Below are 72,089 nucleotides of genomic sequence, written 5' to 3' on the forward strand. Positions count from 1 at the left end.
TTACCAGTTTGTTGGGCTGCTCTCTGGTGGGGAAGCTTTCCTCACTATCGCTCTACTTCAACAGACCCTCTATCATGAAGGGCTGTCGACTCCGAGGTTGTGTGCCATTCGTTATTCAGTGTGTAAAGTGTTGTTCTCATTCTCACTGTTTTCCAGATGCACACCTGATTATACCTAAAATGAACCGGGATGCTTTTTTGGCTCTACTCCAAAAATGGGTCTTTCACCTCCTCCCACTCCTCCTTTTTCTCCTTCACTTCTCCCACAGTGTCTAAGGAGAGGAATCCACACGGCAACCTTTTCCAGAGATTATTGTGGAGGCAAGAAATCTGTGTTGTCATAACAGTGCAGCATTACATCAGTGATCCGGGGAGAAAAACTCTCAGATTATCAAGCAAAACTTTTCGAGTGAGGCTCACAGCGGCAAACTACTTAAGATTTGTGGATACTGTAACAAATAAATTAAAGTTTGAGCCATACAATTAATTGCTTTATTGGCATGTTGCTGTTTTGTAGCTCTCCAGCCACGGGCAATTAGGATTAGACAGAGCAAGATATGAAAAATTGAGTGTTGCGGACCTGAATTCTGTCTCAACCAATTCAGCAGCAGCTCCACATGAGAGCGAAGACCCCAGGAGTATTTTACAGAGCGGATTATCAATTCACCACTGCCAGGAGAAAAACCATCTCTCCAGTGGGAGATGCCATTATTTAAAATCTTTGTCCAATTATATTATGCTTGCAGGAGCAGCTTGTCTCTGTGTGTGTGTGTGTGTGTGTGTGTGTGTGTGTGTGTGTGTGTGTGTGTGTGTGTGTGTGCGTAAATGCAGGTTGATTAGGCAAGAGGAGGGCACTGAATACTGGGGATGTAATCAACGGCAGTAAGTGTTTGCAGTCAGTAAAACTAGTTGGAGAGATACATGGCTTCTGAGCAGGGATGAGAAGCATGGGTCTCTCAGGAGGGCGTCGGAATCTGTCTTGTTGATGGAAAATCATAATCAAAAGCATTGAGAGTGCTGGGGGGTGAAGAGAGAAATGCAGCCTGTAGAGTCCATCCAACACAGCTCTCAACTTGTTAAAATTGATACGGCGATGCCCTCCGTTCTGATCTCGGGAGTAGTTTTTGTTCCTAAAGTCCAATGTTGTCGATTTGTGAAAGTGCCTCAGCATTGGATCACAGCGTGGGCGTCAGATGGGTTATTGGCATTTTGTGACACTTGCCATGTCTGAGCCTCTCTGAGTCCAAATGGATCGTGCGCTGTGCTTTATTATAGTGGAGAGCAAAGTTCATGGAAACTTTGAGACAAGGTTGAAATGAACAAAGTCTAAAAACTCTGCTAATAGTCAAGTAGAAGGTAGGCTGCAATGCATTATTGGTAGTGGGGCTAAAAATGTGATGTTTGTCCTTCAGGATGGAGCTGAAGTACAGACCGTGGCCTCATTAAAATCAAAAGCATACCTCCCCTCGGGAGCATCACTGTTCTTACAAAACTCCGAGGTAATCTGCTGTTATGACATAATTGCGAGAGAGGGGGACATTTCACAACTGATTTTGGTGCTAGAGAAAAGCTCATGGACTCCAAAATGTAAAGGGTCTATCCTCAGGGGAGTATGTTGAAGAAGGCAAGGCAAGGCAAGTTTATGTGTATAGCACATTTCAACAAGGCAATTCAAAGTGCTTCACATAAAACCATTAAGAACATCAAAACACAAGGCAAAAGAAAAGGAGATTTAAAAACAGTTGAGAACATTGATTGAAACATTAAAAACAGTAATTAAAACGTTAAAAAGCTAAAAAAATAGAATAATAGAACAGTGTAAGAAATAGAATAGTAAAATGCAGAAATGTAGGAAATTGATAAATATCCTTGAATCTGGTTCAATTAAAGGCAGCAGCAAACAGAAAAGTCTTCAATCTTGATTCAAAGGAGCTGAGGGTCTCAGCAGACCTGCAGCTTTCTGGGACTTTGTTCCAGATATGTGGAGCAGAAAAACTGAACGCTGCTTCTCCATGTTTAGTTCTGAGCCTGGGAACAGAAAGTAGACCGGTCCCAGACGACCTCAGGGGTCGGGATGCTTCATAAGGCAGCAGCAGAAGACTGCAACTTTGAAAATGAAGGAAACAAAATGGGGTGGTGGAGTTGTGTAAAGTACAGTTTTAACCTCAAATAAAATATGTAATAAGAGGAATTCAGTCACATGAGTACGTTTGTAGCAAATAAATGTCCTTATATTTGAGTAAAGTGATTATTTAAACATTGGATCATGTGTGTTATACACATTTTATGCTTTCCATTTCTGATTCTAGACAATCATCATCCTATTAACACAGCTGCCTCCTGGTAGTTTAACCCACTGTTATTTCGACAGTAGACAGAATGTAGAATGCAAGAAGCTTGCAGTGATGGAACAAAACAAAACCACTGGGACACACACACCCACACACACACAAACACCCACATACCTGAGGATCAAAACAACTTTGTGGGGATATCTGGTCCCAGAATCCCCCCACCCGAGTCTCCTCTCCCTCCTGTGTGTGTGTGTGTGTTTTTTGTTTGTCTTTCTATTCTTTTTCTTGCCCTAGCCTGTTTTTCCTTCAGACTCTCAACTTCTTAGCCGGAGTGCAGCCGTGTTGCCGAGGTACTAACAGGCTCTTTTGCCAGATTGCAAAGAACTTCAAAGTGTGTTTGACATGTACACTCGGGAGGCCCACACTGGGAGCCAGCGTGTCTCAGGCTGAGACCTGAGGATGGGTTTTAAAAGCACAGTGTGTATCTACACTATTAACATTCAAAGGAGCTTGCACTTTACTGACTCTTTCATGGCTACTTTGAATTAAATATGTGTCATCACTGTCACAGCAGCTCCAGTAGTATAGCTTTTACTGCAACGTCTGACTGACGAGGAGTGTTGAGACAAAGGTTGCATGGCCTACATATCAATGAATGAACTCTTTCTGGCATTTCATTTGACATTTGACACACTGGAGGCACGTCTTTGTCCCGGCTGCCATGTTTGTGTCTGGCCTTTTTAATTTGAAGTGCCTTTGCTTTTGGGAGAGGCATTGAGAGAGCGAGTGAATGTTTAAAGGGGGAATGCCTTTTCAGTATTTAATTTAGCACTTCTTCCACAGAACATGACGTGTCTGCATTGAAAAAGCTTTCAATCCACTCAGTGCACTTGAGATCTTTTCATTTCATCATGATACGCCAGGGTTTTTCTGCCTTGTCTTTTTATCTATGCAGCACACTGACTATAGTCGCAACACTCAATTTAAGACAAAGCTCAAGAGGACTTTAAAATATGAAAACTGTGGAGAAATGGATTGAGAACGAGACAAAGCACGAATGAGTGATATATTAACAGAATATGGAGTTATGACTTGAGTAAAAATAAATGAAGAAATCGCTCCTCTTAACTTGTTTAATACTGCATGTTTACCAAAGACAGCGAGAAGAAAAAAAAGGGACTATCTTGAATTTTTCATCTCATAGTTGAAGATGAAGATGAGCCTGCATATTGAGGACACAAAGCCAGAGGAATCTGGCTTGTGTCTGGATTGAGGACATGACATCTTATCTTATCTTCTATTTTCCTGATCAATACAACTGAAATAGAAAATAAACGTTTTGTTATTCGCTTGGTAAGTAAAAAATTTGGTGTTGAATTTATTGCCAAAATGAAATGTTCTCTTTGTTGGCTAAAATATCATTTTCCCGTCGTAGCAGTTGATTCCCGTTCTGTGCCTACACAGGAATGATTGTGTCCTTTGTGTAGCGAGTGTAATTTAAGGATGCGGAGGTTGGGGTGGAAGATAGTCATGTAGTGCAGCGGTCCCCAACCTTTTTTGCGTCACGGACCGGTTTGATGTAAGACAATATTTTCACGGACCGGCCTTCAAGGTTTGGCGGATAAACACGACGAAATAAAATGATACGACCGGCATGAAAACAAATATATGATGCATACAAAATACAACTCAGGCAACGAGACGGTCCCATCTGGGGGTAATGGGAGACAATGACACCCGAAGTCTGTTCCTTATGTCCAGTCTACTTCGTAATTTTGTTTTGATTGCTGTCACTGCAGAAAATCCCGCTTCACAAAGATAGGATGTGAGGATGTTGGAAATGGAAGCAGGGTTTTCAGTGCTTTTGTGGCGATCTCAGGATATTCAGTCTTGATTTTAATCCAAAACACCAGCAGAGTTGTTGTCTCAAACATACATTTAAGGCCACCGTCATTTGCAATGGGTTTGAGGAGGGCTGGCCTGGTCTCTGCTTATCTTCTTCTGCAGGAAGAGATTTGCATGGAAGCTAATGATATGTGCATCACCCTGGGTGTCTCTTGCTGTCCTAATAGCATTACAGAGGGGATTGGCCTACCTGATGGCTGCTGATCATAATGGGTTTGGACCAGTGTGTCAGTGTGACCACCTCCCAGCTAACAAGATCAGAAAAACCAGCAGGGGGAAAAGCACAGATTCCCTCAACTGAGTGAGGAGTTCTTATACTATCGAAACATTTTCATTTAACAATGAGGGGGTTTCATGACAAAATGTAAAGGACGTGGTGCCAAGTCCCATGAAAAGACAAAGATAACATTGACTTGATTCTACTAACACGTGTTGCATGTGTTGCAAAGCCTGATAAATGTGATCACTCTGGGTGATAGATCTCCATCTCCATTGAACACATCAATGAGCCACATTGAATACACACCTTATAGTTTATTTTGATTCAGTCCCACATACACCATTCTGCTGCAGATAGTCTTCGATCCTCATACAAAGGTTTTTGCGGTCTTTTGCTTCACGATTACTTGGATTACATACAAATTGATTTTGTGCGATATCTACAAATATCAGCGCATTCATTTCCGTAGATCAACCAATGAACACCGTATAACAACCACCTGAGTAAATACATATTCCGTAGTGCACCAAATATGTTTTCGTCCGCAGCTAGAAATAGTCCCAAAGAACTGTATTTAGACCATCTACTCCTGTTTATGTTTGTTAAAAACTGCAGTGCTCAGCTTTTGGTTTTATAACTGGGTACAGTTGGGCACTGTGGAATTATATTTCAACCAGTTTTTAAAGATGTACGTCTTCAGCAGGAACCAAAGGGCTTTGGGGTGCTACAGACAGGGTATAGGAACATTTTTTATATATTGAGAGACAGACTTACAAATTTTTGCTTTTGGTGAAAGTTTAGTGAAGAGAAGAACACAGAATAATGCCAGACTCATCTTTTAAATTATGGAATTTTGACACAAAGAAAGCAAAATGTAGGCTCTTTTTGCTGTGATATTTTTTGAAGAAATTCATGGTTCCCAGAGGATGAATCCGAATGACTTTGGTGATCCCCTGACTTCTCCTCGAGCACCACCATCATGTTGAAATTTGTGTTTTTTTAGTGGACTGCCCTGAAAGTTTGTTGCGATATTTATGTTCCCCTCAGTATGAAGATTAATAACTTGATCACTTCGCTTTTCATCTAGGGCCATCTGCAGGTCAGGTTAATTTAATCAGTTTGCTCAGTCTTTGTTTCATAATCAAATTCCTGCAAAACTAATGACACCCCCATCAGCCGCAGCTGTACTGAACCAGTGGTTCTCAACATGTGGGCCGGAAGCCCCAGGGGGGGTTGTAAGATAATTGCCGGTAACCATCTTCCGTAAAACCATATTATCACAGGTTGTGAGATAATTACCGGAAACCATCTTCCGTGAAACCATATTATCACAGAAACCAGAGGGCCTTATGCGCCATGAGGCATGAAAAAGATGGGTAACAGGTAAACACCAGCATGCAAGCAGTTATTGCATATTGATTTTAACGGCCTCACAGAGTTGCTATAGCTGTCAACTCAAAATATCAGTTTTGCTGTATTCCAAAACAATTTTTCTCCTACAAATCAGAGAATCAATCTGAGCCGCTTCGGGAAAGCTTAGGTCAATATTTCATCACGTTCATTTCCAGTTTGGTATGAACAGCAGCATTGGTGAGAAAGATGTCATGGCCCTGGCCACATTGTTTGATTGACGAGCAGTTTCTGGGAAGTGCAAAGCGAGAATGCATCGACACAAAGATGCTGATAAGATAGAAAGAATAAAAAATAACAATCCACTTTAACACTTTCATTTCTCACCACAGCTGAGCTGCTACTTAAGAGCTGCATAACATTTTGCATGCTTTTACTTCGTAACTCACCTTGGAAGTGTATTTTTGTAAACACTGTTACACAGCTACAGTAATTACAGCAGGCTTTGGGGGGATTGAAGGCACTCCCTTCTCAGATGGTTCCATCGTTTGCATGCCCATTAGAGGTAATTGGATTATTTATACTCTGTTTATCTCTTAATTCCCCACATCTGTAGTTGGAGGGGATGCAGATTGGATGGAGAAGCACAGGATCTCACCAAGGGTTTATGGGAGTGTTCCCACAGCGGGATCTCATCCCCTGCCCATCAGTCCCCGGGAACTAACACTGATCATGTGAAATTAATACCACCAAGAGGAGGAAATACAAGGGATTATCCAGACGCTATTGTACATGGCAAAGTAAGGACATGCTTTAATGCAACCATTGGCTAATTTAGATATCAAACATTATTACCCGCAGATCTAACCAGAAATTCGAATTTTTGTACCTCAGACGTGAGGCAGCAGATCAATAAAGTGTGTGTTGTGGGAGAACGCAATCCAAAGCCATTGATTTTGTTCAGTGTGATATTGATTTTACAGGCTAAGAATAGTTTTAGCTTCAGCATATCGCAACGCAAATGTATTTATTTTCTTTCTGTGACATATTCATTTTGGTGCCTTTCTTGATGGGGTATAGGCTGTGTTTTCTTCTTCTTGTGTTGGGAGTTTTTTGTGTATCTGCATATTTCAGCTTCAGGTCCACAAGTGTGAAAAGCAATCCCTTCGAACCGTGTAATGTTGTCACGCTGCTTGACTTCCCTCTTCACTGGAAGAACACTATGAAGCAAGACCTTGGCTTGCAAATAAATCGTGGCTATAGCAGAGTCCCTGAAAAATACATTTACACACTCTGCAGGCGAGATGCTCACCTTCCTCCCATTCCTCCCTTTTCCCACTGTTTGATTTCAATACTGTTTATACATTCTTTGTCTCTCATTAGTCGAAATTTCCTCCAGTGCTTCAATGCCGCTGATTAATTATGCATTTAGACACAACTGCAGAAGCAGCCTCAACATCACAATAATGAATTAATGATCTGAAGTTGCAAGATTGTCATGTGCGACCTACATTTGTCTCAGAATTGTTTCTTTCTATTTGAAGCTTGCGAGAATAATTATGCTCTAAAGTTTGTTCTTACATTAAAATCGATCCTCGGTGTGATGTGCTGAGAGACTGCAGCAGCATCGCTGGGGGGGGGGGGGGGGGGGGACTGTGCTTCAGCCCTTGTTTCGAAATCCTTACATAACTAAAACACAACAATCCTTTCACACAACTGTGACATCAACAGTCACTCTACCTCTCCCTCTGCCATCCATTTACTTAGCTTGATGTCATTGTCACCTATAATAAAGATCCAGATCTGTGCAGCACATCGTAGACTGCTCCGGTGACCTTTTTTCAAAGTGTGCGATGTGTGACAAATTCCCTGCTGCATGATTTTTGCATGCAGCACTCATCTGCCCATTTGTAATACGGAAATTAAAGGAGATTGCAAGGTTATACCCATTGTCAAGAGGGACAAAGAAGTGCGGCGGGGACGTCTTACATCGGCTACATCTTTTTCTTTCAACCTTGGCAGACCTTGAAGTAATATCCCTGCATGACTGGCGGCAAGAAAATGTTCTTTGGTTTAGGATGACAGTCTCCGAGAGATGTGAAAGTGGGTGGTATTTCTTCTCCGAGATCCTTTTTTAGCAAAGCGATGTGAAACCTTGTGAGTCACAATGGAAGCTCGAGACACACTGTTCATTCAAGGGTAAACACAAATCAGCTTTTATGCAGTATGCATTTACAAACAAAAGTGATTTTGTAATGATATAACTCCGGCCCAGGCCCACCGGCTGCACCTCAGTGAAAGCACAACTCTCAGAGAGAACTCAATCCAACTCTGTAATGTCATTCTCACTTATTATAAATGGCGTCTTCATCGGTTCACTAGTCAACTGATTGTATGAATTACATTCCCGGGAGGAAAAAAGTAATTTGCATCGCCCTGGTTTGCACAGCAGTGAAGAGGGGCGTCCGTCCGTCCGTCCGTCCGTCCCCCCCCTCTCTCTCTCTCTCTCTCTCTCTCAACTGCCTCAGCGCTTCCCATCAGTCCCAGCTCCATCCTTAGGCGCCACAGCTGTCCCCCGTCCCCACTTCCACTTTGTCAAAGCGCTAATTCCACACCCGGAGTTGACATTTGGCTACTGTGGTCTGTCTCCTAACCCAACCCAGTACCTGTGGCAACCTGATGAAATCTCATTAGCTATCAAAACGCTCGATAAACAATGTGGGACTTAATCCCGTGCCATCCGATGTGCAGCTTTGGCTGTGTTTTTCTATTTGCTCCTGAAATGGGTTTCCACAGATGGAGAGCGCCAGGGTGCATCACCAACTGTCTTTGAGTTTTAACTCCGGTGCGATTCCGTGTCAGTGCTGGAATAAATGTATGACTGGAGGCACAGGTGAGCCAGACAACGAGAACTGTCAGCATATCCAATTTGATGTATAGTGTTTGTGGGTGTGAATGAAATATATAATTCACGTTACTTATTAAGATGGGCAGTCCAACTGCATTCCCGTATTGGTTTTCTGTCATTTCTTCTGTCATTACATTTCTCTCTCTCTCTCTCTGTATATACATATATACACAAACATTACAGAGCATATTTACAATAAAAAATTGGAGAAAGGAAAATCTTTTTAAAGAGATCTCCAGAAGAAATCGCTCTGCTTCATGTTTATTAATTATAGGCAATATGCCTTCGAGCTGGGAGGAGGAAAAACAAAAGAAACACAATTTGCTGCACCACAGGACAAGACATTCATCGTTGGGTGTTTGTGGATTCAACGTGTGTCTTTCATTTTTACAGAGCGAGAGCCAGGAGGGAGGAGGATCTGAGATTCAATTTACGGACAAGATGGAAAGCCAACACAGATGTCAGGAGTGAAAAATAGTTTAAATTGACAAGTGGAAGAAGTTTGCAATGTTGGGCTGTGATGGTTCTGGCAGACGGGTGTCCTGCCAACGTGTTACAGCTGACATGCAAGGCCGTGGCTGGTGGAATCCTGCATCTCAAGATATATACACATATATAAATAGTAAACCGTCTTGAGATGAGATGTATTTTTCTTTTGGTGCTTGAAAATCCCTCAGCACAACAGGTTGGAGGGACAAGAGGAATAATTGATGTGTACCATATGCATAATTTATTTCCCAGCCATCATGATCAAAGCAGCCAGTGCCATGCTGTTTTTCCGCCGCACTGTTTGGCGACGAACGTCCCACCTGTAACGGAAGATTCTGTGACTGACACGGCAGCTCTAATCCGTGTCGAGAATCACCGCCTGGAATTCACTGATATTCAAGGTTATTGCATAATCAGCGCTTGTTCAGCAGGAAATGAATAGAGAGGCTTTTTCATTTCAGTGGAACCAAATAGGCCTTGAACGATTTCCATAAATGAAACAAACATTCTTAGGCATTCAGTCCCCCACCTCTCACATTTTATATTCTTCCCTGTTAAGGTTTGTTTATTTTTAATCTCCTTTGTTAGCCGTCATTTAACCCCCCCCCCCCCTCTCTCGAGGTGGATTTAGGAACTCATTTGCTCACCTGAGAATATGACGGAGTGGCAGGTAGCGTCAGCCGCCAGCTGCAAGTAATACATAAATATGAAGTAAGAAGAGTGCCTTTTGCGGACAAAACCAATTACTTGAGCAGATTTGGAGTCAAACAATGGACACAGGTCATTTCATATTGTTGAATGCCAATTATCTGGGAAATATACCTTATAATATAGAACGCAGACACTTTGGGTGAAGGCACTCACCAAACAGCAGCAGCTAGAGGAGAGACAAAGGCAGAGAGAACAGAAAGCATGCACTAGCATGACATGAGCCTATTTTTTTAAATGAAAAATTCATCAATGAATGCAACACATTCCAAAACCCCATTCATGTTTTTGTGTCTAAAACATGCATGCTTGGTAGTCATTTCACAATTGACAGTGGTGTTGTTATTTAGGATTGTAATACACTTCTGTTGTATCTCTGATTGCGGAAAATGCAACGATAAATAACACCAGGGGTCTGTAAATGTTGCAATTTTGGAAATTTTCCGATGGAAAACAATAAACCTCTCCGCCAAAGAGAGCTTTTTTAGATTTTATCCCCTTCAAACAAGGGACCTCCTGGGAGTTCACAAAGAATTCTCTGTTCCTTTTTGATAGAAAGGTTGATGTTTCCTCTGCCACAGCGGGATATTTCCTCTATTTCGGTATGGCTTTTTGAATAGTGATATTTAAAATAGTTTGATATGTTTGTTACTATCTTGATTCCCTAAGTCTAAAGTTCATTTTGATCTTATATTCAGATTCAATCCTCTTTTCCCAGTTGCTATTACATTTGTGCTTGCTTTCATACTTGTCCTTTCAGTGATTTTGCATGAACAATCAACTCAAATACCTGGCACTTCAGCCACTAAACGCTCCGCTATGTTCACCTGTCCACTGTGCTGGTGTGCAGTGGGTTTATCAGAGTGTTTTCACTGAAAACAGCTGCCTGCTGCTGAAAATGAGGCTGAGAGCAACGAGAGTGAGCCAACGCTGTAAAAACAAAACAAATAGCTTGATGCTAAATCAGAGCTGTGGAGTCAGGTGATCCTTCTCTTTGGGTTGGTCACTTGCTACAGGCGACCTTATTCACTTTACACATAGTTATTTGATACATTGTTGATAGAAACGTATTGATTACTGGAGCTTTAAAATAGTGCAAGTGCTTCAAATACAACTTCTGACGTATTTATAACGTTGTTATGGCGAATATTTTTGCATATTTATGCATAAAGCAGACATGGAGCCACATTAGCATTCATATGGAGTTGTGTGTCTCGCCACCTGATGAATGTACGTCCAATATCCACTCTCCATTTAGCTCGGTTTATTTCTCCAGGCAACGTCTGAGAAATAATGGCTTGTTAACTGCCACAGTTTGTAATTTCTTCTCCAGCTGGTAGCTAACTTTGCCTTTCCAGTTTGGTGCTGGACAGGCAGCCTATAAAGGAAATATTGGATTATTGAGAGCTGAGGTTGTGGTACAGAAAACCACACAATGAGATAAAAGACGCTAAAAAGCTCTGTAAGAATGAAAAGTATGCTGTGCTCATTCTCCGTTGATTTGTCCCACAAAGTGACTCCACAATGGACACAAACCACGTTAAGGGTACGGCTTGCAGCTAACGGTGCTAACAGGGCAACGTAATTTGTAGATACCCCACGAAATTGTTTTGTATCTTATCCACCTATATGAATGAGGAAGTATAAAGACTCCAAACGAAATTGACACGTGCTGCTGGCTTTCGTAGGAGAAGGTAGCATACGAACCATTATATGAGGATATGTTGTTCTTCACATAGCAAATAGCTCTGAATATCAAATTTAGTACTTTTAACATAAAGATGATTAGTTTGTGCACCTTTAGTGGACGTTTCAATTGAGTGATAAATGTTTCTGGCTTACATACAGTACACATACCCACTGATGGTATTAAAAACCTGCACACTGCTGGTGTGCATTGATACTACAACCTACGTGTTATTGGGCTTTGACCTTCACTGTCTTAAGTGACAGAGTCACTATGTAGATGGCCCCATTCTGGCAAAGCAAGTGAGAGGATCATTAATCATCTTTCAGAGGGGACTTGGCTGGTATGTATGAGGTATATGAAAGCCCAGCCAAAGCCGATGTGGGTGACGCAAACCATTTCCTTTCATCGGAGCGTATACCGTATCCCAATAAGTAAGGAGCTCTATTTCCTGCTATGTTAAAATCATATCACATGTGTTAAGTGTCCTGGAGCTGTTCCATCGTCTTAGGCTATGACATGCTGTGCAGCAATTACAATTTTCATAATTCCACATGAACGTGACAAATGGTTTCTTTGAAAAAATAAATAAATAAATAAAAAAGAGATTTGGTACTTACCTCTGGAAGAGCAAATGTTCAATTAAACACTTCACAGTCTGGAGACTTTCACAATTTGCTGTTATGGAGTCCAATTTGCACCAACGATAACTGTATATTTCCCTCAGCTATTATTGAGCTTTGTTATAAAACAAAGCGAGTTGCACTAGAAAACAATCTGCATTTCAATTTGGAGGAATGTTTGCACATATAACTCTGTTTCAGGGTCCACGAGCCATCGGCTACAATGCTAGCAGTTCTTTTTCTTTTTTCATTCTCATATTTGACTACTGGAGAATCATAAAAAGAAGAAATTCACCCTCCAGTAGCAAATAAGTTCATGTCAGAGTGAGCTGAGTAAAAAAAATGAAGAACCAGTATTGACGTGTAAAGTCACCCTTGAAACTCTATCTGATATATAATGTGGATGATATGTGAGTGTTCATTTTAAGAGTTTGGTTATAAATAATAAGACACACACTTTAAGTGCCCCTTGAGCGTGGAATTAAACCTCTTAATAACCTGATGATTAACACATCTATAAGGCTCCTTGCAGCTACATGGCGCATTCATAAATACTGATTTATGACTCGTGCTAGCCTCATCACAAATGAACTGATCGTTTGTGACGGGCCATGGAACAATGTGTCAAAACTGCTTGGCTAAAAGAAAGAGCAAAGGTCCTTCTGTCACTTAACATTTCCCGCAGAAAAACACGGCTCGAAAAAAAAAATGTCCTCTCCCGTTTCACCTGCTGCTCTTCTCCTCCCTGGTCTTCGACTGATCAAAGAGCAGCTTCATCTTTGCAACCGAGTGTGTGTGTGGTGTTCAGTCGAAAGAGGAACATATCGATTTCTCTTTAATCTCCCTCAATGAGTCATGACAGGGAATTTAAGTATTGTTCAGGAATTTTACTATTTTTTGCCATTGAAAGCTGGGTGAACATTAAAAGGAAGTGCTTTTCCATTCACTGCATTCAGGTCATTTAGGTTACTTGCACATGTGGTCCGACTGCAAACGTCGCATATCTGATGTGTGTCAATGTGACCTCAGTCTGAATCATGGGACCTGCTATTCTAAACAGAGAGTATAAAGTAGGCCTCGACATTCTGAAATTCTGAATTAATTCTGTTTCTGTAACGCCATTGATGTAGCGAACGCAACACTTCTGGCTCTGACCTTGCATCAAGTGCCTCTCTGCACAGAAACTAGCCTCCACAGCTGCACAGTTGTTAAAATCTTGGCTCTCTTTTGCCTTTTCAGACTCAATAACCTTCATACCGTATGAACATTAATGTACAGATGACACAGCATGCAGTGCATTAATCAAAGCTGACTCATTTTCATTTTCTTAGATAAGCATTACCGTGCCGAGTTTACCGTCTTTGTTATTGTTCTCTTCCATTATGTGAAAAGAGCTTTCTCTGTTCAGGGTTGTTGCATTTAAGGGGATCCATTGGCTGAAATAGAATATTAATACTTGAGTATATATTATTAATAGTTTTCTTTTGTGTATAATCTTGTGTACACTTGAAAATAAGAATCGTTGTGTTTTCTTTATCGCAGAATGAGCCGTTTGTCTTCACAGAGCCAGTCACCGTAGCCCAGATGGGACAAACCAAACACTAGATAGGCCCGTAGCGTTTTCTCAATTTTTCCCCAACACCCTTGGGACACGGGAGAAGTTTCAGTTGGTTACAATCTAAAACATCACCACTAGATGGCGCCAAATCCTAAATACTGGTCCTTCAAAACACAATATAAGTGTCCAACTACACTTTTAAAACTTGATGGAAATATTCTATCATCGCAATCCTTTTGTAAAATGCACCCTGTTGCCTTTGTGTACCCATCAGAGACATGACTAAACTATATTAGGGTTCCCACTCTTTTCTAGAGATCAGTTTCTGAGACAGTTAAACATTTAACGAGCTGTTGTCCATTTTACCTCGTCAATGCAGGATTGTGTTTCAAGTAAAAAAGTAAAAATAAGTACACTGAGCCTGTATTTAGCTGGTGATTCGGGCTCGTCAGCTTCCCATTCATTATTATCCAACTTTTATCAGCAATGCCCAGCGCACATTTGAAACCATTGCTCCTAGCTAGAAACAGAAAGCATGTTTACTTTTTGGATTGAACCTGCAACCTGTATGTGCTACCATGTGATGTTAGGACGCTTTGTCATGTTCACATTACGTGACGCATGAATCTGGGGAACCTATAGGACCGTGGGAATGACCCCATGGCCTTTAGCAAAATACGTTTTGTTTATCACATAATGATAGAAAATTGCCTTATGTTTGGAGCTCAAAAGCAACTTAAAAACATACACCCATGAAAGACATATAATTACATTAACACACAAACAATGCCATGAATAAATAAGAGCAGGTGTATTTAAAAGTAGTGGCTATTTGGTCTTGTTTAGAATGGGCATTGCATTTGGATTAAGAGTTTTTGTCGGTTCTCTTTTCGGCCAGAGGTGCTCTGAAGCAGCTGCCTGATGGGACTAGCTGAAAGGAGTGATGAAGAGGGTGTGAAGGGTCCTCAGTGATGCAGTCTGCCTTTCTCTTTACTGCAGGACCGGAAAGGTCTCAGAGTTGGGTTTGAGTGGTGCCGTGATTTTGGTTGCAGGCTTGATGCTTCTTGTGAGTTTTTTCTTGCTTGTCATGAAAGTCGTTAGGATTCATCGTCTGCGAATCGCGAATATCTGGAGAACATTTTTGTTCTGATCCATCCAACGGTTTAGATATTTCTTTCCGGAACAAAGTGGTGGTTCAACCGACTCACTGACCATCCCTAGAGGTTGCACCAATGTGGCTAAAAAATGCAGGAGCGCCCTGAAGGCTCTTATCGTTTCAGCTGATATCATGTTTTAGTTGTGCTAACTCCCTAACAAATTTGCAATTAATCAAATTACCACATGCTAATTGCCGTCAAATGAAGGACTTTCGGGCCCCTGAGGGTTTGAGCCCCCCACAGGCATTTACCTGCTTTGCCTGATTCATAATCCAACCTTGTCAGCAATAAATAAAAATAAAAATAAACTTCTAATCAGATCTTCCTGGATTTTTCTTGGCAGAATAATACAACATTTGGAAATAACCAGACAAATGCTGTGTGTGTTATGAGGGTGCATAGTTTACGTTGATTCATCATGAGAGCACTAGAGTGTGGATGCCGGTTTCTTTTCAGCAAACGAAATAAAGTTTGAGGATAAGCACCACAAATGTCTCTCAAACAAAAAGAACAGAAGTTGCCAGTGTATGGATGTCGACCACGGACGAATCCGCAACGTGTCGTGTTGAGATATAAACGTCTAACTTGTTTTTTTTATGAATATGATTGGCCTTACAAGGGACCCTCTCTAAAATGAGATTAAATTCGGCAAGTGTTCAGTCAGAACCATGAAATCAGCCCTGCGAACTCACTCACTGCTGTGATGCCTGAATTAAAGGGACACCTACACACAAGTTCGCTTGATTGTTTCTTAATAAGACAGGAAGGAGGAGGAAGGAGCAACCCGTCCAATCATTTCATGTCTTTTCTTTCCGTCTCTGCTCGTCATCACCCTGACTACAAAAAAACCAAAACACTATCCAACATTACTGTGATGAGTTCCTGACTGCTATTTAATTAAACACATCCAGGGTTTAAGTGGAGACTTGCACTTTAAATGGCAATAGTTAAAGTTCCAGTGCTTTGTAATTCTCAGACAACACTATCAGCGCTGCCTCACACTGTTTTAATTAGAAATTTAACTCCTTTCATGCCACAGATACGCCACCTGTTTACAGACATCAAGCTTCCTTTACCTAAATGAATACTGCCTGCTTAGAATAAGTGATAATAAAGCAGCAAACCACAATATTGCGACTTTCATTAGTGACGTTTATCATGTATTGTGACAAATGTGCAAGTTGTGAAGCCGTTTTTGTATGCGACAATGATGATACGTGCTGCAAAAGATGAATGAATGAGGGCAAGAGAAGGGACGAGAGAAACTGGAGAAAACCTGAATTAATCTATAGTAATGTCATAATTTTAAATGTTCACAAACAAGTCTTTGAACCCTTATCGATATAAGTGAAGGGTCTATGAACCCTTAATTGTCACACCAATTAAAAATGTCCCACTCTGACCAGGTGGCCTCCTGCTTAAGAGTCAATGCTCAAGTGCATGCATCCACTCCAGAGAGTAGACTGCATGAGTGGTTGACATTTGGAATGAAAATACCACTTAAAATGTCATAAATCGTATGTGCATCCAACCTCCTCAGTGAAAAGACACCGATTATTAAAGATGTGAGAATACATTTGCGGAAAAAGAAAATGCCACCCGTGGACACATGATTAAATGTGTCTACCCAGAGAGCCTTTTAAGAATCCCTGCAGACGGGGTGGGAACGTTTACAGGCTGCAGGAAAGTCATACAAGTCTTGGTTCTGGTAAAACTGGGCCTACTCACAGAAGAGAGAGTGATGGTTTTTGGTGCTGGGGGGGGGGGGGGGGGGCTTGTTGTTGTGCATACCAATCACCACTTGGGGGCAATGTCAGCCATGTTGTTTGGTAATCTTTGCACTATTGTTTAGTTAGTTCATTTAATATTATTCTATTTTTTTGTATATATTGTGCATTTTTATATTTAATATATATATATTTTTTATTGCTTTACCTGTATCTATAAATGCTGCTGTAGCGAAAGAAATATAATATAATACAATAATAAAGTAACTATCTGTCTTGACTCCATGGGAAGGTCAGTCATCAAAATACATTTAGATATTACTATTGTAGTTATTACAGTTGTAGTTTCAGCAATACTCACACGAATAAACATTTTATAAAACGGCATTAGTATCATTTTACAGTCTATGTTTTGTACATATTAGAGTTGACTGATTGTTATGACTCGTATTTCTCCCAAATCTTTAGTGGCTATAGTGACAGATTATGTGATATAATGCGTTTTATATATAAGGACAAAAAAAAAAAAAAATTGTTCTCGGGATGGGCAAAAATCTAGACCCATCCAGTGTGAAAAACATCTACTTCTTTAAAACAAACATTTCTATAAAAAGCACCACCGTAGACTTCATCCTGTGTCTGCCTTTATTGCTCCACAACCAGCAGGAACATGAAGCGCCCGGGGAGTGAGGGGAGTGAGGTATTTTCTACTTACATTACGCCAGAGCATTACAGAGCACAGGAAGTTCAGTGACCTAGAAAACATTGAATGAACTGTGAGACAAAGATGATCTTTACTCTGTAGACTCAGTGGAAGTGACACACTCCTGCTTACCTTCTCACCGATGCTTTCTGCTGTTCTTTTCTTATTGACAACATACCAGTATTTGAGTGCCTTAACTGTATCGGTTAGAATTATTGGTTACATTTTTAAAGATAAAGAAGAAAAGTTCCTGGGTGTGTCCATCGACTACAGACTGAACTGGAAGACCAACATCAACGCTGTGTACAAGAAAGGGATGAGTCGACTCTTTTTCTCGAGGAAACTTCGATCCTTCAACGTGTGCAGCAAGATGTTGGAGATGTTCTACCGGTCTGTTGTGGCCAGTGCACTTTACTTCGCCGTAGTCTGCTGGGGGAGCAACATTGGAGCCGGAGACACCAACAGGTTCCATTATTGGCTGCAAACTGGACTGACACAGACACACCCTCTGCTGCACGGCCGTGCGGGGTGGGGGGGGTGCATACACACACACACACACACGCAATTAAAATACATTTAGATATTAGTGTCTTGTTGTGTTTGTAGTGAATGAAACCTGCAACACTTTTCTTTTGTTGAGCTGATTTTATCCTCTGGCCTTCAGAGAGTTTGTTTCTGATATTTTTCAGCTTTTTCTCCCCCGTGGGACCGGATGTAAGCCTCGCTGCATTTATATTGTTTTCCCTTGTAGTGGCATGACATCAGATAACTGCACCTCAAACGCTTTGAATGGAAAACCTTAACTATTGCCCGGATACTGTTTCTTACACTTTATCAGTCTATGACAGCAGACCAGAAGAAACTAAACCCATCACTTTATCTGTTTATCACGGAGCCACAAGCGCAGCTACACAGGATGATAAAAAGAGTGACTCAGCAGGCCAAAACACCACTCAGTGGGGATGATGGAGACTTAGCTGCAGCTAAACTGTGAATAAGGATGCATGTCCATGTTGAATGGTTACAATACAGTCTCAGCTTTCTACTGTCCATGAAGCTCATGTTGCACTGCTAAGGTACTGGGCTGTGGCGCCAACCAAACACTACAAAGCAGGTATTTTCTCCACAGAGCGAAGAAAAGTCAACTGCTTTGGTGGAGCAGTTTCTTCCCATGGTCCTAACCAGAGGCATAAAGCCTACCTACAGTATTCAGAGTTAAATTACATTACAGTCATTTAGCAGATGCTTTTATCCAAAGCGACTTACAATTCAGATTCTACACCGTAGGCTCAGCTACAGGAGCAATTTTGGGGTTAAGTGTCTTGCTCAAGGACACATCGACATGTAATTAGCGGAGCCAGAACTGGGTATCGAACCACCGATCCTCTGATTGAAGGACTGCCCTGCTACCCACTTAGCCACAGTCGCCCCCATAAATGGGTGTGTCTTCCTGCTTGACACGTAAAACCAATGAGACAATTGATGGTGACACCTGAAAGGAAATGAAAAGGAGGTCTGAAGGATTCTTTCGCTGTCTACTCTGACGCAGGTCTGCCCTTTTGTTTTACATATCTTTGAAGGGTAGTGACTTTGCGTGTGATCACACGCAAAGTCACTATAACATAACAAAAGGATGCACTCAGTAGAGGGCAGATCTCCCCGAGGTGTGTCAGCAACGGTGCCTACAGCAGTGGTTGACTGAATGTACAGAAACCCGAATTGTCCCCATTAAGACCATGGACAAGTTTGACGGGTTTTTCACTCACATACCTCATGCGACAGATATGATCAGCTGCGTCTCACAAAAGCTTTTTACCCTATTAAGTCAATTCTTTCAATTGTAGACATGTTGGAGTGTTTTGCGAAATTGTGATGCCCCTACACAGAAGGCCATGGTTATTAGGTGTTAACAAGCACCTTAAAAACAACAAATACAAATTTAGAAAAATGAAATCGAGAGCGAAATAGGGCACTAAGTCTCTTGTAAGAGTGACCTGTTGCACAGACAAGGTCAGACACACAGACACACCCTCTGCTGCACGGCCGTGCGGGGGGGGGGGAGGGGGGGGGGGGGGGGGTGGGAGGGGTGCATACACACACACACACACACGTACGTGAGGTATGCACAGGTGCACTCATTGGACCACGTCTGCATTCCAGCACTGGTGGTGTACACCATCATGTCTATGCACTCACTTTGACCTAGATAAAAATGTAAGGGGGGGTTACCATGACACTGTCATGGCCCACGGAGGCACCAAGAAAGGGGGAGTATAAATATTCTCGGTTTTCAAGGATCAGGAGCTTAGTCGGGGGAGAAGCCCACCAGGTTGGAACCTGCACTGGGTTAATCTTTAACTTTCTTCTCCGGACATTTGGAAATAGCCTGCTCACTGGGTCGGTTTTTTTAAAAATACTTTGTTGATTTTTATATTTTTATGGTGATCACTTTTTCTCTGTATTTGGACCAAGGGAATATACTTTGAATTGGACAAAAATAAATAAGGAACTTTTTTAACTTTTTCCGACCGACTCTTTTCTTCAACTGTTTTGGGAACTCAGAGAGGAGAGGGCTTCTCTAAAGGGAGAGACAGCCCAGCCCCTGCAATAAGTCTGCAGCGATCCAGAACGGCACACAACTGATTGCATACTTTATGCGCACACACATCTTCACATTCTAGCATTCGTTTTCTATAGTTAAGAGAAACCCGGGGAAGTCCCGCTTTATTTTGAAAGAGCTTTATATCTGTTGAGCTCTGAGCAGGGACGGATAACTTTAAATTTAATATAAAATAAATAAATTCTATAAAATAATTTATAAGACCGACGGCTATTCGAGCGACCGATTATACTGTTTAGTATATCACTGTTTGTCGATTCGGAAAAGAAAGCAAACAAGCTATCGATACTGGGCTCGTGTCGGCGATTTATTACCATTTAGGGCAAATCAGCTACCGGTCCGAGGTTCTCTTAAGCAGAGGCATTGAGGCAAATCAGGGAGGAGTGAGCTATCGGCCACGCTCTCCCATTAGGCCGGGTGAGCGACTCACATAGAGAGAGTACTGGAATCCGCTATCTCTCCCCCTTCTCGCAGCCTCTCGTTGCAATCAGGGGCGCTCACAGGGAGTGACCGGACAGCGGGGCACAAGTGCTGTGGATCCGTGGTCACTCCGACGGCAGCTCGGGGCTGTCCGTCGCCGGCAAGGGTCCTCTCAGTTCGCGCATCCACATCTGAGGGCCCCTTGTTCCACTTTTGTTCGTTTCAAACAAAAGGCCTCTTATTTATTCATTACTTTTTGTTTCTTGATAAATTAAAACATTTTGATAAGAAATAATTTGGAATAAATTAAATAAATAATATTTTTTAATAAAAAAAAAAAAAAGAAATTAAAAGATTTTTTTTTATTTGATTAAAAATTCAAATTAAGAAAGCGTGCGGGGGCACCGCGCGCTACATGGCGCCCGAACAGGGACTTGAGAGAAATTAGGCCCTAAAACACTAAAAACGATGTATAACTATAAAAGTTTGTAACTTCGTTGTGTAAAATAGGGGAGCAGATTTTTTCTCTCAGGTTAAAATACAAGAATCCTCCTGAGGATAAAATAAAAAGTGATGCACAACCAGCGAAATCAAGCTGAGGCAATTTATTGAACTCTGCCAGAAGAGGTCAACTTCGATAATTCCCCGACGGGCGCTCGTAACGGTCGTACGCCTGAACCGGTAGTCGAGGAAAAAGAGTCTTGCTATTCTGCCCTATCTACATTAGGAACTGGTACCGTGGGTCGAGGCTGTCAATAATCCTATAAAAAACTTGGCCGTCCTTCTCACAGGAGAAGGAGTCGTCCAGTTAAAACGGGACAATAAGACTGACCATCAGAGTTAAAAAACAGACCAGGTAGATAGGAAACCACTTAAACTAAGAGTACTTCACGGGAGGGCGTTTAAGTGAATTTAGTGGACAGTAAATATTAATTGCTGCGTATAGGTTTAAAGGGAACCTAGCTTGTTGAAACATAAGCCCGGCGAGAGCGTACTATTTAAAACAAAAAGGATGGCTTCCTCCCCCGTCTAAAAACAGTTGTATCCGACAGCGAACCCTGTAACGCAGTGACGGTTTAGTTGAGCTGGCCCCTCAATGCCAGTAGGACCCAGGAACTGAAGGGACGGAAAAAGGCAAAAACCCTTCCCTATCAATATATTGCTTGATTATATTACTGTTATATAATTAAAGGGTCAATATGTTGTTCGTAATAATATTACTGTTATATTATTGCATGGCTTGATCATATTACTGTTTGTAGTGAATGAAACCTGCAACACTTTTCTTTTGTTGAGCTGATTTTATCCTCTGGCCTTCAGAGAGTTTGTTTCTGATATTTTTCAGCTTTTTCTCCCCCGTGGGACCGGATGTAAGCCTCGCTGCATTTATATTGTTTTCCCTTGTAGTGGCATGACATCAGATAACTGCACCTCAAACGCTTTGAATGGAAAACCTTAACTATTGCCCGGATACTGTTTCTTACACTTTATCAGTCTATGACAGCAGACCAGAAGAAACTAAACCCATCACTTTATCTGTTTATCACGGAGCCACAAGCGCAGCTACACAGGATGATAAAAAGAGTGACTCAGCAGGCCAAAACACCACTCAGTGGGGATGATGGAGACTTAGCTGCAGCTAAACTGTGAATAAGGATGCATGTCCATGTTGAATGGTTACAATACAGTCTCAGCTTTCTACTGTCCATGAAGCTCATGTTGCACTGCTAAGGTACTGGGCTGTGGCGCCAACCAAACACTACAAAGCAGGTATTTTCTCCACAGAGCGAAGAAAAGTCAACTGCTTCGGTGGAGCAGTTTCTTCCCATGGTCCTAACCAGAGGCATAAAGCCTACCTACAGTATTCAGAGTTAAATGGGTGTGTCTTCCTGCTTAACACGTATAACCAATGAGACAATTGATGGTGACACCTGAAAGGAAATGAAAAGGAGGTCTGAAGGATTCTTTCGCTGTTTACTCTGACGCAGGTCTGCCCTTTTGTTTTACATATCTTTGAAGGGTGGTGACTTTGCGTGTGACCTGTTGCACAGACAAGTTCAGACACACCCTCTGCTGCACGGCCGTGGGGGGGGGGGGGGGGGGGGGGAGGGGTGCATACACACACACACGCACACACACGTACGTGAGGTATGCACACAGGTGCACTCATTGGACCGCGTCTGCATTCCAGCACTGGTGGTGTACGCCATCATGTCTATGCACTCACTTTGATCTGGACAAAAATTTAAGGTGGGGTTACCATGGCATGGCCACGGAGGCACCAAGAAAGGGGGAGTATAAATATTTTCGGTTTTAAAGGATCAGGAGCTTAGTCGGGGGAGAAGCCCACCAGGTTGGAACCTGCACTGGGTTAATCTTTAACTTTCTTCTCCAGACATTTGGAAATAGCCTGCTCACTGGGTCGGGTTTTTTTAAAAATACTTTGTTGATTTTTATCTTTTTATGGTGATCACTTTTTCTCTGTATTTGGACCAAGGGAATATACTTTGAATTGGACAAAAATAAATAAGGAACTTTTTCCGACCGACTCTTTTCTTCAACTGTTTTGGGAACTCAGAGAGGAGAGGGCTTCTCTAAAGGGAGAGACAGCCCAGCCCCTGCGGTAAGTCTGCAGCGATCCAGAAGGGCACACAACTGATTGCATACTTTATGCGCACACACATCTTCACATTCTAGCATTCGTTTTCTATAGTTAAGAGAAACCCGGGGAAGTCCCGCTTTATTTTGAAAGAGCTTTATATCTGTTGAGCTCTGAGCAGGGACGGATAACTTTAAATTGAATATAAAATTAAAGCTGCGAGCAGCATTGACCGGGCCCTCGCAACTTCACGCACGTCGAGGGTACTGGCAGGACTCTGGCAGTCTGATTGGGGTGTCCAGCTGCGGTATGAAATATTGGCTCAATAGCGCCCCCTATTGAGTAGCCCCAACATTGGGTTTCACCTAGCTGTATGAAATTTGGTAAGTATGTGGATCGTGATGGGACGCACAAAAAATCCTCTTGGAGTTTTTCATCAAACCAAACAGGAAGTCGGCCATTTGGAATTTTATGAGGTTTTCAAACCGTTTCAAGGCGTCATACCTACAAAATTTCGACGAAGCATCCCTTGCAGTATGTTTGACCTAGATGTATGAAATTTGGTAGGAACATGTATCACATATGGACTTAAAATAAAGTCTCTTGGGGCCATGCTCTAAACCCAACCAGAAGTCAGACATTTTCAATTTTGTATGAATTTCTCGTGTTTTTTTTCCCATTTCCAGGTGCTATACTACGAACTCCTCCTAGGGAATTAATCCGATCAGCTTAGAATTTGGTCAGAACAATCTAAAGACCTTAGCAATTAAAAGTTACTAAAAGCTTTAGGTTTCATCGAACGACGTGGATATGGTGTGATGGCCATTTTACATGGTTCGCCATCATCCATCAAGCTGTTGTAACTCGACTGTACTTTGTCAAAACTGTCCCAAACTGTAACGGGTGTAGTTAGGACCCAGGAGCAGTACGACAACACCAGGACTGGTATGATTTGAGTTCTTTATTTGCAACACACGACAGGCAGAAGATTCTCTGGAAGAATCCGACAGGTTTTCTCGTGGTCAAGGACAGAAGGGCTGAGTAAGTTACCAGGGCAGAGGCAAGGCGAGGTAGTCCAGGACAGGCAGGGTCGGCAACAGGGAATCAGTCCAAGGGTGAGTGCGGGAAAGTTGAGCATGAATGCAAAGAACGATCTGGCAGTGAGTGTGTCTGAGGCAGGGGTTTAAATAGTGAAGAGGCAGAGTGAGCAGGTGAGAGTAATGAGCTGATGAGGTGAGTGTGACTGGCAGGTGCCCTGAATGAACTAATTAGGTGAGTGAAAGGTGGATAGAAGTGACAGAGCTGTGACACAAACTTGACATGCTTGTTGACTGTCATGGCTTTAGGACTTCTGCATGCCAATATTAACTCATAGTCATAGCGCCACCTACTGATAAGCACGGACGTAAGCAGGATTCTATAATTACAGCGGCCCAAACACTGAACTTATTGAAAGGGTTTGTGGGCACACCATGATAAAAAGACTTCTCTGATCTAAATATGTGCAAACTAAGATGCTTGGAGAGCAAACGTTAGATAACAGTGGATTTTCAAACCATGCCAGTGGGCATTAGTATAAATGATCTGTCCAGAGCTTCTTCATGACAATCAGGTTAAACGTTATAATGAATGCTTCATACTACAATCTAAAGTTCCAGAAGAACTTAAAATGAAATCAGTGTTAAATTAAAGTGTTCAAGTAACAGCAAATGGCACTACTGTTTTGTTAACTTTCATGTAAGTCCAAATACAATCAGCAGGACACTGCAGGGATTTGAACCCCATCCCAGTAAACTGACAGTCTGTTATGTTACAAACACGGAAGCACATTCACACACATTCATTTTCTTAATGATCTTTAAACAACCAATGTGTCAGTTTATGAGAGTTTCCTTCATGTATGAAGTGGTGAAAAAGACATTCAGATCATTTATTTAACTAAAATGATCAACACCAGAAACTGAAAATACTCCACTTCGAGTAAAAGTCCTGCATTTATAATATAAGAACAAGTTAATATTACAACAGTTGAGCTCATATATGGAAGGTATTGTGCACTTTATGAAAGAAGCAAGACAGTTTCACCAGTGTACATATGAGGTTTATTTTCAGATGGAGGCATTTCTGATTGGACCTCTGAAGACGTAGAGGGGTCATTGACTTCGAGCAATGTTGAGTTCCAGTTTCTGGCGATTGTGACGAGGATAAGCTGATGTTATAATGTTATAATGATGTTATAATTCATATTCATGTTGAGAGAGAGAGAGAGAGAGAACGCACACCAGTGTAGGAGAGGTGCTGACCACGGTGAAGTTACAAATGTAACGGAAAAAAAGTCGCACACTCGTAGACACGATGCAAAATATATATTTAATAATTGACCAACGTTTCGACATGACCGTCTTCTTCAGGGTAAAGAGGGACACAAACAGCTCCACATAGGGATAGGACACAGGTGTGTTCAAGGAGGGGCGTGTCAACAATCAAACACATTGTGAGAGGAGCATATAACTGCTGCACACTTCAGGTATTTAAAAAAATCACTTACAAGAAATGGTTAGATCAAGAAACACATGGTTGTACGTGGATCAAGGAAATCTATCAAAAACCGCCAAGTTAAGAGTCTAAACTGCAGCTTACAACGACACAGAGCATAAGGAGAGATATCATACATATACATTTCAGGAAAAACCAGAATACCTCAGGCTCCAAGTAGGTTCCTTACCTTAGGTTCCTTTTAGAAAGAGCAAATATGTAGAAAAAGTTAAGGACCCAGATGGAGGGAAGACGCCTATCAATGTACTTGTAGACATGAACTCTATGCAAGGTTAGATAACAGGCAGATAACTGACATGGCACGGGCATGTGCAATGTCCTTTGTGTCCGGTGTGTGTACACGTGCATACAATTGTCTTATGTGCAAATCTGCACTTGCGGCCCTTAACTTTCTGGTTAAAAGTAGTGACTGTCAATAGTCAATGACTGAAACAGTCAATATAATATGTTGTCGAGAAAATATATTTTTATGTTCTTTTCTTTTTTGTAAACATTCCATACACAAAATATCACACACATATTCACAATATTTATGTTTCAAGTTCATTTGAATCCCATTGTACAATCACAGGGACATAAAATAATATATTGAAAAACAAAAACACCAGCACATCAAATTCTTCCACACATGCAGTGTTCATGTGTGTTGTGTGAATGTTCAATCCACAGAAATCCCGAAAAAACACACTTTTTTTTAACCCCAAAATTTTTAATTTCTAATTATTTCAATCATTTACATGTTATTAAAGGTCAAATTCAAAATTCCTCCACATCTGAAAATAATCGTTATGGTCTGAAGATGCACTGGTAGAAATGTTATGCTTCTTTCACAAAATGCACAATTTTTTTAAAGTTTGTTTATCCGCTGCACTATTATCAGCAAAAGGTACTTAAAGTTTAAAAAGTACCCATAATGCTGCCATTTTGTTGTTTTACTAATATATATTGGATTAATGTGTTATTATTACTGATGCATTCATGTTTGATTTGCAATTTACTTTTGTAGTTGGTCGAAGCGAGGCTGATTTGAACTGTCTATTTGTTTTACATCGTTTTCTTTCACCATGAGCATCAAACAGAGGATGTCTGCTTCATGCTTCATATAGATGAGCTTGTCACCGCTCTGACAGACGTAACGTTAGAGCAAGGCGACACAAAGCGTACGGTAGTAAGAGCTCTCAGCAGCAACATTCAGGGTCTGCCCGACCGATCTTCAGACTAGACAAAAACAGGGAAAATAAGCTTCTTCTCAATTTACTACAGCCGAACGCTCAGAAAAAGTTGCTGAAGTAGAAATTACAATATTTCCTGTTAAAGTGGAGTAGAAGTATAAAGTAGCATAATATGGAAGTACTAAGTATCACAAATTGACTAATCCTACTTAGTTACATTCCACCACTGACTACTTTCTCTTGTGTATTTCACCACATGCCTTGTCTACAGATTGGAGCAGCTTCCCATTCAGCGTCACACATCCAAGATGAAGTTAAAAGGGAGCATTCTCATTTTCCTGCTGGGTGTGACGGGCATCGGACTGTTTTGGAGAGCAGACATCTTATCATACTTCACACTTCTGGCTAAAAGACCCTGTGCTTGTGACCGATGTTTATCTGAAGGTGATTCGTTGTTTGAGCAGCGTTTCAGCAAATTTGATGAACCATTTTTGTCAGTAAACTACAATCTCTCAGAGGACAATTTCAACTGGTGGAAGGTAAGTTGTGACCTTGCAAAATAACAGTCTCTCAACCTGCAGTTCAAATCAGGATCAGAAAGTGAAATACAATCACTTTCAACAGTCGCCATCACTGTATTAGCTAAACTTCAGTTCTCAGTCTGGTCTTAGTTAGACCACTTCTCTCAATGTGAGCAGTAGAAAGATGTCTGACTCGTATCCATACGCCGACTTCTTTATCCAGTGGTAAACTATCAACAGGACTCTTCCTGGGTTCCCTTCATCAGAGTCAAATCCCTTGTTTACATGTAATTAAATCAAATAAATTAATCTTATTTTGATTCCGATCAATCCTCCAGCAGATTCCACTGAGCAATTACAATACTCGTTGTCGTGTTACCGTTTAATAAAACAATTGTTTTCTAGGTTACACATTCTGGACATGTGCAGTGAGCAATTTTATAATATCCAATTAACTATCAACCAGTAAGATGCATTCAGTGGAGTGCAGATCTTTAACAGCTGTGTCTGCAACAACCAAAACTGTATCGGCCCTTTTCACAGCAGTCATTTTGACATGGCGTAGCACAATAAACACAGGTTTTTTTGACCAAATTATTATTCTATTTAGTATGTCACGGTCATTCCACGAGGTGGTCCAGGGCCCTAGCCACCAATGAGCTATAAAAACTCAAAAACATACAGCGATGTATGAAGGCCAGAACTAGGCGACTCACACCAAAACAATCTAGATTGATAGATCACACTACAGGGAAGAGGAAAAATATATATTTCAGATGTTGGGGTGTACTGTCCCTTTTTAAATAACTACAACTTATTAATACAAAAGTAAGGTTTGGGGATGCACACACCTGTGTTATACTTTGTAGTCCCTACTGGCTTAGTAGTAGCGATTGAGGAGTCAGCAGGCAGCCTTGTGGAGCTCCAGTACCACTGACCACCGTTTCAGACAGCACACTGCCCAGTAGGACAAACTGTGGTCTGCCTGTCAGGTAGTCAGTGATCCATGAGACGGTGGACATGTCTACCCCCACCACCCTTCACCTGCGGTGGCCAAGACCAGCCTCTCCAGCACCTTCATCACATGAGATGTGAGGGCAACCGGTCGGTAGTCGTTGAGGCCAGATGAAGTCGTCTTCTTAGGAACAGAAACCAGGCAAGACGTCTTCCACAGCACCGGGACTTCTTGCTTCAGGCTCAGGTTGAAGAGGTGTTGCAGGACATCAGACAGCGGGATGGCGCAGGTCTTCAAGACCCTGGGGCTGCAGCCTTGCCCTGGTGGAGTCTCTCTAGCTGTCTACTAACCTGGCCAATGGGGGGTGTCAGTGGTGGAAGAGCCCTTTGATGTGGAGGGCTCTGTGCCCATGCAGCTCACCAGAGGGGACAGGGGGGGATGATTTATACGTTATAAAAGTAATGAATTAGAAAATACAACATTCATCTCTGTCGAGTTATTTTACCAAACATGTGCAGTTTCCCTACTTGAGAAGCATCGATCAGTCTACCCGAAGGATTTTACTCAATTACTCAACAACTTTTCCTTTTCCTCCTTTTTATTTTGAGGTTCAGCATATTAGTTCATTCAGTCACTAAGCCATTTAAGCCTTTGAAGCCATTTGAATCTTTTTAGGTGAAAAACTGGCTGCCTCTCAGGATTTGTAGACTCATCAGTCCTGCAGAGTCTTATCGCGGATCTCGATACCATGCGATCTCTGTCAGTGCGGCGTTCGTCAGATTACGGACCTTGTTTACTGCGACACTGTGTCACTGCATGTCTAGTGTTCCAGGCAGAGTGGTTCCGCCCTGTCTGTTTTCAGAATACTCAGATTGTGTATATTGATTATTTTACGAATTGCTTTACTTATTATTTTATTTACAATTATCTTAAAATCTTTTTAAGTCGTTTATATTGCTTCTGTTTACATAAAAGAAAAATCCTGTTAGACTTGACAATCATTGTGGTGACTGCGACTGACAATTTGTTTATTTGGTACAATTCATGTGGTCTAACTGTAAGTAATATTTGATGTTCCTGACAGCACATGCAGGGTCGAGGGCAAATCATGAGTGTATACAGAGAAAAAGTGGAAAGGCTTTTTCAGTTGGTCCCAGCCAGTGCTCATGTTGAAGCATCCAGCCCTGACCGCTGCAGGACTTGTGCTGTGGTGGGGAATTCTGGTACTTTGATGAAATCAGACTACGGACCTCTAATAGATTTCCAGGACGTTGTCATAAGGTAAAAGAGTCTAGACAAAGATGAACGTCAAAATTCACACCTTAATTTTCCTGACAACTACAGTGACATATGAAATATATTTGTACTATTTAGAATTAACAGAGGTCAAACCAAAGGCTATGAAGCAGATGTTGGGACCAGAACAACTCATCGTGTCATGTATCCAGAGAGTGCTGTGGATATAGATAACACCACTATTCCTGTGCTGTTTCCATTTAAGTTAACGGATTTTGACTGGTTTACGAAGGCCCTCAGCCCAGGACCTTCTGGAAGGTGAGTCATGTTTTTCATTTCAGTTCAAGTCGAGTTGCTACGGTCGGTCCTCTGAAGCTGGCGTTCAATCCTGGTGAAGTCACCCATCGGTAGAGAGTGAGGTAGACGGACCGCAGGGTGAAATTTAAACAAAGCACTAGAACAACTATACTGTTCTTAAACTAGTTAACCCTCTTGTTGGGCTGTATCCTATTATGTTGTTAGGTTGCAGAGCAGGACTGTGCTGGCAAAGGTAATACTACTCAATCAAGTTTGATCGTTCCCATTCTGATCCGAGGTCAATTGAGTAATATCAGTCTGGAGCTGCTGTGGAGGCTTTGCATAGGATTTGGACTTCCTCTCTAAATGAGGACACCAACTACAAACATGGCAGTAGAATCATTTCAATGAATGCTACTAACCTAGCATATCCCTCTGCATTCCCACCACCACATTTGTGGTAATAAGTGTGAAATTCTACTTCAGCAGAGTATTCTCCCTGAAGGGCTGTACTTACAGGATTAAAGGCACCACAAGTGTCTGTGACAACTGACCGTCAGTTGCTAAAACAACTTGCGCCTCTTAACATTCATCCAAGAAAATTCTTGCAGCATCATTTCCATAAAATTCAAACACTGACCAGTGGTGGTGTTTCCTTCATGCAAGGCAAACAAGCAGTTTCATTGCGTGAATGCCTGGTATATCATTTTACTGACAAAAAAAGTAATCATTTGATGTTGAGTTTAACATTTCATGCTTTTTTTCAACATGTGCCAAGGAAATCTAAGTTCAACAAGGATTTGGTGAGTATTATTTTTGAATGTATTCGTCAATAAACTTTATTGGCTCCAAAGGTAATGGGTCATATAATATATTTAAATACTAAGTCAGATTTCATAACAGGTGATGATCCTTAACCCAGCGTTCATGAGGTACGTTCATGTCGTGTGGCTGCAAAAGAAGGGCCATTATCCATCCACTGGCTTCATGACTGTGGTTCTTGCCCTGCATCTTTGTGACGAGGTAGGTTTATTTTTTAATTGAGTGAATGTCGTGACACACTAACGATTGACAAGTTGATGCTCATGACGGTGAAGAAAAAAGCATGTAATCTTGTGTCATTTAGCAACGCTTTTACCACATTATCTGCTTCTAAAATAGTTTGCCTTTGTTTTTCCAGGTCCATGTGTTTGGTTTTGGAGCAGACAGTGATGGAAACTGGGGTCATTACTGGGAACAACTCGGGGACAAAAACTTAAAAACTGGACCACATCCTGGAGGTGAAGAGTATAAAATGATCGTGGAGCTATCGAAGCATCAAATACTCACGTTTTACACGGGCTGGTGATCTTTCTCTCAGCATTTAACGTATTCAAGCCTTGATAGTGAATCACTTAGAAAGCAAAACAAGACTAAGAAGCCTCCAAGAAACATCTCTTCTCAGACTAACTCCCCTGCTGCACACGTTAAAGATTAAAAATGTGAGTGTTAAATCATCCATGATCTAATGGAGAGGGAACTAACACTACATGTATAGTTACTGATCCTTTCACATCTTTTCACTGTGTTATAATGTTTTTACGAAAAATGGTCTTTGGAAGGTTCTTAGAAGTAAAAATACATGAAGCTAGTTTTTCCAAGGTTTAAACAAACAATTATCTTTTTACATGAAATGTGAAATTCACGAGATGTCAATTTTGAAGTAGTGATGATCGCTTGCCTGTGGTACTGACGGTAGAAACACTATGAAATAATAAATATCTTATATACATGTCTACTATATAGATGATATAGCCACCTGTAGAAGTGTCTTCATGATTGTGACAAAAATATTCTAACAACTGAAGTAGACTAAAACACGTTGGGGTAATGGTGAAGTAAAGCTTATCAAATGTATTTAACTGATGTAAGAACTGAAATTTGTGTCTTTTCTTTGTTTGTGTACTTTACTGTATTCTACTTGTAATATGTTACTAAATACATTTTACCGTTAAAGGGACAGTTCACCCCAAAATCAAAAATACACGTAAAACTGTGTTTCATGGCAGATAGTTGTTTGGGAAGGACATGTTAAAGAATGTATTTTTTCTTTGTATGATTTGTTTGAGAAATATTTGAATGAGAGAATATGATAGATTGGCCTGATGGAAGGGGCCTCAGATTTTAAAAGAGCCTCAGTCTCATTCAAGCAGAGAAAACGCTACATTATGTGAGTAAAGAATCTACTTCAGGTTAATCATTCTAAACGCATCAGCTGTGTTTTAAATGACTTCATTTTTTCTCCTACCTGTCCAGATATCCAATTGATTCAGAGAAATCCAGCTACTTTCCCACTGAAACAGGCTGGTGATCGAAGAAGACTGTGCCATTGAAAATCATGTGTGATACCAACTGATAAGGAGGAAGAACCGTTAGGGTTGTGGGTCTTTAGCATCTGCAACAAGACAGTGTGAAGGGTCCACAACGGAGTTTATGACATTAAAAGCATGTACATAATGTATGTGTAATGGTTAACCTAAAAGCGCGACACAGATATACAAGGACAGTTCGATTTAATTAATAGATAGGCAGGCACGGTCAGAACAGGCAGATATGGAATAGTAACAAGGGTAATGCTGGAGATCTTGGCAGTGACACACAAGACAATCTGGAAGGGATCAAGTGCAAGTGAACGGGCCTAGTGAGGGACTAATGAGGGAATGGGCTGCAGGTGAGATGGGCGTGGAAGACCAGGTGAGGGGAATGAGTGATGACATGGTGCGAGTGAGAGGACCTGAAATGACAGGAGAGTTAGAAAAACAGGCAGACAGGATGAAAACAATCTAAGATGAAGTGGAATTTGTGACAGTACGTAATTAGTTGGTTTTGTATAGAAGGCCTATTTTTCCCAGCCGTAACAACATGTGGTTGATATTGTTTTCCCCAAGTGAGTCTGTGTGTGTGTCATCAGATGGTTTCTAGCTTCAAATACTTTTTTTCTTTTTAATAATGATTTATACAAATTTAAAAAAATAGGATCAGTGTGGCACACTAAAATAATGTTGATCCAACACTGAAAATCAAGTTATTTAAATTCAAAGTGTAATTCCTTCAACATCAATTCAGCTTCAAGCAGTGTGGATTTAGCAAAGTTGGGGCATTAAGCATCGTCTTTGTGGAGGTCAGCATAGTTGGCATTCAGCTGTAGGTGTGGGGATGACTCATGAGGATAGTGCTAGGTGAGTTGTTTGACAGGTGGTGCTTGTTGAGCAACCACATTGTTCTTTAAATGCAGTTGCGATAAGGAGGTGACAACAAAATACTTCAGGGGGAGAGCTGCTTGCTAAAACCAGGAAGGTTCTAAAGGAGATAAAATACATTATGAACAAACAAAAGACAATGAATTGAAAAACCATAGTGATCATAACGACAGATGTCTGGCTTGACTAAGTAGATTATTCAGTCTTTTACAGCCACTTGCTAGTGGCATGCCTCTCGTGATGGCATGTCGCTCCACCACTTTAGTCCAGAGTGAAGTATCTCAACAACTATTGAAAGGCTTTCCATACAGTTTTGTACAGACAGCCATGATTCTGAAGAATGATTCCCACTGACTTTGTTGATCTCCTGACTCGTCAGTCGTCAGTGTACAGTACAGCATTAAAAAATTAAAATAATATTTTTTATTTGATTAAAAATTCAAATTAAGAAAGCGTACGGGAGCACCGCGCGCTACATGGCGCCCGAACAGGGACTTGAGATAAATTAGGCCCTAAAACACTAAAAACGATGTATAACTATAAAAGTTTGTAACTTCGTTGTGTAAAATAGGGGAGCAGATTTTTTCTCTCAGGTTAAAATACAAGAATCCTCCTGAGGATAAAATAAAAAGTGATGCACAACCAGCGAAATCAAGCTGAGGCAATTTATTGAACTCTGCCAGAAGAGGTAAACTTCGATAATTCCCCGACGGGCGCTCGTAACGGTCGTACGCCTGAACCGGTAGTCGAGGAAAAGGAGTCTTGCTATTCTGCCCTATCTACATTAGGAACTGGTACCGTGGGTCGAGGCTGTCAATAATCCTATAAAAAACTTGGCCGTCCTTCTCACAGGAGAAGGAGTCGTCCAGTTAAAACGGGAGTTTTAACTTCAGAGTTAAAAAAAACAGACCAGGTAGATAGGAAACCACTTAAACTAAGAGTACTTCACGGGAGGGCGTTTAAGTGAATTTAGTGGACAGTAAATATTAATTGCTGCGTATAGGTTTAAAGGGAACCTAGCTTGTTGAAACATAAGCCCGGCGAGAGCGTACTATTTAAAACAAAAAGGATGGCTTCCTCCCCCGTCTAAAAACAGTTGTATCCGACAGCGAACCCTGTAACGCAGTGACGGTTTAGTTGAGCTGGCCCCTCAATGCCAGTAGGACCCAGGAACTGAAGGGACGGAAAAAGGCAAAAACCCTTCCCTATCAATATATTGCTTGATTATATTACTGTTATATAATTAAAGGGTCAATATGTTGTTCGTAATAATATTACTGTTATATTATTGCATGGCTTGATCATATTACTGTTTGTAGTGAATGAAACCTGCAACACTTTTCTTTTGTTGAGCTGATTTTATCCTCTGGCCTTCAGAGAGTTTGTTTCTGATATTTTTCAGCTTTTTCTCCCCCGTGGGACCGGATGTAAGCCTCGCTGCATTTATATTGTTTTCCCTTGTAGTGGCATGACATCAGATAACTGCACCTCAAACGCTTTGAATGGAAAACCTTAACTATTGCCCGGATACTGTTTCTTACACTTTATCAGTCTATGACAGCAGACCAGAAGAAACTAAACCCATCACTTTATCTGTTTATCACGGAGCCACAAGCGCAGCTACACAGGATGATAAAAAGAGTGACTCAGCAGGCCAAAACACCACTCAGTGGGGATGATGGAGACTTAGCTGCAGCTAAACTGTGAATAAGGATGCATGTCCATGTTGAATGGTTACAATACAGTCTCAGCTTTCTACTGTCCATGAAGCTCATGTTGCACTGCTAAGGTACTGGGCTGTGGCGCCAACCAAACACTACAAAGCAGGTATTTTCTCCACAGAGCGAAGAAAAGTCAACTGCTTCGGTGGAGCAGTTTCTTCCCATGGTCCTAACCAGAGGCATAAAGCCTACCTACAGTATTCAGAGTTAAATGGGTGTGTCTTCCTGCTTAACACGTATAACCAATGAGACAATTGATGGTGACACCTGAAAGGAAATGAAAAGGAGGTCTGAAGGATTCTTTCGCTGTTTACTCTGACGCAGGTCTGCCCTTTTGTTTTACATATCTTTGAAGGGTGGTGACTTTGCGTGTGACCTGTTGCACAGACAAGTTCAGACACACCCTCTGCTGCACGGCCGTGCGGGGGGGGGGGGGGAGGGGTGCATACACACACACACGCACACACACGTACGTGAGGTATGCACACAGGTGCACTCATTGGACCGCGTCTGCATTCCAGCACTGGTGGTGTACGCCATCATGTCTATGCACTCACTTTGATCTGGACAAAAATTTAAGGTGGGGTTACCATGGCATGGCCACGGAGGCACCAAGAAAGGGGGAGTATAAATATTTTCGGTGACACCTGAAAGGAAATGAAAAGGAGGTCTGAAGGATTCTTTCGCCGTCTACTCTGACGCAGGTCTGCCCTTTTGTTTTACATATCTTTGAAGGGTGGTGACTTTGCGTGTGATCACATGCAAAGTCACTATAACATAACAAAAGGATGCACTCAGTAGAGGGCAGATCTCCCCGAGGTGTGTCAGCAACGGTGCCTACAGCAGTGGTTGACTGAATGTACAGAAACCCGAATTGTCCCCGTTAAGACCATGAATACGTTTGACGGGTTTTTCACTCACATACCTCATGCGACAGATACGATCAGCTGCGTCTCACAAAAGCTTTTTACCCTATTAAGTCAATTCTTTCAATTGTTAGACATGTTGGAGTGTTTTGCGAAATTGTGATGCCCCTACACGGAAGGCCATGGTTATTAGGTGTTAACAAGCACCTTAAAAACAACAAATACAAATTTAGAAAAATGAAATCGAGAGCGAAATAGGGCACTAAGTCTCTTGTAAGAGTGACCTGTTGCACAGACAAGGTCAGACACACAGACACACCCTCTGCTGCACGGCCGTGCGGGGGGGGGAGGGGTGCATACACACACACACACACACACACGTACGTGAGGTATGCACAGGTGCACTCATTGGACCACGTCTGCATTCCAGCACTGACGTCATCATGTCTATGCACTCACTTTGACCTAGATAAAAATGTAAGGGGGGGGTTACCATGACACTGTCATGGCCCACGGAGGCACCAAGAAAGGGGGAGTATAAATATTCTCGGTTTTCAAGGATCAGGAGCTTAGTCGGGGGAGAAGCCCACCAGGTTGGAACCTGCACTGGGTTAATCTTTAACTTTCTTCTCTGGACATTTGGAAATAGCCTGCTCACTGGGTCGGTTTTTAAAAAAAAATACTTTGTTGATTTTTATCTTTTTATGGTGATCACTTTTTCTCTGTATTTGGACCAAGGGAATATACTTTGAATTGGACAAAAATAAATAAGGAACTTTTTTAACTTTTTCCGACCGACTCTTTTCTTCAACTGTTTTGGGAACTCAGAGAGGAGAGGGCTTCTCTAAAGGGAGAGACAGCCCAGCCCCTGCGGTAAGTCTGCAGCGATCCAGAACGGCACACAACTGATTGCATACTTTATGCGCACACACATCTTCGCATTCTAGCATTCGTTTTCTATAGTTAAGAGAAACCCGGGGAAGTCCCACTTTATTTTGAAAGAGCTATATATCTGTTGAGCTCTGAGCAGGGACGGATCACTTTAAATTTAATATAAAATTAAAGCTGCGAGCAGCATTGACCGGGCCCTCGCAACTTCACACACGTCGAGGGTACTGGCAGGACTCTGGCAGTCTGATTGGGGTGTCCAGCTGCGGTATGAAATATTGGCTCAATAGCGCCCCCTATTGAGTAGCCCCAACATTGGGTTTCACCTAGCTGTATGAAATTTGGTAGGTATGTGGATCGTGATGGGACGCACAAAAAATCCTCTTGGAGTTTTTCATCAAACCAAATAGGAAGTCGGTCATTTTGAATTTTATGAGGTTTTCAAACCGTTTCAAGGCGTCATACCTACAAAATTTCGACGAAGCAGCCCTCGCAGTATGTTTGACCTAGATGTATGAAATTTGGTAGGAACATGTATCACATATGGACTTAAAATAAAGTCTCTTGGGGCCATGCTCTAAACCCAACCAGAAGTCAGACATTTTCAATTTTGTATGAATTTCTCGTGTTTTTTTTCCCATTTCCAGGTGCTGTACTACGAACTCCTCCTAGGGAATTAATCCGATCAGCTTAGAATTTGGTCAGAACAATCTAAAGACCTTAGCAATTAAAAGTTACTAAAAGCTTTAGGTTTCATCGAACGACGTGGATATGGTGTGATGGCCATTTTACATGGTTCGCCATCATCCATCGAGTACAGTCTCGATGTACAGTCGAGTTGTAACTCGACTGTACTTTGTCAAAACTGTCCCAAACTTGACATGCTTGTTGACTGTCATGGCTTTAGGACTTCTGCATGCCAATATTAACTCATAGTCATAGCGCCACCTACTGATAAGCACGGACGTAAGCAGGATTCTATAATTACAGCGGCCCAAACACTGAACTTATTGAAAGGGTTTGTGGGCACACCATGATAAAAAGACTTCTCTGATCTAAATATGTGCAAACTAAGATGCTTGGAGAGCAAACGTTAGATAACAGTGGATTTTCAAACCATGCCAGTGGGCATTAGTATAAATGATCTGTCCAGAGCTTCTTCATGATGTGGAGAATTTCAGTATTAAACACATTATTAGTAGGATTTAATAACACCCCTAGTGGTGAGTAGAAGTGTTACAATAATAAATATGTTAGTCACAATATGTTTCCATATGGAATGTATTATAGGTTTACAATATTCTTACTTATAGAGGATATTATATGTTACAGTATATTAACTCATTGAATGTATTAAATCATAGAAGTATAGTCACTGTAGGTATTAAAACACTAAGAATAGTTTTGAGGGTCAGATAGGGATTCTGAGTGAGGTGTCAGACATGCAGCAGCAAATGGAGGCGACCTCATCGATGGAGGATGGGGCCAGTGGGACGGTCAAATGCCAAGCTGACCAGCAGGACAGAGAGGAGGAGTTCAAGATGTTTTGCGAAGAGCCAAGATGTTTTGCTAAGGGATCGATAATGGGAGGGGGCAGAATTCCAATGAAGCCAATCACTGATCGCCACGGAGGATCATTCACACGTTTTATGACAGTATCGGACACATTCCGACTCTCAGGGGATACAAAAGACAATTTTTTAGGGAGTTTACCTCAGATCACTGCAGCTCTCATTTTCAGCTAACTGGCCGCGCCGGACTGTGAGGAGATGCGTGTATGTGGTCTCTGCTCTCGAGAACATTACTATTGATAGTTAATTCAGTTTGTAAGTGAACTTTGTGTAGTACATTAAATATTGTTTTTATTTTGGACCGGGTCCAGCTCATTCTTCTGATGCGCGTGCGCAGTAAGAAGCTCGCAGCAGAAGAGAGCCTGCGGCCTGCAGGCTCCTTCATCCTTTGTTCTAACCCTAACAAATTTGGCGACCACGAAGGGACGTGATAATTGCTGGAAAACGGACTGGACGAGGAGCTGACTAAGATACCTTCTGGCGCCAAAGACAAACGGGTAAACAGAACCTTTTTAATAAAATCTGTATAGGTAGTATAGGAAAACTTGGAGACGGTGTCTTGGTCAACCCCTCCGAGAGCCGAACAAAGGAGCAGGCCGCAGCAAGCCGGTAAAGTATATTGATTTGAAATTTAAAGTAGCTGGATTACTGTATGGAGCACACTTGCAAGCTGGATTAGGAACACGTGTATTTTGCCTACACGCTGTTCTTTTTTGCTAAATCCTATCGGTAAGGTCCGTCGAGGAACGGTACGTCTCAGACGTTAGCCCTGATCAAGCTATGCAGAGCTAAGCGCTCAAAAGCTTAAGCAGCTTCGAGAGTCCGGGGAACCAGGCTAACTGAATCTGGTGGCGGGGTAGCGTGGGGTAAAGGCGACGGCCCCCCCGGGTCCTGTTTGGCAGGTTTGGATCTGGCGAACCAATGACTCTTAACGGGAGGGAATAAATTGAATACGAGCTTAGAAAGCCAACAGAACTAGTTACGCTATCGAGAGTCGAGCTCTCTGCTGGAACAGAGACTGGCTGCTACGAAGCGCAGGATTTAACTTGAGTTCAAGGGAATATAATCCGGGGTGGGTAATAGGTAATGAGTGGGTAATCATACATTGTAATCACGGTGTATTTTGGTATGAATGATGGATGCAGTGATGACAATAGCGTTGTGAGAGATCGTTTTGTTGTAGTAAGGAGAGGATGCTAGCTGAGCCGAAGCTTGCTTTGTGCTCACCTAGATAACTAGATAAAAGGATTATAAAATAACCGGTGCATATGGAGAAGCCAAGCACGGTCTAGCATAAAGTGTGTGTGAAAGCGGCATGGTGTAAGAGTTTAAACTACGGTGATTTGTCTGTGTGCTGAAGACGCGGTTTCGCCAGTTAGTTTAGCTTGTAGCAATAGCCGTTAATAGTATTAGTATTAGCCCATTGTCCGTTTTCGCGTTTTAAAAAAAAAAAAACACCATAGAAGAAGAAGAGACAACTTCGCCACCTATCGGTTGGAGGAGTAATTGCTTGATAATTACAGAAAACTCCATTTCCCAGAAAACCTCGAGGTGAAATTGTCTTAGAATTACAAGATACTCAGTCATCCGTGGATTAGAAGATACATTACAATACTTTGAGTTCTGGTGATAAACTTGTAATATTCCTTGTTTTTGACTCTAAGCTTTTGACTTGTATTTTGACTTTGATTGTTTATCTTAGTTTTAATTTAGCATTTTATACTACTGTTGATTATATTAATTGTACTTCTTTCATTGGTGATTTTAGTTTGATTCAGTAATTCAACTTTCATTGATGTTTTTAATTGTGATTAAACATTTCAATTGGCAGTGTTGGTTTAATATTAATAGGGTTTTTAACTTGCATTGATAGTTGTTGATAGTTTCTTTAATTTTGATACTCGTTTGTAATTCAACATTTCAACTTCAGTTGGTGAATTTAGTTTTAATCCAATATTCTAACTCCCAGTTTCAATTCAATTTTTATCCTAAAATTGTTAATTTTGATTCAATATTTCAGCTTGCATAGTTGATTTTGAATCTGACATTTGTAATTTTTTGAATTTAATTCAGAATTTAAATTAAATATTGATTTTAATTCAGAATTTAATTTCCAAAATTTTTAATTTTGCAATTTTAATTGTGATAAAAAACTAATTTTTCACACAGTCAGAGCTACTGTTAGATTAGAGCCTAGTAGGATAGACAGAGTTGAGAGTTCATTGAACACTCCTAGGCTGCATAATGTTTACATCAACTTCGGCAGCATGGGTGTTGGAAGGACAAAGACAGGTGGAGAACACAGGCATCCGCAGACAGGAGAAAGCAGTCTCCTATTGTATCACCAGGTAGCGGACTGTGAATGAGGCCCAAAGGTGTAAGTGGTGCTGACCAACAAGGTAGACCATGGGAGGTTCATTTTGATGGCCAAGTTTACATAGATGCCATAGGAGTACCAAGGGGGGTGCTTGCTTAATTAATTTAATGCCAGAAATCAGAATTTTCTGGTGGGAGTCAATCAATAAAAATGTCGATTGGATTAATTGCATATATTATAACCAACAGCGTTTTGTAAACTTCACTCGTGATGCCATAGCAGGACTTCACGAGCAGCTCCTGATCATCTTCGCTGGGATGCTGAAGGATCTGATTGAGTCCAGATGGACTTCTGAAAACATCCGGTGAGATACTGACAATTTGGAAAATTGCCTCTGAGAGATTGTTTTGTTTGTTTGTTTTTTGTTTTATGGGGTCAATTTGGGATTTAGAGGTGCATTGTATTAGGAAATATAATTTTTGTCAAGTGAAAAAGGAGCAGACAAGGCTTCTCAGAATTCTTCTCTATCCCTCATTTCGTAGGATGGATCCAGAACTCGACGCAGGACCTCCCCCACCTCCACCACCTGGTCCTCTGCGTTCGCTGCTGCATCCCTTGCATTAGTGAACTTCTACAAGCATAGGGCAATCAGTTAGGTGTAGATGATGTTTATGAACTTGAACTGTTAGCTACTGTTTAGTTGAGGAAATTCACCCTCGGCCCATAAAGGACCTTTAGAGAGGGATTGTTTTTCCTGGAAATTTATGAACACACTATGAATAGTGTGTTAGGGGGGTTTTGTGGAGAAATTCAGTATTAAACGCATTATTAGTAGGATTTAATAACACCCCTAGTGGTGAGTAGAAGTGTTACAATAATAAATATGTTAGTCACAATATGTTTCCATATGGAATGTATTATAGGTTTACAATATTCTTACTTATAGAGGATATTATATGTTACAGTATATTAACTCATTGAATGTATTAAATCATAGAAGTATAGTCACTGTAGGTATTAAAACACTAAGAATAGTTTTGAGGGTCAGATAGGGATTCTGAGTGAGGTGTCAGACATGCAGCAGCAAATGGAGGCGACCTCATCGATGGAGGATGGGGCCAGTGGGACGGTCAAATGCCAAGCTGACCAGCAGGACAGAGAGGAGGAGTTCAAGATGTTTTGCGAAGAGCCAAGATGTTTTGCTAAGGGATCGATAATGGGAGGGGGCAGAATTCAAATGAAGCCAATCACTGATCGCCACGGAGGGTCATTCACATGTTTTATGACAGTATCGGACACATTCCGACTCTCAGGGGATACAAAAGACAATGTTTTAGGGAGTTTACCTCAGATCACTGCAGCTCTCATTTTCAGCTAACTGGCCGCGCCGGACTGTGAGGAGATGCGTGTATGTGGTCTCTGCTCTCGAGAACATTACTATTGATAGTTAATTCAGTTTGTAAGTGAACTTTGTGTAGTACATTAAATATTGTTTTTATTTTGGACCGGGTCCAGCTCATTCTTCTGATGCGCGTGCGCAGTAAGAAGCTCGCAGCAGAAGAGTACCTGCGGCCTGCAAGCTCCTTCATCCTTTGTTCTAACCCTAACAATGACAATCAGGTTAAACGTTATAATGAATGCTTCACACTACAATCTAAAGTTCCAGAAGAACTTAAAATGAAATCAGTGTTAAATTAAAGTGTTCAAGTAACAGCAAATGGCACTACTGTTTTGTTAACTTTCATGTAAGTCCAAATACAATCAGCAGGACACTGCAGGGAGTTGAACCCCATCCCAGTAAACTGACAGTCTGTTATGTTACAAACACGGAAGCACATTCACACACATTCATTTTCTTAATGATCTTTAAAGGCTTACATTTATGATTGTATCGGATGTACACTCAAAACATTTGAGGCTTAAGACCTGGCAACATGATCTTGCTACGCTGCTGGTCTATGCAGGAAATATCTCACTCGTGCACGCAGAGTGTGATGGTTACAGAAATTCATGGCCGCGTCACCCAAAGTCCTGCCAGTACCAGGAAATACCGTTTAACTCGTGCACGCAGTGTATGGCAGTCACAGAAATGCATGGCCAGAGTCCTGCTAGTACCCTCGACGTGCGTGAAGTTGCGAGGGCCCGATCAATGCTGCTCGCAGCTTTAATTACTTTTTGTTTCTTGATAAATTAAAACATTTTGATAAGAAATAATTTGGAATAAATTAAATAAATAATAATTTTTAATAAAAAAAAAAAAAGAAATTAAAAGAATTTTTTTTATTTGATTAAAAATTCAAATTAAGAAAGCGTGCGGGGGCACCGCGCGCTACACAATAATACGCAAGGTTAATTATAAAAAGGTACGGATTAAATACATTCATCTACATTTTTGCAACCTAGGTGGAGCAGAGCGTGCTGGTCTCTGGGAACTCAGATCAAACATGTTAGGTTGTGTGTCTGTCCCACGCACTCGCCTTCAGACCTGTGGTGACCGAGCTTTTGAGGCAGTAGCACCAAGGCTGTGGAATACTCTGCCTGCACCCTGATGTTTTGCTGATTCCGTGAATTCGTTCCAGAATCAGCTCAAGACACACCTGTTCAGACTGGTGTTTGTCTAAAACTCATGTCTTGTGTTGTTATGCCATGTTTTAATTGTGTTCTTTTAGTTTTTTGTGTCGTCTTAAATGTAAACTTTTGGCCCTTATATGGTCACTTTGTCTTATTTATGCTTGTAATTCCACTCCTGTTAAGTCACTTTGTGACTAAGGTCTGTGAAAAGCGCTTTATAAATACATTTTACTTACTTACTTATATCACGGGAGGCTTCTTGTTGAACAGTGAGAAGATTTAATGTCCTCCAAGGCTTACGCCTGGTAGAGATATTTATGTTATGATAATTGTCATTCATTTACAATATAGCTACTGCACCCTCAGCATACTGCATATCTACTTTAAATGTGTTCCGTCAAACAACGTTTGGCTTAAATGACCAAAATTCTAATGAAGGCAACATCCACAAAAACCCTGTACAAACCAGCCTGTGAGATATTCAAATAGAAATTGTGAGCAGCTTTGTGAGATGAGAGGGCACAAGGCAATCACAGGGCAATTATTGCCACAAATGGACTTCACTGGGATTCGAGAGTAATTAGCCAAACTTCCCGTAACCAGACCCGTGCTGTCTAATTCCTTCATCCACAGAGAGCACAACTGGTGAAGCAGCCTAATTTTAAAGGCAATCTCCCGTTCCAATCATAAACCTGGGATTTTCATTAGCATCTTGTTACTGCTCAACAGCACCGCAATTACCTCTTAATTGGAACTCATTCTGCTCTTATTTATGGAATACAGTAATAATCTGCATGCCAGTGAGCCTAGAATTAGATGAAAATGGATACATATTTGAATGCCGATAGTTGACTGAGCCTTTGCCAGGCACATCATTAAAGCATTGAACCAATGAGTCATGCTGCTTGATTTTAGTAAAATATAAATTTCATAATGACACATGAAAGCATCAGATCGAGACAAAATAACAGTTGTCAATTAATTACCTGCAAAGTAACAGTTTTGAACATATAAGGTTTCCGCTAGACAGCAACGACATACACACACACGCAAACAAGCTTGGCCTACTGTACGAATACAGCATGCTTATTTAAGGAAATGCTTGAGTGAAAAGGAATGAAAACAATGTCAGGGCACGTCTAAAATCAGCAAACTGTTCAATTCTTTAGGTGCATAAATAACGAAACCACCACACCGGACTTAGGAAGTGAAATGAATACACAGTTTACAATACACAGAAAACAGTTTATGCCGTAATATTGTGTAAAGAATTATGCACTTATCCCTTAATAAGTGAAAAAAAATGACAGGCTGGTGGCACTAGATGAAAAGTCAGAGGATAACCAAAGTCAGTTCACATTTACATCAGTGATGATAGCGTGGCTAATCATTTAAAATTAATTTAAAGGCCCTTATTGTCACAAAAAAAGGCCGAGCGAGGAATTTCCTAACCGTCTAAATACGACACAAAACTGTAAAAATAATAAGGCATATTGATGCACTTAGCAAGGCAGAAAGAAATGACCAGGTCTTCGCTGGGCTCTGTTCTAAATGCATCCCATAGATCAGGTAGACAGAGCTACAGCCAGAACTAATTGAGCGAGGCTGGTTCTCCTGCAGGACTTGGGCGATTCCCCCTCCGTGACTGATGGACGTGTCTCAGAGGACGAGCAGGGCCCCTCTGCTACTATCATACATCCTAATAATATCTCTTTGATCACACTCTCAACCTGATGAAAAATTCCAACATATATTAATAATATATACAGTATATAAAATAAAGAGGTGCAGTTCTGCTGAGGGGCAAAGCACACAGTACGGTGCTAATATAATCATTTCACTGAAGAAATGTTCAAATCTCTTCCTTGTGTGCCTGATGTGAATGTTTATCTGCTGAGACAGCAAGCAGGCCTTGATAACTAAAAATATGACAGTTCTGCAGTTTCATCCACTGACTAAAAGTTAATGAACTCAGCTACAATTACAAATATGTCTTCACGAGTGCCCAAAGATGCCTGATTCATATGTACCTGCTTGGACAGAATACTCGAGCACTATCTGGACAAACTGTAAAAAGAGAAAACAATTTAGACAAGTTGAAGCTGCTAAACTTAAGTCTGTAGTATAAATATGTCAATTATACAACAAGACTAAGAGTCTACAGCCATGCTAAGAGGTCCAAAAGGCTGTCTGCATGGCTAAATATCAGCATGGCAAGACTCTACCGACGATGCTACCGTGATGAGCTGGTCATATTTAGCATGGTCATTTCTTATTATAGCGTGCTAGCAACGAAATACAAAGTACAACTGAGACCGAGGGGAAAGTCATTAGCTTTACAGGTACGTATTGTAATATGTTTGCATTTCATGTTAACCCACTAAATAAATGTTGACGTATTTCAGATGGACCAAAGTGTACAGAACAGACGGCAACCTCCGGTTCTCAAAAGTGAAGCCGACACGGAAGTGTAAAATTGCATTCTTTTAAATCCTCCTCTGGTTGCTACAATAATTTAGATTGTGTAGAAGTCCATGAGAAAATGTCCCTACTTCTCTCTGGATTTATTACCTCAGTGAACATTGTCAACATGAGTTTGTGGTCTCAATCGCTAGTTTTAAGTCTTCTTAAAGCAGCATGTTTTTCATTGAGTAAGTTATGTTCCCATTTAGAGTAAAATAGACCATAAAGCAGGAAATTAGTGAATAAAGCTCTCCTACATGTCATTCTTTTTAAATACATGTGAAAAAATGAATGAAAAATAAGGTTATTACGGAAGCGAATAGACAAATGATTTCTTTGTTTTGTCCCCTTTCCCAAACCCTGGGCAGACATTTTTCCCTTTCCTCTCATAATTGCATCCAGGCGGTTTGTACGGAAGAGGCACTCTGAGCCTCTCAAGACCTTTAACTGACTCTCACCCCTCACAACCGACGCATTGGCCGCAAGCACATTGATACCCCGCCACATGGATAATTGCAATCAGATGCAAAGGAAGGGCAAGATGATCAGACTGATCAGCTTAACTGTATTCAAAATAAATCATTTTTTTTCTTTAAAAATTGAGACTCTGCATTGTGCCTGCATGAGAATGACACAAGTATTGGTTTTCACAAAGTTTGCTGCTTCAGTGTTTTTAGATCTTTTTGTCCGATGTTACTTTGGTATAATGAAGTATAACTACAAGCATTTCATAAGTGTCAAAGGCTTTTATTGACAATTACATTAAGTTTATGCAAAGAGTCAATATTTGCAGCGTTGATGAGAAGTTGCTCTCGGAGGATGTTTTGGTACCTTTCTTTATTCATGGCTGTGTTCTTAGGCAACATTGTGAGTGAGCTCACTCCCCTGGCTGAGAAGCAACCCCACACATGAATGCTCTCAGGATGCTTTACTGCTGGCATGACAGGACTGATGGTAGCGCTCACCTTTTCTTCACCGGACAAGCTTTTTTCCGGATGCCCCAAACAATCGGAAAGGGGGATTCATCAGAGAAAATGACTTTTGTCACAATTACGCTTTGCCTTCTGTGTGTGTGTCGTTGTGTAGCTCCACACCCTCAGTCACTCCCTCAGCATCAGCATAACTCCCTTTACCTGCCTCTGATCACTAATCAAGCACTCCCTCCTCATCAGCATAACTCCCTTTACCTGTTGAAGCCACTTTATAAACCCCTGTCTCTCACTCACTCTCTGCCAGATCATTGCCATTTCTACCCGCCCGTTTGGCTCGTCCAGTTCCCGGTTTTCCAGTCTTCCTGCTCTGCCTCGTCCTGCCGGATTTCCCCCCTCATTTCTTGTCTTGTGCTCGGACTCCCTGTTGTGTTCTGGTAACAATTCCTAGATTGTTCTCTACTCAAAAAAAACATAAAACATAAAAAAACATAAAACCTGTTTCTCACTACCTTTGGTCCTGCATTTGAGTCCACCACCACACCCCGTGACAACTGTACCACAGTCCTCAGCAGTCCAATCCCTGTACTTTTTGCAGAATATCAGTCGGTCCCTGATGTTTTTCCTGGAGAGAAGTGGCTTCTTTACTGCCCTTCTTGACACCAGGCCATCCTCCAAAAGTCTTCGCCTCCCTGTGCGTGCAGATCCACTCACACCTGCCTGCTGCCATTCCTGAGCAAGCTCTGCACTGGTGGATCCTCTCTCCTTCAAGTTCTTGACGATCCGATAAATGGTTGATTTAGGTGCAATCTTACGAGCAACTCATCTGTTCACTCTTCATAACATTCTGGAGTATATGCAAATTGGCATCATAAAAACTGAGGCAGCAGACTTTGTGAAAATTAATATTTGTGTCATTCTCAAAACTTTAGGCCCAGGGTGTAGAGTTAGTTGTGCAATTAGGCTCAGTCACTCTACAAGCACAGCAACTTCTCAGCACCGGGCGTATCCCTCATCCCTATGTAGCCCTGCTCACACCCAACACACCCAATCCTCCTCCCGCTTTGGCTGTTTTGTTTGCAATGTTTACATTGAAAGCCTCTATACTGCTGTAATGTTCTGTGGATGACAGCACTTATGTGAAAGGACATCTAGCCTGATTGTTGGCTTTTTAGAAATGAAAGGCAACAGATATGCTCATATGCAGGTTCCTACTTTTACTTTTTGGGTTTCTTCTATTTATTTAGCTCTTTATTTTTCTCATACTGTCTGTCTGAGTATACCTGGAATCGCCCTTTGACCGAAACGCTCCGATGTAACGTGTTTCACTTGGCTGCGTTGCTCGGCAACAGCTTGGGTCCATGTTTACTTATCATGTATTTTACATACACAGCATGTCATGGAAATACAGAGAAAAAACAACAACTTTGAAAGTGCGAAAGAGGAAAAGGTGGCATCATGCTGCTCTTGGCTGATTCAAATAGTCCTTTGTTATTTTGCACAGCCATAGAGAAGTCCTCACATAACACGCCACAGTTCACAGATATTTGAAGCTCCTTTTTGAACAACTCTGGTCGCAGGCGTGCTTGCAGGTGTTATGTGAGCTGGGCAAGTAGCTTTCAGAATCGCTCCCCAGCCAAGATGACTTTTGAGACTTTGGCGGCAGGATGGAATAGACACTCTCTGCTCCTTTGATTGGTCACTTTCAACAGCAACAGTCTCTTGTGATACACACTTTAGCTGTGTGTGGCACTCTTGTACTTTTCTGTGTTAGGATGCAGAGTGAGGTCGCTCTCCCCTCACCTCCAAGGCCTCTAGACAGCATGAAGTACAAAAGGCTTTCGTCGAGTCACCGTTAACGGCTTTACCCATGTCTGTTTTGCTGCTGTAGCTCCACAATCTTTTCTTTTTTGCACCGAACCGATCGAACACCAGACTCTATACCGTGTCAGGAGTTGGCGCATTACGCTATACTCAACTGATCTCACCCGTGACATGATCGGCACATGATCTGTTACTGCTGTTGTATCAGATCTAGGATCTGTAAGAGTCCAGCGCTGATCAGCGTAGAGTAGCAGTCAATATGGGACAAAGAGGTCCCATATAAGACAAACCAATTCAAACTAAACCTGGCCTCAGATTATTTTGGACATTTATAGGCACAGAAGGGCCTCTGCTTTTCGGACATCATTGATAATGCAGTTTAGATGTATGGGAACATTATTTTGAAGGAGACGATGGCTCAATCCCAAAGGGCCTTAAACCCTGAACTCTCAGGGACTTTACTGAACATCTTCCAGGCTCTTGACTTTGGAGACGAGAGGTAAATGTCAATTAAAATCAATTTTAAGTAGTTTTTGTCAAAACGGCTTCAATAAGCAAAATGTTATGAATAATACAGCCTATGCTTGCAATCCCCTGCTTTCATGTGCTTTTTATTTCCCCATCTTTAATCCTTTATAATGTTGCTGTGTAAATATTTTATGCCAGGATGACTACCCGTGCGCCGTCCCCTTTGTATACGTTTTTGTTTGAAACGCCTCTTGGCTTCCCTTGGCAACCCCGTGTTTAATGTCACAAAGCGATGGCTTATGGGTAATTCCCTGCAGAAATACAGACTTACAAAACGTTTGCATTAAGGGCTCAAAATGTTTGCGAGAGAGCCCTCAAACACTTGATCTGACTATAGAAAAGCGATCCATGACCGTGACCTGCACCCATCATGTCAGTGAGTCTCAGTTTGAAATTGTCCTGAGGAGGAATTTCCTCTCCACCTTTCAGCATGCTGCGACACACCCGGGACACAGAGGCAGAGCAGTTGACAGCGCTCAATCATTCATGTGATAAAAGAGGAGCGCTCCGCACCAGTCAGCGAGAGCAAACCGTGCTGGCGAACGGGTGGGGAAAGAGGGCTGCTTATGCAGGGGAGATAATGAGGTAATGGGGATCAGGGGTGCTTGGATAACTGGGAACACACTGAGGGCAACAATAGGGCAGAAGGGGAACAGCAGGTATCTGAAATGACAATGACAATAGCTATTGTGCCGATTTACTTCAAGTTAACAAAGCATTCTACAATGATGACAGGCTCCGTCACCTCCTGGAAGGAATTCAGCACCAGAGTTTGTCGCTCTCTGGCCCAATCCCAATCTCCACCCTTACGACCTCACGGACTTTGAGGCGCGCTCCCGCGAAGTCTATGAGGGTTTAGGGTTGTCCCACTGTCAAATCATCGAGTGTTTGAGGCTCTCTGGCAGACAGTTTGAGCCCTTTATGAACCCTTTCCGTAAGTCAGCATAGGATGCTGACTTTGCCTAAGGGAATTACCCACAAATCATTGCAATGCGACGTTAAACACGGGGTAACCAGTGGACGCATGGAGACGTAAAAACAAAGGTAAACAAAGAGGACGGCTCACGTGTGTTCAGCATGGAGTATTACATTTACACAGAAACAAGATGGAACAAAAAATAAACATGAAATCAGAGGATATTTATTCACTTATTCATCAAATATTTGATTTTGTCATTGAATCTGTTTTGACAAAAAACAGTAAATAGATTATATAAAATGACCTCTCATCTTGTGGGGAAAGAGCCTGGAAGACGTTCATATCAGGGAGTACAAAGTATAAAATAAATACCCACAATTATACATCACATTCTTTGTCGTTTTCATGGTAACGTGATATGTTGCAGCAAAGTGCCGTCCCATTCGTATTTACACCATTTCAAGCGCTCACAGTCTCTCACATTCTCTCACTTACCAGGTGACGTCAGTAAGTCCCTGAGGGTTCAGGGTTTGAGGCTTTAGGGGGGACATTGGGATTGGGCCCTCAAGGTCTTATGGTTCATTCAGTTCTTTGGGTCAGCATAGAGTAACCACTGTAAGGCTCCCAGCCAAACCACAAAGAAGAGCTGCTGTAGCCCTCTGCTCATCGTAGATGTTTAAAATAAACTTAATACATAATTTCATCTCCTGCCTCTTCCAATACAATCATTCTTCAAATGACTGACGAACCAAGCCGACACTTATATGAAATACTGTCACAAAAATATCAACCATAAGGGAAAAATGCACGCGTCTATAGTGTACATAAAGCCTATAGGCTACCTCCACCACCAAAGGTCAAAAGGGGGATATAGGCTGATTAAACAACACATGTATTATTTATTTTATTGTGACATATTGATACAACAATACTGCATATATTCACTGCAGCACTACTTTAAATGAACAAGAAAATGATTAGATTGAAATGAACACGCTGCCTTTTACAGACTTCTGTTGCAGACGTGTGATTGAAACATAGAGGTGTTGTTTGTGCGAGTGCTTTGGTGCAACTCTTGAATGGACGCTTTTATGTCTGTGAGCCACCAGATGTCCCTGTTCCTGCTGAGAATGAAGCCCTGAAGCTTTAAATCATTTTCAGCACAAATAGAAAGAAAGCCTCAAAGATGCATACGGTTTCATCCGCTCATCATTAAACGGAGGAAATGTACTGGGTCGGGCTCCCAAAGTGCAGATTTGTGCAAAAAAACTCCAAAAATTGGGGAAAAAATAGAGTCAATATACTGAAAAACAACAGCTGTGCAATTACTTCCATGCAAATCAGCTTCTCTGTAACCCAACTGAGACTTGACCCCTCCACCCTTGAGGCTCACCCATTAGGCTAATCGATCACATTCTCTCATCACCAGACGCTATAACTATTCCTCAAATAAACAAATATTATACAAATAAAGTGTATATTTTTTAACATGTCTTTCCTAATATATGTTTTTTATTCACGTGACCATTACCTCATCTGAATGCGCCCTGGTTACGATGGTATTTAAGTATTTAAATAATTTGTGAGTACTGTGTTATACCGACCGTGGCGCATGAGGTAGAGTGTCGTCCACGGTTCGATCCTTGGCTGCCACGTGCCCCACCGGGCACTACTCCCTGGATAGGGATGGGTTAAATGCAGAGAATACATTTCCCCACGGCGGGACTAATAAGGGATTTATTTATTTATTATTACATCATAATAATAACAAATTAAATATATCTAATATGGATAAATACCAAAGTGATAGTTATTGGTAACATTGAAGTCATCATCCTTGTGATTCTGTCACGTGGTCTGTCTCAGCTGAGCTCCCTATCTCCAGATGTTATTTTTTTTGTGGATAAACTAAATGATTGAATGCTATTTTCTTTTGGTTGAGTAACTTCTACTTGTTAAATAAAATGAATTAAACATGTAAACCCCAACATTATTTTGAAAAAGTCGAGAAAACGTCAGTGCGCTCATGAGACGCTCATGTTTTGGGCAGGACAGTGACGTAATATGTCTCTCTGACACTCTTCTTTTTTTGGGGGTCAGATTACTATTTGTTTAAAACGAGTTGGACTGCAGCGAGTCACTTAAACGACACGTTAGCTTTCCATAACAATGAGCTGTGTGTGTCCGATTTCAATACGGGCTGCTTAAAGCCTCAGACCAATATGTTGAAAGTGAGGTTTGGGTCACTGCTGTTGGACTACGATGGTTAAAGGGCAGCTGTTGTTCCAGTTTACTTTTAGCCACATAACTGGATAACTATTTAACTTGTGTTTCTTTAGTAACCTACACGGTGGAGTTACTAATATTGGGATTTTATTTTCCCTTTTTTATCGTCTCTGTCAAATTATCACGTTCTAGAGCGGGGGACGATAAGGAGGACCTGGAGCTGCTGGTATATGAATTTTGAATCTTCTCACTCATATTATTGTCAAAAATCTACTTCCCTTTTATACTCATTTATATTCATATGATCTTTTTTTTAAATGTTTTTTTGCGTAATTTCTTGAACAATATGTGATCCAATCAGAAATGAAAATATGTCATTATATAGGGTTACCTTTTACCATTAGAAGAGATTTAAACAGTCACGTAGAAAAATAACTTTCTGAATTCAAAACTTTTAATGGACTTTAGGTCTTTTTGACAACGTTTAAGTTTATTTTTGAAAGACCAAATATGTCATATAAAGCTGACACTTGCGCATTAAATGTTACTTTCTCAGTAGTAATTAAAGTATTTATATGAATGAAAACAATAAGTCTAGTAGCCTATAATGGAACATAATGCGAAAAGGCTCTCAGAAATTCTTCGTGCTTTCAAATATATATTCTCCTGAAGAATGACGATTCATTACATCAAATATAGGTCAACATACAGGTCAACATACACGTGTGCATGGTTTACTCCTCCTTTGTGTCTCTAACCTCTTTATATGTGCAGGTGTGACAATGGTTAATTGTAACGACTTTATAAACCCCTGGACTTTAATAGCTCACTTACTCATGTTCAAAACGTTTTGCACGTCCAAAAATATTTCGCAAATATGTATCATAGGTGTCGAGAGTAAAGTCGTAATTGAATGAGAATAAAGTCGTAATATTTCAAGAATAAATCGATCTGCCCAAATAACAAAACTGACGCAATAGCCTAACAGAAACCCCTTCTGATCGGACACTCGCACACATGTTTAATTCACCACTCAAACCCTACATTGTTTGACTGTATGTATGATTTCATCGTATATTTTACTGTGAGTCATTTGCAGTTAACGCGACTGGAGACGCATTTTTTCTCCAGTCAGCTCACGGATAACTCTCTTACTGATGCTGCCAGTTTCAAGCGGTTTCACGTCATTCAGATGGAGAGAGTTGGTGCGCTTTTTATGAAATAATTACCGACGTCCGTGATCGCGGTGACCTCACAACTGGCTTCCGCCATGATGATCTAGAAGCGCATTCCTCCGCACCAGTCTACAAGCTATTCTGCTGCTCTGCTCCTCTCTGTGTGTTTGGTCACTGCGAAGATCGTGCGGCAGAGTTTGCTCAAATATTGGTAGAGACGCTAATCCTTCTATCGGAGAACTTTGTCTTGGAGTTATGGTCTGACTTTGTTCTCAGTATAATTGGAGTAGAAGCGGATTTATTATCTGATGTAGGACAAAACTAAAACATTAATACAAGTTTTTATTTGATAAATACTCAATAATGCATATGGTGATCTTTCTTTTGTAATGATTGGCAGCTGTGTTTATATAAATGGAGTTTAGGGATTGAGCTCTCCACACCCAAACTGCCTTATTTGCTTTTGATGATTATATGTTTAAACAACCAATGTGTCAGTTTATGAGAGTTTCCTTCATGTATGAAGTGGTGAAAAAGACATCAAAAAAGACAACAGCTCCACATAGGGATAGGACACAGGTGTGTTCAAGGAGGGGCGTGTCAACAATCAAACACATTGTGAGAGGAGCATATAACTGCTGCACACTTCAGGTATTTAAAAAAATCACTTACAAGAAATGGTTAGATCAAGAAACACATGGTTGTACGTGGATCAAGGAAATCTATCAAAAACCGACAAGTGAAGAGTCTAAACTGCAGCTTACAACGACACAGAGCATAAGGAGAGATATCATACATATACATTTCAGGAAAAACCAGAATACCTCAGGCTCCAAGTAGGTTCCTTACCTTAGGTTCCTTTTAGAAAGAGCAAATATGTAGAAAAAGTTAAGGACCCAGATGGAGGGAAGACGCCTATCAATGTACTTGTAGACATGAACTCTATGCAAGGTTAGATAACAGGCAGTTAACTGACATGGCACGGGCATGTGCAATGTCCTTTGTGTCCGGTGTGTGTACACGTGCATACAATTGTCTTATGTGCAAATCTGCACTTGCGGCCCTTAACTTTCTGGTTAAAAGTAGTGACTGTCAATAGTCAATGACTGAAACAGTCAATATAATATGTTGTCGAGAAAATATATTTTTATGTTCATTTCTTTTTTGTAAATATTCCATATACAAAATATCACACACATATTCACAATATTTATGTTTCAAGTTCATTTGAATCCCATTGTACAATCACAGGGACATAAAATAATATATTGAAAAACAAAAACACCAGCACATCAAATTCTTCCACACATGCAGTGTTCATGTGTGTTGTGTGAATGTTCAATCCACAGAAATCCCGAACAAACACACTTTTTTTTAACCCCAAAATTTTTAATTTTTAATTTTTAATATAGATGAGCTTGTCACCGCTCTGACAGACGTAACGTTAGAGCAAGGCGACACAAAGCGTACGGTAGTAAGAGCTCTCAGCAGCAACATTCAGGGTCTGCCCGACCGATCTTCAGACTAGACAAAAACAGGGAAAATAAGCTTCTTCTCAATTTACTACAGCCGAACGCTCAGAAAAAGTTGCTGAAGTAGAAATTACAATATTTCCTGTTAAAGTGGAGTAGAAGTATAAAGTAGCATAATATGGAAGTACTAAGTATCACAAATTGACAAATCCTACTTAGTTACATTCCACCACTGACTACTTTCTCTTGTGTATTTCACCACATGCCTTGTCTACAGATTGGAGCCGCTTCCCATTCAGCGTCACACATCCAAGATGAAGTTTAAACAGAGCATTCTCATTTTCCTGCTGGGTGTGACGGGCATCGGACTGTTTTGGAGAGCAGACATCTCACCATACTTCACACTTCTGGCTAAAAGACCCTGTGCTTGTGACCGATGTTTATCTGAAGGTGATTCGTTGTTTGATCAGCGTTTCAGCAAATTTGATGAACCATTTTTGTCAGTAAACTACAATCTCTCAGAGGACAATTTCGACTGGTGGAAGGTAAGTTGTGACCTTGCAAAATAACAGTCTCTCAACCTGCAGTTCAAATCAGGATCAGAAAGTGAAATACAATCACTTTCAACAGTCGCCATCACTGTATTAGCTAAACTTCAGTTCTCAGTCTGGTCTTAGTTAGACCACTTCTCTCAATGTGAGCAGTAGAAAGATGTCTGACTCGTATCCATACGCCGACTTCTTTATCCAGTGGTAAACTATCAACAGGACTCTTCCTGGGTTCCCTTCATCAGAGTCAAATCCCTTGTTTACATGTAATTAAATCAAATAAATGAATCTTATTTTGATTCCGATCAATCCTCCAGCAGATTCCACTGAGCAATTACAATACTCGTTGTCGTGTTACCGTTTAATAAAACAATTGTTTTCTAGGTTACACATTCTGGACATGTGCAGTGAGCAATTTTATAATATCCAATTAACTATCAACCAGTAAGATGCATTCAGTGGAGTGCAGATCTTTAACAGCTGTGTCTGCAACAACCAAAACTGTATCGGCCCTTTTCACAGCAGTCATTTTGACATGGCGTAGCACAATAAACACAGGTTTTTTTGACCAAATTATTATTCTATTTAGTATGTCACGGTCATTCCACGAGGTGGTCCAGGGCCCTAGCCACCAATGAGCTATAAAAACTCAAAAACATACAGCGATGTATGAAGGCCAGAACTAGGCGACTCACACCAAAACAATCTAGATTGATAGACCACACTACAGGTAAGAGGAACAATATATATTTCAGATGTTGGGGTGTACTGTCCCTTTTTAAATAACTACAACTTATTAATACAAAAGTAAGGTTTGGGGATGCACACACCTGTGTTATACTTTGTAGTCCCTACTGGCTTAGTAGTAGCGATTGAGGAGTCAGCAGGCAGCCTTGTGGAGCTCCAGTACCACTGACCACCGTTTCAGACAGCACACTGCCCAGTCGGACAAACTGTGGTCTGCCTGTCAGGTAGTCAGTGATCCATGAGACGGTGGACATGTCTACCCCCACCACCCTTCACCTGCGGTGGCCAAGACCAGCCTCTCCAGCACCTTCAGCACATGAGATGTGAGGGCAACCGGTCGGTAGTCGTTGAGGCCAGATGAAGTCGTCTTCTTAGGAACAGAAACCAGGCAAGACGTCTTCCACAGCACCGGGACTTCTTGCTTCAGGCTCAGGTTGAAGAGGTGTTGCAGGACATCAGACAGCGGGATGGCGCAGGTCTTCAAGACCCTGGGGCTGCAGTCTCTCTAGCTGTCTACTAACCTGGCCAATGGGGGGTGTCAGTGGTGGAAGAGCCCTTTGATGTGGAGGGCTCTGTGCCCATGCAGCTCACCAGAGGGGACAGGGGGGGGATGATTTATACGTTATAAAAGTAATGAATTAGAAAATACAACATTCATCTCTGTCGAGTTATTTTACCAAACATGTGCAGTTTCCCTACTTGAGAAGCATCGATCAGTCTACCCGAAGGATTTTACTCAATTACTCAACAACTTTTCCTTTTCCTCCTTTTTATTTTGAGGTTCATCATATTAGTTCATTCAGTCACTAAGCCATTTAAGCCTTTGAAGCCATTTGAATCTTTTTAGGTGAAAAACTGGCTGCCTCTCAGGATTTGTAGACTCATCAGTCCTGCAGAGTCTTATCGCGGATCTCGATACCATGCGATCTCTGTCAGTGCGGCGTTCGTCAGATTACGGACCTTGTTTACTGCGACACTGTGTCACTGCATGTCTAGTGTTCCAGGCAGAGTGGTTCCGCCCTGTCTCTTTTCAGAATACTCAGATTGTGTATATTGATTATTTTACGAATTGCTTTACTTATTATTTTATTTACAATTATCTTAAAATCTTTTTAAGTCGTTTATATTGCTTCTGTTTACATAAAAGAAAAATCCTGTTAGACTTGACAATCATTGTTGTGACAGCGACTGACAATTAGTTTATTTGGTACAATTCATGTGGTCTAACTGTAAGTAATATTTGATGTTCCTGACAGCACATACAGGGTCGAGGGCAAATCATGAGTGTATACAGAGAAAAAGTGGAAAGGCTTTTTCAGTTGGTCCCAGCCAGTGCTCATGTTGAAGCATCCAGCCCTGACCGCTGCAGGACTTGTGCTGTGGTGGGGAATTCTGGTACTTTGATGAAATCACACTACGGACCTCTAATAGATTTCCAGGACGTTGTCATAAGGTAAAAGAGTCTAGACAAAGATGAACGTCAAAATTCACACCTTAATTTTCCTGACAACTACAGTGACATATGAAATATATTTGTACTATTTAGAATTAACAGAGGTCAAACCAAAGGCTATGAAGCAGATGTTGGGACCAGAACAACTCATCGTGTCATGTATCCAGAGAGTGCTGTGGATATAGATAACACCACTATTCCTGTGCTGTTTCCATTTAAGTTAACGGATTTTGACTGGTTTACGAAGGCCCTCAGCCCAGGACCTTCTGGAAGGTGAGTCATGTTTTTCATTTCAGTTCAAGTCGAGTTGCTACGGTCGGTCCTCTGAAGCTGGCGTTCAATCCTGGTGAAGTCACCCATCGGTAGAGAGTGAGGTAGACGGACCGCAGGGTGAAATTTAAACAAAGCACTAGAACAACTATTCTGTTCTTAGAACTGGTTCACCCTCTCGTTGGGCTGTATCCTATTAAGTTGTTAGGTTGCAGAGCAGGACTGTGCTGGCAAAGGTAATACTAGTCAATCAAGTTTGATCGTTCCTATTCTGATCCGAGGTCAATTGAGTAATATCAGTCTGGAGCTGCTGTGGAGGCTTTGCATAGGATTTGGACTTCCTCTCTAAATGAGGACACCAACTACAAATATGGCAGCAGAATCATTTCAATGAATGCTACTAACCTAGCATATCCCTCTGCATTCCCACCACCACTTTTGTGGTAATAACTGTGAAATTCTACTTCAGCAGAGTATTCTCCCTGAAGGGCTGTACTTACAGGATTAAAGGCACCACAAGTGTCTGTGACAACTGACCGTCAGTTGCTAAAACAACTTGCGCCTCTTAACATTCATCCAAGAAAATTCTTGCAGCATCATTTCCATAAAATTCAAACACTGACCAGTGGTGGTGTTTCCTTCATGCAAGGCAAACAAGCAGTTTCATTGCGTGAATGCCTGGTATATCATTTCACTGACAAAAAAAGTAATCATTTGATGTTGAGTTTAACATTTCATGCTTTTTTTCAACATGTGCCAAGGAAATCTAAGTTCAACAAGGATTTGGTGAGTATTATTTTTGAATGTATTCGTCAATAAACTTTATTGGCTCCAAAGGTAATGGGTCATATAATATATTTAAATACTAAGTCAGATTTCACAACAGGTGATGCTCCTTAACCCAGCGTTCATGAGGTACGTTCATGACGTGTGGCTGCAAAAGAAGGGCCATTATCCATCCACTGGCTTCATGACTGTGGTTCTTGCCCTGCATCTTTGTGACGAGGTAGGTTTATTTTTTAATTGAGTGAATGTCGTGACACACTAATGATTGACAAGTTGATGCTCATGACGATGAAGAAAAAAGCATGTAATCTTGTGTCATTTAGCAACGCTTTTACCACATTATCTGCTTCTAAAATTGTTTGCCTTTGTTTTTCCAGGTCCATGTGTTTGGTTTTGGAGCAGACAGTGATGGTAACTGGAGTCATTACTGGACAAAACTCATGGACAAAAACTTAAAAACTGGAGGACATCCTGGAGGTGAAGAGTATAAAATGATCGTGGAGCTATCGAAGCATCAAATACTCACGTTTTACACGGGCTGGTGATCTTTCTCTCAGCATTTAACATATTCAAGCATTGATAGTGAATCACTTAGAAATCAAAACAAGACTAAGAAGCCTCCAAGAAACATCTCTTCTCAGACTAACTCCCCTGCTGCACACGTTAAAAGATTAAAAATGTGAGTGTTAAATCATCCATGATCTAATGGAGAGGGAACTAACACTACATGTATAGTTACTGATCCTTTCACATCTTTTCACTGTGTTATAATATTTTAACGAAAAATGGTCTTTGGAAGGTTCTTAGAAGTAAAAATACATGAAGCTAGTTTTTCCAAGGTTTAAACAAACAATTATCTTTGTGTTTTTACATGAAATATCAAGGTTTAATTCACGAGATGTCAATTTTGAAGTAGTGATGATCGATTGCCTGTGTTACTGATGGTAGAAACACTATGAAATAATAAATATCTATATACGTATGTAAGAACTGAAATTTGTGTCTTTTCTTTGTTTGTGTACTTTACTGTATTCTACTTGTAATATGTTACTAAATACATTTTACCGTTAAAGGGACAGTTCACCCCAAAATCAAAAATACACGTAAAACTGTGTTTTATGACAGATAGTTGTGTTGTGGAATATTTCTTATGACTAGTCGGGAGAAGAAAGTGAAGGTTTTCAATCAATGTAAAATAAACAGTTTTGATGAACGATCAAAGTTTGTAAAGTCAATTTATTTGCTTGCAAGCAAAGAGAACAGTCTCACAGACACATTGCAGTCATCTGTAAGAGTGGTCTGCCTAAACAGTCACAATGCATGGACATTTATGCTCAGACAGCTTCCTGTTATCTGCTTAGCTAACAAGAATACACAAAGGAGAAGAAAGAAAAGGCAGGTCATCCTTCGAGCCTTAGTATACTTCATTTAAGACAACATGAAGGCGCTTCATCTCCTGTTTGCAGATCCCTTTGTTCACAGTTTACCTTACAATAAACCGTTTAAACACACAGCAGATGCTTCCTTTGAAGCCACTGTGACATTGTTAAAATGACTATTGCAGAGACAGAATAGACATTTATTACCCTCACACATCATATATGCATGCAAAGGTTTACGCCTTTACAACTTCAGATAAGTTTATGACATTAAAAGCATGTACATAATGTATGTGTAATGGTTACGTCATAAAGGAAGTAAAAGTATTTCAGACAAAGGATCTCTGTTAGTCAAGGCCTCTCTGTGTCTCCGTCTTACGAAGAAAGAAACAGTGTACAAGATAACAGATAACAAGACACCTGGATACCAAACTAATTAAAATCATCTACTGAAACTACAGTTTGGTGTCTGCACTTTTAGGACTTACATTCTTTAAACCTTCACATGAGACTATGACATATTTTCCCATTACAGTTGTTTGGGAAGGACATGTTAAAGAATGTATTTTTTCTTTGTATGATTTGTTTGAGAAATATTTGAATGAGAGAATATGATAGATTGGCCTGATGGAAGGGGCCTCAGATTTTAAAAGAGCCTCAGTCTCATTCAAGCAGAGAAAACGCTACATTATGTGAGAAAAGAATCTACTTCAGGTTAATCATTCTAAACGCATCAGCTGTGTTTTAAATGACTTTATTTTTTCTCCTACCTGTCCAGATATCCAATTGATTTAGAGAAATCCAGCTACTTTCCCACTGAAACAGGCTGGTGATCGAAGAAGACTGTGCCATTGAAAATCATGTGTGATACCAACTGATAAGGAGGAAGAACCGTTAGGGTTGTGGGTCTTTAGCATCTGCAACAAGACAGTGTGAAGGCTCCACAACGGAGTTTATGACATTAAAAGCATGTACATAATGTATGTGTAATGGTTAACCTAAAAGCGCGACACAGATATACAAGGACAGTTCGATTTAATTAATAGATAGGCAGGCACAGTCAGAACAGGCAGATATGGAATAGTAACAAGGGTAATGCTGGAGATCTTGGCAGTGACACACAAGACAATCTGGAAGGGATCAAGTGCAAGTGAACGGGCCTAATGAGGGACTAATGAGGGAATGGGCTGCAGGTGAGATGGGCGTGGAAGACCAGGTGAGGGGAATGAGGGATGACATGGTGCGAGTGAGAGGACCTGAAATGACAGGAGAGTTAGAAAAACAGGCAGACAGGATGAAAACAATCTAAGATGAAGTGGAATTTGTGACAGTACGTAATTGGTTGGTTTTGTATAGAAGGCCTATTTTTCCCAGCCGTAACAACATGTGGTTTATATTGTTTTCCCCAAGTGAGTCTGTGTCATCAGATGGTTTCTATCTTCAAATGCTTTTTTTCTTTTTAATAATGATTTATACAAATTTAAAAAATGATTTAAAAAAATAGGATCAGTGTGGCACACTAAAATAATGTTGATCCAACACTGAAAACCAAGTTATTTAAATTCAAAGTGTAATTCCTTCAACATCAATTCAGCTTCAAGCAGTGTGGATTTAGCAAAGTTGGGGCATTAAGCATCGTCTTTGTGGAGGTCAGCATAGTTGGCATTCAGCTGTAGGTGTGGGGATGACTCATGAGGATAGTGCTAGGTGAGTTGTTTGACAGGTGGTGCTTGTTGAGCAACCACATTGTTCTTTAAATGCAGTTGCGATCAGGAGGTGACAACAAAATACTTCAGGGGGAGAGCTGCTTGCCAAAACCAGGAAGGTTCTAAAGGAGATAAAATACATTATGAACAAACAAAAGACAATGAATTGAAAAACCATAGTGATCATAACGACAGATGTCTGGCTTGACTAAGTAGATTATTCAGTCTTTTACAGCCACTTGCTAGTGGCATGCCTCTCGTGATGGCATGTCGCTCCACCACTTTAGTCCAGAGTGAAGTATCTCAACAACTATTGAAAGGCTTTCCATACAGTTTTGTACAGACAGCCATGATTCTGAAGAATGATTCCCACTGACTTTGTTGATCTCCTGACTCGTCAGTCGTCAGTGTACAGTACAGCATGTATAAAAATGCCAGCGCTCGAGTTAAAATGAAACGGTATGAATTGCTCGAAATTTAAGATGGAATTTCAATGGTATCATACAGTATTTCATAATAACTGTAACATACAGTCCGTCACTCGCATGTAAATTAACAGTCAATCCTTTCTGTGAAGTGGTGGAAATACGCTTCTCTATACAAGTGCAGTGAATCACGATCCATCTACATCGTACTGCCTGTTGTAAACGGGACGATTATCAAACTGAAGAGGGGACCACAAATCACCGACGTTTGTCTAAGACGATGAACAGGTTAGTGTGTGTTATCCCAGGAGCAACATTAAAACCAGATCAAACTCATTTTAGTGTTGAAGGTTTGTCCATTGTGGTCCATTGTCTTAGCTTAATTTCTTCACCTAACGTAATCAGCTTATCACACAGGCAAGTCTGTTAATTTAAACTGTGTGGTATTGTTGTATTAGCTTTTTGCAAAGACTTGCACTGATGTGTGCCGTTGGAAAAGTACTGGCATACCACTCCAGGGATAGGTACCTACCGCTGAACAACGGTAGCATACCACTCCAGGGATAGGTACCTACCGCTGAACAACGGTAGCATACCACTCCAGGGATAGGTACCTACCGCTGAACAACGGTAGCATACCACTCCAGGGATAGGTACCTACCGCTGAACAACAGTAGCATACCACTCCAGGGATAGGTACCTACCGCTGAACAACAGTAGCATACCACTCCAGGGATAGGTACCTACCGCTGAACAACAGTAGCATACCACTCCAGGGATAGGTACCTACCACTGAACAACAGTAGCATACCATTCCAGGGATAGGTACCTACCGCTGAACAACAGTAGCATACCACTCCAGGGATAGGTACCTACCGCTGAACAACAGTAGCATACACTGTTGGGATCTGATTATGTGCTTGGCTCAGCACATGGTGAAGCACCATGTGTCCTGAGACACGGCAATCAGAGTCTTGATTGGTTGAGCAAAACTCAGCGCTGCTCTCATTGGACGAGGCCAGGGATGCCGAGGCGGGACTTCTGGTTTCACGACCGGATGCCACCAGCTTACAAAACCACTGTGCGAACCTGAACGCACCGCTGTTCCCTCTGACCTCCATCAGGGTAAGGAAGCACACAACGTTACTGTTTAAAAAAGAAATCCTAGGCCAGTCTTCAATTCGCGGGAAGAATACCAAAAGACTGTTTTATTTTGTTTTTGTTTCGCATCCTGAAAAAGGGGAAGCGAACAATTTGCCTGCAGAAGTGAAGATAACAGATTCTTCAACGAAAGAGAAGGAAACTTCTCTTTCCAATCAAATCGGCTTTGTGCCGGTTGTAAGGACGAGAATTCCCTTAACGAGCCGAAGAAATTCTCTGCCACAGAGAGAGTTTATCGCGCAGCACGGAGCTCGTGATCCTGAGCTCGACCGAGGAACTCAGGAGGACCGTCGGCCACTAAAAGGACCATTAAGAAGTCATCTCACCGTAAGGATTACTTAGGGTGTCTGGGCTTAGTTAGGTCATTGTGTGTCATTATCTTGTTTGTATTTTGCTTAAGTTACTGTGTATTTTTATAACGTGGTGTTGTGTATGCTCAATAATCGCCGAGATTAACGACCGAGATCTTTAATGTTGTGTAGAAATTACTGTGTATTTCATACTGCTGCAATCGTGTTTTGAGATAGTTCAGTCACCGCGTGGTAGCTTGTTGTCTCATCGGTTGAAAGGTCAGAACCGCGGCTGGGCATTTCATTGTTTATAGCTGGATATGTGGCCTGTTGCTCGTACTCAACACCTTCACTTTTCACTCTGAATATGGAATAGTACCTTGACTATTGACATTATGAGTGAATACTAACTATGAGACTTAGTTTATAGTTTGGTTATTGGTCCCTGTTCTCAGGGTAGTGCCCCGTTATTATTAATAATTGTTAATAATTTTACTGATATTAATAATTCTATTGATGTCAATTTAGTTTTTCATATTTGCTGATAACTCAAACACGCTCATTGTCATTCCCAACACTACTCTAGGGATAGGTACATACCGCTGAACAACAGTAGCATACCATCGGCCACTTTTCGATCTCGGCGCTACTGGTCTGAGGTTATCCTCATGGGTTCAGTTAAGCCGGTCATTAAAGATTTCATGATTTTATTTGTTTTCTTCTTAACATACAGTACATTGTGAGTTTTGTGATGTAATACAAATGTCCCTTTATTATTTGTCTTGAGAACATGTATTCAATTGCAACAATTATGTATTGAATGTCTATTGTTATTCTTTTATTTGTTGGGAATTAAATGCAAAAGTATTGGGTTGTATTACTCTTTGTAAATAAACGGTAACATTCTGGCATATACCGTCAAATCACCGTAAAACCCAGTTATCCTACTATTACACACAGTAATCCATTTTACCGTAAAAGTAAAAAGCTTCACTGTAAAAAGACAGTAAATTACTGGCGTCCCTGCTGCCAGCACGTTACCATTATTTTACGGTGAAATTGTTTAGAGTGATAATGGGGGGCTAAGTTGTGTTCAAAGTAGAAGGAAATCTAAAAACACAAAAGTGCTTGAGGAACTACTGCCTTCAAGGTGTTTAAATATCATCAACCCTTCCTTTTCCTGTATGCAGACTGCATAATATTCTCTTATTACTCTTGCTTTGATGGAGTATGCACCTGTATCCAGTTAAAGTTATTGAACGGTGGAAATGTGTTTTTATTTTAGCCTAAACCATGATATCCCCCTAACCAAGTCATAAAACAGATACTTTTTTGTATACATGGAAGTTTACCCTTGCTTAATCAAAGTGTCTCTTCCTTTAATATTCTATTTGCCAGAAATTTAGGAGTACAATTTTCATTCAGATTGAAGACACTCAAGATGGCGCCGCGGATGGCTGCCTCGGTGTGTTGGTGCACATTGTTTTGTGTTGTTTTTATTGTAAATTCTGTTTTCTGCTGTGATACCTGGAGCTCTTTCACCACAGATGAGCTCATAAACATCAGGGAAACAACACCAGCGGACTTACTTCCGGGTGGAGGAATCTGTTTTTATTGGAACAGTGGCTGGTGTAACGACGTGACAGTGATTCTACAGCACTGTTCTCTTGATCTGGAATCTTTCACCATTAACTGTAAACCCTTCTACTCTGGCACCACCTTCAAATAACGATTGTTTAAATTAGCAAAGAGTGGAAATAAAGCCAGTGACAGCTCTCGTACGATCACTCCATGTCCTCATTATCAGTCCTGATGTTAGTTCCGTTAGTTCCTTTGTGTAGGAACTAACGGAAATATGGCCGATTTCACCTCACATGAAAACAATGTAGATAAATAGCACACAGGTAAGTGGAAAAATATCTATTGTTGATTTTGGGATGAACTGTCCCTTTAACAGTGAAATGTATAGCAACAAGTAACATATTACAATCAGGAAAATGCTCCAAAACCCAAAGAATATGAAAAAAACTTCAGTTATTACATCAGTTAAATACATTTTATAAGGTCCAGTATACTTCACCATTACCCCAACGTGTTTTAGTCTACTTCAGTTATTAGAATATTTTGTCACAATCATGAAGACACTTCTACAGGTGGCTATATCATCTAAATAGTAGACATGTATATAGATATTTATTATTTCATAGTGTTTCTACTGTCAGTAACACAGGCAAGCGATCATCACTACTTCAAAATTGACATCTCGTGAATTAAACCTTGATATTTCATGTAAAAACACAAAGATAATTGGTTGTTTAAACCTTGGAAAAACTAGCTTCATGTATTTTTACTTCTAAGAACCTTCCAAAGACCATTTTTCGTTAAAACATTATAACACAGTGAAAAGATGTGAAAGGATCAGTAACTATACATGTAGTGTTAGTTCCCTCTCCATTAGATCATGGATGATTTATCACTCACATTTTTAATCTTTTAACGTGTGCAGTAAAGAACATTGTTTGTTTAAACTTTGGAAAAATTGTAACTTCATGTTACGAACCTCCCAAAGGCCATTTTTTTGTTCAGACATTTTAACACAGTGAAAGATTTTGTACATTTTTCCAGAAACAATTGATGCTCTGTGCATTGGTACATGCTCCCTTTTGAATTTCAATTCAAACTTTTAATCTTGGAAAGGTTTAACGTGTGCAGCAGGGGAGTTAGTCTGAGAAGAGATGTTTCTTGAAGGCTTCTTAGTCTTGTTTTGCTTTGTAAGTTATTCACTATCAAGGCTTGAATGCATTAAATGCTGTGAGAAAGATCACCAGCCCGTGTAAAACTTGAGTATTTGATGCTTCGCTAGCTCCACGATCATTTTATACTCTTCACCTCCAGGATGTGGTCCAGTTTTTAAGTTTTTGTTCATGAGTTTTGTCCAGTAATGACTCCAGTTTCCATCACTGTCTGCTCCAAAACCAAACACATGGACCTGGACAAACAAAGGCAAGCAATTTTAGGAACAGATAATGTGGTAAAAGCATTAATAAATCTCACTAAATTACATGTTAATATGTGCTTTTTCCTTCATCGCCATTAGCATCAACTTGACAATCATTAGTGTGTCATGACATTCACTCAATTAAAAAAATAAACCTACCTCGTCACAAATATGCAGGGCAAGAACCACAGTCATGAAGCCAGTGGATGGATAAAAGCCCTTCTTTTGCAGCCACACGTCATGAACGTACCTCATGAACGCTGGGTTAAGGATCATCACCTGTTATGAAATCTGAATTAGTCTTTAAATGTATTTTATGAACCATTACCTTTGGAGCCAATAAGGTTTATCGATGAATGCATTAAAAAATAACACTCACCAAATCCTTGTTGAACTTAAAGTTTGATTTTCTTGGTACATGTTGAAAAAAGCATGAAATGTCAAACTCAACATCAAATGATTGTTTTTTTCTCAGTAAAATGATTCTGACAGAAAAGTAAAAAAGTTTTATTTCACATAGAACTCTGGAGACTTTTAAAATAAATTCCAGAAAGGACACTGCTTGTTTGCCTTGCCTACATGAGTGTTTGCATTTTTTGTAAATTATGCTGCAGGAATTTCCATGCATGAATATTAATATTTATAGTTGTTTTAGCAACTGACGGTCAGTTGTCACAGACACATGTGGTGCCTTTAATCCTGTAAGTACAGCCCTTCAGGGAGAATACTCTGCTGAAGTGGAATTTCACACTTATTACCACAAATGTGGTGGTGGGAATGCAGAGGGATATACTAGCTTAGTAGCATTCATTGAAATGATTCTGCTGCCATGTTTGTAGTTGGTGTTCTCATTTAGAGAGGAAGTCCAAATCCTATGCAAAGCCTCCACAGCAGCTCCAGACTGATATTACTCAATTGACCTCAGATCAGAATAGGAACGATCAAATTTGATTGACTAGTATTACCTTTGCCAGCACAGTCCTGCTCTGCAACCTAACAACGTAATAGGATACAGCCCAACGAGAGGGTGAACTAGTTCTAAGAACAGTATGCTGTAGTAGTACTTTGTTTAATTTGTCAGTTCACCACCAGGTCTGAGCTGAAGTCCACCTGCTGCATAATAATAAAATGCAATAAAAAGGTCAAGGGGCTGAGGGATGAAACCACGGCCACTTCATCAGGACAAAACTCAAGACGCAGCGTCGACAAATATGACAAAGTTGATGACAGCCAGCTACAGTATAGCTTGGAAAATTGTGATATGGCATGTGGCACTGAATGTGATGGATTTACTGTTCATCAGACCACAAACGAAACACAAATGCAGTCCGTCCACCTCACTCCCTACCGCTGGGTGACTTCACCAGGATTGAACGCCAGCTTCAGAGGACGGGCCGTAGCAACTCGACCTGAACTGAAATAAAAAAACATGACTCACCTTCCAGAAGGTCCTGTGCTGAAGACATTTGTTACCCAGTCAAGATCCTTTATCTTAAATGGAAACAGCACAAGACGAGTGGTGTTATCTAAATCCGCAGCACTCTCTGGATACATGACACGATGAGTTGTTTTGTTCCCAACATCTGCTTCATAGCCTTTGGTTTGACCTCTGTTAATTCTAAATAGTACAAATATATTTCATATGTCACTGTCTTTGTCAGGAAAAACAAGGGGGTTTGGGACATTGAGGAACGTTAATGTTTGTCTAGAATCTTTTACCTTATGACAACGTCCTGGAAATCTATTAGAGGTCCGTAGTGTGATTTCATCAAATTACCAGAATTCCCCACCACAGCACAAGTCCTGCAGCGGTTAGGGCTGGATGCTTCAACATGAGCACTGGCTGGGACCAACTGAAAAAGCCTTTCCACTGTTTCTCTGTAGGCACTCAAGATTTGCCCTCGACCCTGTAGGCTCTGTCAGGAACACCAAACATTACTTACAGTTACACCGCATGAATTGTACCAAATAAACAAATTGTCAGTCGCTGTCACCACAGTGATTGTAAGCCAGAAGTTATTTGTATATATTTGTTTGTATTGTGAAATGCATGAATCTTGTATTTTCTGTTAATGAATTAAGTTCAGGGATTTGCCTCGGAAGAAAATCAAGATTGATGTGATTTAATATTTCTTACAGGAGGATCATGCGGTTGATCGTGTGTGTGTGCTTGCATCCGTGAGGTAATGACAGAGTGATTGCATGAGTGAGTGTGCACCTCCATATCCGTCCAAAGCTTATCTCTCGTTGTGTTGCATCAAACTGCATATTATTTTGTGTGCCCAGTTATGGCTGCATGCTCAGGGTCATTTTGTTGTCTTTTTACACTGACATTGTCTGCCTGCTGACTCCTCAATCACTACTAATAAGTGGTCCCGGGCCTGTAAGGACCACACGGGATAACACAGCTGAGTGCATCCCCGACCCTTCCTTTTGTCTTAATAATTTGTAGTTATTTAAAGGGACAGTACACCCCAAAATTTGAAATACATATTTTTCCTCTTACCTGTAGTGCTGTCTATCAATCTAGATTGTTTTGGTGTGAGTTGCCTTGTTCTGGCCTTCATACGTCGCTGTTTGTTTTTGAGTTTTTAGAGCCCATTGGTGGCTAGGGCCCTGGACCACCTTGTGCATGCTGGCTCACTGGAATGGCTGTGACATAATCCTGTGTTTATTGTGCTACGCCATGTCAAAATGACTGCTGTGAAAAGGGCCGATACAGTTTTGGTTGTTGCAGACACAGCTGTTAAAGATCTGCACTCCACTGAATGCATCTTACTGGTTGATAGTTAATTGGATATTATAGCATTGCTCACTGCACATGTATAGAAAGAGTAGGAAAAATGAGAGTTAAAGTATAAGACGACAGCGAGTATTGTAATTGCTCAGTGGAATCTGCTGGAGGATTGATCGGAATCAAAATAAGATTAATTTATTTGATTTAATTACATGTAAACAAGGGATTTGACTCTGATGAAGGGAACCCAGGAAGAGTCCTGTTGATAGTTTACCACTGGATAAAGAAGTCGGCGTATGGATACGAGTCAGACATCTTTCTACTGCTCACATTGAGAGAAGTGGTCTAACTAAGACCAGACTGAGAACTGAAGTTTAGCTAATACAGTGATGGCGACTGTTGAAAGTGATTGTATTTCACTTTCTGATCCTGATTTGAACTGCAGGTTGAGAGACTGTTATTTTGCAAGGTCACAACTTACCTTCCACCAGTTGAAATTGTCCTCTGAGAGATTGTAGTTTACTGACAAAAATGGTTCATCAAATTTGCTGAAACGCTGCTCAAACAACGAATCACCTTCAGATAAACATCGGTCACAAGCACAGGGTCTTTTAGCCAGAAGTGTGAAGTATGATAAGATGTCTGCTCTCCAAAACAGTCCGATGCCCGTCACACCCAGCAGGAAAATGAGAATGCTCCCTTTTAACTTCATCTTGGATGTGTGACGCTGAATGGGAAGCTGCTCCAATCTGTAGACAAGGCATGTGGTGAAATACACAAGAGAAAGTAGTCAGTGGTGGAATGTAACTTTATACTTCTACTCCACTTCCTCAGGAAATATTGTACTTTCTACTCCAGCAACCTTCAGAGGATTTTGTTTTGTGCGTTCGGCATTTTGTGCGGCCGCTGCGAGCGCTTCAAGTTGAAAATCTCAGAACTTTTCAGAAAATTGCTGGTGACGTCATTGTACTAAATGGAGGAGAAGCTTGTTTTGGCCGTTTTCTGTCAATCTTGAACTTTATTTTTTGGACAGACACCATCATAACAAAGCCCATTTAGGAGCAGATCGGCCGGGCGGACACTGACTGTTGCTGCTGAGTGTTGTGCTCTTAATACCGTACGCCTTGTGTTGCCTTGTTCTAACGTTACGTCAGTCAGATCGGTGCAATGGCCGAAACAAGTGAGAAAGGTTGAAACCATCTGTAACGAGTGGGTCATGATACGTAAAGCAAACACTGATGTAGTGGTAATCGGTGCGGCTGCTTTAACAAGGTCAAACCAGAAACAACATGGCTTGCCATTGATACTGGCAGCAGTTTCAGGTACAGCGGTGTGCAGGAAGTAGTTGCTACCATGGATCCAAGATCAAGCGACACACTCCCTGTCCACCATGCATTCACAGGATGTGACACCGTTTTCTGCCTTCACTGGTAGAGGAAAGAAAACTGAATGGGATACTTGGAAAGTGTTTACGGAGGTGACCGGTGCATTTGAAGAGCTGTTCTGCTGTTCACACCAAACACAAAGCTTTTGCTGCGATTTAATTACAATAAATGGATAAATAGGATGCCAAAATAACTACACACTGATGATGTTAGGTCTAACCGCAAGAAGACAAGCAAAGAAGTTTTAAAATTATGTTTTCTTAATGGAGCTCGATTCGATCGGGGGCTTTGTTAACATTGTAGCTGCTCAGTCAACACTACACTTTACTACAGCGAGTATAAACTAAGCTTAAATGCGCCAAGGCAGCGCTCAAGTGCACTGCCCTGTGTTACTGCTCAGGAAATGGCAAGATCTGGATATGAAAAGTATGGTTTAAACTGAATCAGAGGAGAGTTAATAGGAAAATTCCCAATATCTGTAAGTTCCACATTTGTACATTTGACTTATTTAGCATTTAGCAAGTGTAACTTTAAGCTTATTTATGAATGAATGTACCTTGCACCATCTTTGTACAGTATTTGAATGTAAAAAGTGTGAATATTGAATGTTAACATTAGCTTATCCTTTTTATAATCGCCTGTAATTGGAATTCAACATTGTTCGAGGTCAATGACACCTCTATGTCTTCAGATGTCCAATCAGAAATGCCTCCACATCACGAGTAGCACGAGTAGGTAAAGTTAGAAAGATATTAAAAGATCGAACTTCGAACTTCCCGGTTCAATAAATCGTTATCGAAACGTTGCTAAAATACAAACGATACCTCCCTGTTTCGTTAATGATTTATTGAACCGGGAAGTCCGGATCTTTTAATATCTTTCTAACTTTACATAACCGAACACTGGCTGTATAACAACATTATGAACACCATAGAAGGGTTAAATAAATGATCTGAGGTCTCATTTATAAAACAGTGAGTGGGATCCACACTACGTGTTTGCGTCCGTTCAAAGGAGGAAATGCACGTATGTCAAAAACATATTCAGACTTATAAAACCTTGTCTACGCGCAATTTCTTTTTTTATAAATCCCAAATCAACCTGTAAATGTGCGCAGCTTGTTCAGCCTCACATCCCGCCCTCTCCCTCACTCCCAATTCGTCCATTTACGCAGTCTGAACAGTGCCCGAGTATCTATCGTGCAACTTAACACATGACGAGTGTCAACATAGTATTTATGTTTACAGCAATCAGACTGATTGCTTCCAAAATGATCGCGACAATCGGTGGTATCCACCACTCATTTAACAAAAGGAGGTTTGATAGGTGAACATAATTTATTTATTGATGTTTTCTTATGGCATTATGATCAGGACTGATATGGAGCGATCGTAAGAGAAAGTAACTGGTTACGTGAAATTAAATGTGGAAGAGGCATCATACGTGTAATGACAACTCATAACTGTTATACATCAGATCGGTGATTACCTCTTTCACCACTGTGTACATTCATGAATGAGGGAAATTTGCATAAACTGTCCTACTGGTTGTTTGAACATATAATATTCAAAAGAAAATAAGACCATTTGGCAGTGGAGAGCTCAATCCCTAAACTTAATTTATACAAAAGAAATATCACCATATGTATTATTCCTCTGAGGATTGATTTATCAAATAAAAACATTAACTTTATTGTTGTTCATAACACAAATTATAAGGAGAATGATTCAGTCATTATTATTATAAATAGTATTATAATTATTATTGCCATCATCATCAGTTAAAAAGTAT

General features: G+C 40.9%; 3 protein-coding genes across 3 annotated transcripts; 2 read left to right on the forward strand and 1 right to left on the reverse strand.

The window, feature by feature from the left end:
• Positions 1–22,470: 22,470 nt before the first annotated feature.
• Positions 22,471–30,727, forward strand: LOC142972044 (CMP-N-acetylneuraminate-beta-galactosamide-alpha-2,3-sialyltransferase 1-like). The gene is made up of 5 exons (XM_076112842.1): positions 22,471–22,991; positions 26,967–27,234; positions 29,256–29,452; positions 29,546–30,507; positions 30,608–30,727. The coding sequence occupies exons 2-4, from the start codon at positions 27,004–27,006 to the stop codon at positions 29,727–29,729; spliced, it is 612 nt and encodes a 203-aa protein (XP_075968957.1). The 5' UTR covers positions 22,471–22,991; positions 26,967–27,003; the 3' UTR covers positions 29,730–30,507; positions 30,608–30,727.
• A 322-nt stretch (positions 30,728–31,049) lies between these two features.
• Positions 31,050–59,069, forward strand: LOC142972043 (CMP-N-acetylneuraminate-beta-galactosamide-alpha-2,3-sialyltransferase 1-like). Its single transcript, XM_076112841.1, has 7 exons — positions 31,050–36,403; positions 54,691–54,958; positions 56,965–57,161; positions 57,255–57,434; positions 58,193–58,217; positions 58,318–58,437; positions 58,595–59,069. Exons 2-7 carry the CDS (start codon positions 54,728–54,730, stop codon positions 58,760–58,762), a joined length of 921 nt encoding a protein of 306 aa, XP_075968956.1. The 5' UTR covers positions 31,050–36,403; positions 54,691–54,727; the 3' UTR covers positions 58,763–59,069.
• A 6,803-nt stretch (positions 59,070–65,872) lies between these two features.
• Positions 65,873–69,677, reverse strand: LOC142931350 (CMP-N-acetylneuraminate-beta-galactosamide-alpha-2,3-sialyltransferase 1-like). The gene is made up of 6 exons (XM_076075240.1): positions 69,395–69,677; positions 67,896–68,092; positions 67,615–67,794; positions 66,556–66,586; positions 66,336–66,455; positions 65,873–66,167 (listed from the first exon to the last, which is right to left on the reverse strand). Exons 1-6 carry the CDS (start codon positions 69,623–69,625, stop codon positions 66,000–66,002), a joined length of 927 nt encoding a protein of 308 aa, XP_075931355.1. The 5' UTR covers positions 69,626–69,677; the 3' UTR covers positions 65,873–65,999.
• Positions 69,678–72,089: the final 2,412 nt, after the last annotated feature.

This window comes from Anarhichas minor, unplaced genomic scaffold, assembly GCF_050575085.1.
Source record: "Anarhichas minor isolate MPS153535 unplaced genomic scaffold, ASM5057508v1 ptg000051l, whole genome shotgun sequence".
Lineage (NCBI taxonomy): Eukaryota > Metazoa > Chordata > Actinopteri > Perciformes > Anarhichadidae > Anarhichas > Anarhichas minor.

Bases quoted from the DNA above. Each gene is read 5' to 3' on its own strand.
- LOC142972044 (XM_076112842.1), top strand. From the start codon at position 27,004: ATGAAGTTAAAAGGGAGCATTCTCATTTTCCTGCTGGGTGTGACGGGC. The intron at 27,235-29,255 runs GTAAGTTGTGAC...TGTTCCTGACAG, and splicing joins ACAATTTCAACTGGTGGAAG to CACATGCAGGGTCGAGGGCA. The intron at 29,453-29,545 runs GTAAAAGAGTCT...TGTACTATTTAG, and splicing joins TTCCAGGACGTTGTCATAAG to AATTAACAGAGGTCAAACCA.
- LOC142972043 (XM_076112841.1), top strand. From the start codon at position 54,728: ATGAAGTTTAAACAGAGCATTCTCATTTTCCTGCTGGGTGTGACGGGC. The intron at 57,162-57,254 runs GTAAAAGAGTCT...TGTACTATTTAG, and splicing joins TTCCAGGACGTTGTCATAAG to AATTAACAGAGGTCAAACCA. The intron at 58,218-58,317 runs GTGAGTATTATT...ATTTCACAACAG, and splicing joins CTAAGTTCAACAAGGATTTG to GTGATGCTCCTTAACCCAGC.
- LOC142931350 (XM_076075240.1), bottom strand. From the start codon at position 69,625: ATGAAGTTAAAAGGGAGCATTCTCATTTTCCTGCTGGGTGTGACGGGC. The intron at 68,093-69,394 runs GTAAGTTGTGAC...TGTTCCTGACAG, and splicing joins ACAATTTCAACTGGTGGAAG to AGCCTACAGGGTCGAGGGCA. The intron at 66,587-67,614 runs GTGAGTCATGTT...ACATGTACCAAG, and splicing joins AGCACAGGACCTTCTGGAAG to AAAATCAAACTTTAAGTTCA.